The following is a 72,089-nucleotide window of genomic DNA, read 5'->3' as shown; positions in this document are numbered from 1 at the left end:
TAACGTTGTGGACGCAGGTACATGCATTCGTACGCTTTCAGCCACGTTTGACAGCGCATGCGTCGTTCCGGCTTGTGTGATGGGGCGCGGCCAATGCAACATGGTGCAATTTTGATGGCGGCAATTTTCCGCCTATAAATGCATGTGTACACTTGCGTAAGGAATGCGTTGAAACAATGTATTACAGTCTATGAGAACGCATGCGAATGCAAGCACACGCGTTCGGCTGTGTTTTCGTACGCTTGTGTTTTTCTTGAGTAAACCTGTCTAGACACTGATTATCCACCCCCCCACACAAAGATATATAAATAGAGGGTGTGTGCATTAATTGTCTATTACTCTCAAGCGACTGGAGACTGCAAGACAAGACAAGACATCTCTGAAGACACTGAATTCAAGCAAAATATGAGTATACAAGCTAATGTCTGTGTGTCTGTTTTTGTCTCTGCAGTTTGTAATCATTTCTGTCTCTTTCTTGCAGCATTCTTCACCATGGCCTCTAGTCCTGAGCACATAGGACAGGATTCTGAAGTGAGTACCTTTGCAATTGATTGGTAAGCATCACTGTACATATGTGCCAAAATCATGTTTTTTCTTTTACAGAACACTTCATCAAGTTCACAAGAGCAGGAACAGGAGCAGCAGGAGCAGAGGGGGTCACAAGTACCGTTGGCAAGATGGCGTGTAAATTTTTTTTTTCACTTTGAGTGTTAAGAGTTTTTCTGGCTTTTTTTTCTCTTTTTTTTCCATGTTTATCTTTCCAACATTAATGTTTTTATTTCATTTAAAGGTTCCACAATGGGAGGAGGACTACACCGACAATGACCTCCTGATCTCACTTGCTTAGGAGAGAGTCGCCTTGTGGGACTGCCGGGAGCGAGACCACTCAGACAACGTGGTGCTTCGGCGGCAGTCGAATGAGGCGGCTGAAGAGCTGATAGATGACTGGGACAATGCTACGCCATGAGCCAGAAAGGACTTTCATAAGAATTGCAATGTTGTCTCTAAAGTGCATTGTTTAACCCATTTTTTATCCCCCTTCACAGTGAACAAAGTCAGAACCCATTGGTGTTCAATGAAGGATTGCTTCAACAAGGACCTCAGACAGGAGAACTAGGTTCGCAGTAGTGGTGGTGCAGCAAGGATTCGTAAATATAAATACCACCAGATGCTGGCATTCCTGAGGCCTGACCTTGCTCCGAGAAAGTAAAGATTTTTGTGTTGTATTCCATTGTGTTGTGTTCAACAGGAGTTGGCGCTTGTACACTTGTTTTTTTGTGGTAGTAATGTTTTTCTTTTCACAGAACCTGGAGAAGCACCCTCGAACCTGATTCATCCTCTGGAGCGGTCCTTCAGCGAACAGCCTCGGAGCAGTCCCAGCCATCCACCAGCGATGTAAGCAAGTAGGCCTGCGTCACAGGTTGGAGAACAGGCAGCTGGTCTTTCAGGTCATCCCCTGTCCCAGGCCTCCTCCGCCTTTTTTTTTATGCTGGGTATTCCCGACAGCAGCAGAAGGCCTCGGACAGGACCCTCATGCCCGAGTTTATACACTGGAGCTCGGTTTTCCAGGATGGCATGAAAGTGATGGTAGATAGACTGGAAAGTGGTTTGAACCATATTGACACACTTTTCCAGTCTGTCCAGTCTGTCCACCAGTGCCTTGACCATCTAGAAGCCAACATCCAGAGACCGCTCATCATTTTTTTTACGGCCATAGAATGGTGCATGGCGGAAAACCTTTTGCTTGAACTTCAGCTGATTGTGATGCAGGCCTGCAAAGCTGCTTACATTCAGGCTATGCAGCAGACTCGGTTATACCCGCAGGCACATGTTAGCTTTCCAACTGTGCCACCAGTTACCCGGTTTACATCTCTACTGAGTTCTGCTGCCTACCCCTGTATGGCCACCACCATGCCCAGTCCTGCGGCACTCTACTACAGCACTACCACCATGCCAAGTGCAGTTGAGAGACACTCCACCACCACGCCAAGTCCTGCTCCTGCACGGATTCCCACTGCCACCATCACACAGAGTCCTGCTCCTGCACAGCCGTTCACCGCCACCAGCGCGCAGGTTCCTGCTCCTTCACGGCTGTCCACCAGCACGCAGATTCCGTGTCCTGCATGCTCGTCCACCGCCACCACGCCTTCTGAAACTACCACTCCCACCCTTCCAAGGAGAAGAAGACGCATCCAGCAAACACATGGGAAGCAGAAAAAAAGGAAAAGGGAACAGAGGCGGGAAAGGACAGTTGTGCTCCCTCCACCAGCCTCACCTCCTAATGTGTCTGTTATGTTCAATTTGTCACTTCCTTCTAATGTGTCTCTCCCATCCCATGTTTCCACTCCAAAAGTGTCAACCTTGATCCTTGATCTCCCAGACCCCACACATCTATTAACCCCTTCCCCTGGAACCCCTTCAGTGTCCACCCCGAGCCAATCCTCCAGTCTCCACACACCCACGGTCCGTAACATTTCCCCCTCATTTTATAAAAATTAATATTTTTTTTGTAAATAAAATTGTGTTGTTTGCCCCCTATCACTGCTTGTTCTTTGTCTCTTTCGTTGCAGGCAACATACACCATGCGGCATCAATATACAAATCGCCATATACACACACTCACACTCATAGCTCCATGAAACACAATCTTCTCTTTTTTTTCTTTATTGTGTCTGTCATGGAGCTATGACGTGGCAAAACAACAAAGAAGACTGAAAATCCCCCCCCCCCAAAAAAAAGGTAAACAACACTAAGTGTCAGGGGTCTGCAATACTCACCTGCCCAGGTGTCAGTACTATTGCACTCAGAATGCTGTGTTTTCTGCATCCTGAGTGTGGTAGTTCTGACACGCAGGCAGGTGAGTAAAGATATAAGGTGGATTTCCTCCATCATCTCTTCATTGTGCATTAATCTATTGGACTATAGATTAATGCAGACTGAAGAAATGATGGAGCTCATGAGAAGTTACCAACCATAGCACTCACAAATAGAACAGGCGAAGTGTAAAGCATGGGGACATAAAGAAAGTAAACAGGTGTTTTACTAAAATTTTTTATTTTACATAAAACATTTAAACTACATGTTAAAATTAAAAGGCCATAGCATTACATAACATTTCAACGTTTTTCTAAACCTTTGCATCTTGCCATGCCACACGTCTAATCTCAGAAAGTAGTCCACGAATATATCCCTCATTTGGGCAACTTCCCTTGTAGTCCTCAGAGGGTGATGATGGTAATCTGCCAACGGGTTACAAACAGGTTCTTCAAGTTCGAAGGATGGTCGCTCTTTAGCCATTATGTAGTTGTGGAGAACCACACACACCTTGACCACCTCAACGACTGTCTCAATTTTGAGACTAATTGCTGTCCCTAAAATCTGCCATTTTGAGACAAGAATATCAAAGGCACACTCAACAGTTCTTCGTGCCCTGGTCAGTCGGTAATTAAAAATCCTTTTTGTGTGGTTCAAGTCCCGACTGGAGTATAGCTTCAGTATGTTTCCACACATCTGAAAGGCCTCATCACTAACCACAACAAATGGCATTGGTGGGCCTCGAGTGTTGGGAAGAGGTCGTGGGAGGGGGAAATTAAAATTATTGCTATACAACCGTTTGCCCATGTCAGAGTTTTTGAAGATCTGGGAGTCATTTCCACTGTCAAAAGAACCAATGTTCACGGCAATAAATCTACAGTGTGCAGCTGCAATGGCCATCAGCACTATAGAAAAGTATTTTTTATAATTAAAGTACTCGGATCCACTTCGAGCTGGTTTTGTAATCCTAATATGTTTCCCATTCCCAGAATTTTTCTGCAGCTTCCTGCCATATATCCGTGGTGGGTAGGGGGATAAATTCTTGATGAAGAACGTTCCACAAATCCTGGCAAGTGTCTGAAACTATCCCAGAAAGGGTGGAAAGGCCAGTCCGAACTGGAAATGGAGTGATGATAGGCGCTCTCCGGTAGCAAGGAATCTGTCAGAGAAAAAAAAAATATTATGGATAATATTTACGACAGGGGTTTTGAAAAAAAAGGGAAAAAAATAAGGACATTGCAGAACAATAATAATTATGACAGGTGTTTATTTTTAAATATTACATACCTTAGTGTCACCAACAGTGCTGATGGCTCCTTCTACACGACCCAGCAAATCCCGTAAGCTCTCTTCAGACATTCTCATATAATCAAAAAATTTATTTCGGGTTTTCACAGAGCTCACTGAATAAGGAGTGGTAGGCTCCATGGCTCTCCTGGACTTCAAGAATGGGGTGTTGCAAAAAGCGCTGACGCCGTCTTCTCCATCTTTCTCTTTTCCTTTCTTGCTGACAAGCAAAGGCAAAGGCAAGAAACAATTTGATATCCAAATCAAGATTAAAATAGAAACTCTCCTTGCGAATATCCATCTTGACGCAGGATACAGGATCAAAATCTGCGGATTTCAGCTCTACAAGGGTCTATATAAAGAAAGGCTTGTGTCCCAGAAAATTTCCTGGAAAAATTTTTCCCTATGGGAAGCATGCGCATAAAAAATGCAAGCGCATGCAAAAACACATGCAAACGCGTACTAGCGCAGCATTTTTTTGATATCTTGCGTAAGATGAGGCGGCTAAAAAACGCTGCATTTTTATGCGTTTACATACGTTTATGCATGCGTTCATGGTTGCGGACGATAAGCAAATGTGAACCTAGCCTAAAACTCTTGTTTTAGTGATTGGCGGTGGTTCAGCACTTAGATCCCCACTGAGAAAATCTCTGATATCTCATATGTGGAGACAATGGTAGCCCGTTTTAGAAATATTCATTAGGTGCAACTGCAGAAATTAAGTAATAGTTTACTGCAAAATGTCTCAGTCTGGAGTTCTATTTAGTACAAAAATAATTACCAGGACAAGATACTATTGTAGCCACTTCTCAGCAGAAAGCATATCCAGGTATGTACAAGATTGTAGCCTCATTCACCCCTGGAAACTATGGTGCTATCCAGATAATTGTTTCTTTATATTTATCAAGCTAAATGAAAGAATCCATTAATAAGGCACACAAGACCACAAAAGTATCCTTTTAGACTCTAATGTGCCAGTAAACATCACTATACCATAAACCCCTTCCCAATATGTGACAAAATAGTACATCATAGGTTTGTTTCCTGTGACTGTAGCGGGCTCCGGAGAAAAGCCTGCAACTTAGCAGGAAAATGCCTGGTATCCTCAAAAGGCTACAAAAAAATGAACAAAAGTATCCTTCTAGACTTTACTTGATAAGTAAACTTCACTATACCATTAACCCCTTGCCAATATGTGACATAATAGTATATCACAGGTTTGGTCCCCGTGTCTGTATCAGGCTCACTTGCTGAGCCTGCACCGTATTAAGGAGATTATTATTATAATTTATAATAGCGTCATTTCTTCCATGGCGCTTTACATGTGAAAAGGGGTATACATAATAAAAAACAAGTACAATAATCTTTAACAATACAAGCCATGACTGGTACATGAGGAGAGAGGACTCTGACCACCTGGGCTCACAATCTACAAGAGATGGATGAGGATACAGTAGGTGAGGGTTGTGAAGCTGTTTGGTGAATCGGTGGTTACAGCTGTTTTACATAGCTAACATCTTCCTGCAACAGCAGTGAGAGCGATCTCTGATTGTTGCTGATTAAGTACTTAAACACCGCTGTCGATCTCTGACAGAGACATATGATATTATAGCCTATTCATGACAGATGCCACTGTATCTCTCACAATATCTATTTAAAATATACATGATAAGCTTACTCTGTTGTATGTGCTAAACATAAACCTACATTTTTAAATACAAGAATTCCCTAGTAGGGTATTTGAAATGAGTTATTTTAGAACACAGATAAAGTGAACATGTTATAATATTCATGCAGCCAGGTACAGTGAAAACATGCTTTGAAAAGCTTGCTGGGGGCTATGTATTTCAGCTGACATGTCTAAACAACATGACAACTTTTTCCTGCCCTGATCCCTTTGACTGACAGGTTTTTTTCTATATACAAAGATATGAAGAGATCTGTCAGTGAAATAGAGTAGGGCTGGGAGATGTCGACCAAGGACCTTCTTTGGTCTAGATAGGCTAGAACGTCCTATCTAGAAGTCCCAGGCCTTCTTTTCAGAGTAAAATAGAGTGAAACATGCATGAGTGCAGTCACGCAGTCAGACTCTGATTCATGCTTGTTGCTTATGGTTCATGAATCTAATAAAAGGTTCTGTTATAAAGATGAATTTAGCAGGCATAGCCATAGACTGTACAGAAACCATTTAGTACAACTGTTTGTTTAGATGTCTATGTGTGTATCTAATAGATACTTATATAAGGTATCTTTAGTAAGAGGATAGCATGTGTTTCATACAAGAAGAGATAAATCTCCCTAACATTCATGATTCACTATACAACTTGTAGCAAAGCCAGGTAGGCTAAGGGGTACTTCACACTAAGTGAGATTGCTAGCGAGATCGCTGATGCGTCACCGATTTTGTGGCGCAACAGCGACCTCGCTAGCGATCTCATTACGTGTGACACTTAGCTGCGACCAGGCCCCCGCTGTGATGTCGCTAATCATGCTCGAATGTCCTGGGCCAATTTTTGATCGCTGGTGTCCCGCTGGCCAGTGCGCATTGCTGTGTTTGACGCTGATGAGTGACCTTGTTAGCGACTCAGAAATCATGGACGCAGGCAGGAGTCGTCAGAATCGCTGCTGTGTGACACTAAGTGACGCACCAGTGATCCCGCTCAGATCGTTGCTTCGTCGTTGGGAAAATTTGACTGTTTGACAGCTTACTAGCGATCATTTAGCAACGCACCAGCTGGTGCGTCGCTTAGTGTAATGGTACTGTGAGAATCATGTGGGAATAGTGGATGAGGGCAGGTATATCTCGCCCAGATTCCTTTCCTATGTGGCCTAGTCTGGTCAGTATCACACCTACTTACTAATGGATAATGGGAGGTGGATATAAAAGGATGCCAGGTGGTTGTGTGAGTGTCTCAGCCTGGGAACACAGAGAGCCTGTCTGTGTGAGAGACACACATGAGTGGAAGCAGTGCCCACTGCAACTGTGGTTTGGCTGGACGGGAGAAGCCCGCCAGTTGGTAGTTAGGTTGTCCATTGTTTAGTTAGTGCCAGACAGGCAAGGATTTGTTTTATGTTTTATTTCCTTTTGCATTGCTTTCACCGTTAATAAACCTGACCCAGGGTCAGTTATACACGAATCCCAGCTCTGCGCTTGAGTTTCATGCTGAACGCACGTGACCTTTGACCCCAGCAAAGGCGATCCCAGAGTGTTTTATCACATTGTGGTGGAGAACGCGGGCATCACGTTGCAAGCATGAGCATGGAGGACGTGGTGAAAGCGCTTTTACAGTCCACCGCCGTCCAGCAAGAAGCTAATTGGGTGATGATGGCCCAGCTGAAGGAGTTGGTGGACATGACAGTTGCCGATCGTTCGCTTTTCCAGCAGGTGGCGCAGCGCTTGGCAAGTTTACCTGAGCTTAACCTGGAAGCCGAGTCGAGAGTGATTCACGTGAGTCGGTACTGGCAGAAAATGACGACCGAAGATGATGTCGAGGCATACCTGACCACGTTTGAACGGACGGCCGTGTGAGAAAAATGGCCGAAGGCACGATGGGCTGGCCTTATTGCCCCGTTTCTTTCCGGTGAGGCCCAAAAGGCTTATTATGACTTAGAGCCTGAAGCCGCGCAGGACTTTGACAAATTCAAAGCCGAGATCTTGGCCCGGCTGGGAGTGACGACCGCTGTCCGTGCACAGAGAGTGCATCAATGGACTTATCAGCCGGATAAACCACCGCGGTCCCAGATGTTCGACCTGATCCACGTGACGAAGAAGTGGCTACAACCCGAGGTGTTGACAGCGCCAGAGATAATCCAGAGAGTCATCATGGACAAGTACCTGAGAGCTCTACCGCCAGCCCTGAGGAAGTGGGTAAGCCATGGAAATCCTACGACGGTAGATCAACTGGTGGATCTGGTTGAACGTTACTTCGTGGCGGAAGGACTCTGAGACGACGCTACCCCACCTCGTTCTTCATCATCTCCACGTGGAACCGGTAAGACTGTTCCAGGGAGTAGGGGAGATGGAAAACGGGGAGTGGGGGAGGAAAACGGGACTGCCCGCACTGCGAGGCCGAGAGTAACGAACTATGGTCTAAGCAAGGGGCCCGTTAGGTTTTTCCTCTGCCAAGAGATGGGACATATTGCTGCGAACTGTCCGGTCACTACTGAACCCATGCAGTGCGACGTCACAGACTCTAAAAACCGCATGTCTATGGTTGCACGGGTGGTGAGTGTGAATGCCGGTCAAAAGGATGTGGAAAAACACTTGTGTGATTTAATTGTTGATGGCAAAAATGTGGTGGCATTGTTAGACTCGGGAAGTGTGGTGACTCTGGTGAAGGCCAGTCTGGTGTCAGCCCCGACTGGACCATCAGACAAATTTTCTGTAACGTGTGTGCATGGAGACACCTGTTCGTACCTCACCACGGTCATATGCATTACTACTTCCTATGGGTCTGTGCAACATAAAGTGGGACTCGTCCCGGCGTTATTGCATGATGTTATCCTGGGCCAGGATTTTCCCCACTTCTGGCAATTGTGGGAGAATCAGTTGATACCCCAGGGTAATAGTGTACATGATTCTTCTCCCAGGGCGCGTGTGGGTCCCAATTCCCTGGAAGAGGTCTCCCCGGAAGACTCTGGGGAAGAGTCTGCGGGAAATGACCTGCAGTTCCCGTTTTCAGTCATGGCGGGTGATACGGAGGAGACCGGGGAAAAGGAGGAGGCCGACAGCCGTCCACCTCCCCGTTTGCCGGATTTAGAAGTTCAGAAAGATGACTCCAAAGTGAGCAAATAAAGGATCCTACCCTTTCTCAGGCTAGGACAAATGTAAAAGTGATAAATGGGGTACCCGTAGAACCTGGCTCTAGGCTGGCATATCCTTACATGGTTCTGGAGAATGATTTACTCTATCAGATAGAGAAAAAGGGGGAAGATACGGTGCAACTATTAGTCGTGCCAAAACCCTACCAGCGGCAGGTGCTGGACCTGGCCCACGGACATGTGATGGGAGGTCACCTGGGAGTCCAGAAAACCACCGAAAGGATATTACACTGTTTTGTTTGGCCAGGCATGCATCATGATATTCGAGTATATTGTGAGTCTTGTCCTGACTGCCAAGCCTCTGCACCTAAGCCCCGTTTCTGTAGCCCTTTGGTACCCCTACCTATTATTGAAGTTCCGTTTGAGAGGATTGGGATGGATTTAGTTGGGCCCCTTCCACGGTCTGCACGTGGACACCAACATATCCTGGTAATCTTGGATTATGCCACTCGTTACCCGGAGGCCATCCTTTTGCGTAACACGGCCACCAAGACGATTGCCAAGGAACTGGTGCATGTGTTTAGTCGGGTCGGTATACCAAAACAGATACTCACCGACCAGGGGACCCCCTTTATGTCCAGGATAATGAAGGAGCTCTGCCGATTGTTACAAATTGAACCGTTACGCACATCCGTGTATCACCCTCAAACAGACGGGTTGGTTGAACGGTTCAATAAAACTCTGAAGCAGATGCTGAGAAAGGTGATAGACAAGGATGGGAAGAACTGGGACTATTTACTTCCGTATTTGCTTTTTGCCATCAGGGAAGTACCCCAGTCTTCCACGGGATTCTCGCCTTTCGAGTTATTGTACGCCCGACGTCCTCGCGGACTGTTAGACGTTGCAAAAGAAACCTGGGAGGGTCAGGTCACTCCATTTAAAACAGTGATAGATCACGTCACACAAATGCAGGACCGTATTGCGGCTGTTATGCCTATCGTCAAAGAACACATGATACAGGCTCAAGGAGCCCAAAAAAGAATCTATGATAGGGGCGCCAAGATCCGTACGTTTGCACCCGGAGATAGGGTGTTGATACTGGTCCCCACGGTGGACAGTAAGTTCCTGGCAAAGTGGCAGGGCCCCTTTGAGATCAAGGAAAGAGTTGGTGAAGTAAACTACAAAGTATACCAGGCAGGTAAAAGGAAACCTGAACAGATTTATCATGTAAATCTGATAAAGCCCTGGAAGGATCGGTCTGCCTTGTCAGCGGAGCTGGCCCGTCCTGTCTGCTCGCATACCGTACCGGAGGTACGGGTTGCAGAGACTCTCTCGGAGTGGCAAAAGACTGAGGTCAGGCAGTTTCTACTTCACAACCAAAAGTTTTTCTCAGAAAAACCCGGGCAGACTATGCTAATGAAACATGACATCGTAACGGAACCTGATGTCACAGTTCACGTAAAGCCCTACCGAATCCCGGAAGCGCGCCGTGAAGCCGTTTCCCGAGAAGTGAAGGCAATGTTAGAGTTAGGAGTCATTGAGGAATCGCACAGTGCGTGGTCCAGCCCGATTGTGCTAATTCCTAAACCGGACGGCACCATCCGGTTCTGCAATGACTTCAGGAAACTGAATGCGGTCTCAAAATTTGATGCCTATCCTATGCCCCGGGTCGACGAGTTAATAGATCGGTTAGGAAAAGCCCGGTATATTACGACCCTAGATCTAACAAAGGGGTATTGGCAGATCCCTCTGGCTGAGGCTGCCAGAGAAAAGACGGCATTTGCTACGCCGGAAGGTTTATTTCAGTATGTGTATATGCCGTTTGGACTGCACGGGGCACCGGCGACCTTCCAGAGACTGATGGATCGAGTCTTGAGGCCACATAGGCGGTACGCTTCGGCCTATTTGGATGACATTGTCATTTACAGCTTGGACTGGGAGACTCATCTCCAGAAAGTACAAGCTGTGATTGACGACCTGTGGGAGGCAGGTCTAACCGCGAACCCCAAGAAATGTCACATCGGGCTAGAAGAAGCCCGGTATTTGGGGTATGTAATTGGGAGGGGTGTTGTTAAACCCCAGGTTGATAAGATTCAGGCGGTTCAGGACTGGCCACAACCTGTCAACAAGAAGCAGGTGCAAGCCTTCCTGGGGATCGCCGGCTATTATCGCCGGTTCATACCCAATTTTGCAGCCATCGCTACCCCCCTGACGGATCTTACAAAAGGGAAAGACTCCGTCATGATTAAATGGAGTTTAGCGGCTGAAGAAGCCTTCCATAGCCTAAAACGGGCACTTTGCTCTCAGCCCGTACTGGTGACTCCGGACTTCCGCAGCGAGTTTGTGGTACAAACGGATGCCTCTGATACCGGTATCGGGGCCGTACTCTCACAAGTGAGGGACGGAGTGGAACACCCAGTCCTCTATCTCAGCAGGAAGCTGAATAAACACGAGCAAAGGTATGCAGTCGTAGAAAAAGAGTGCCTCGCCATTAAGTGGGCTCTAGAGGCCCTCAAATATTACCTGGTGGGCCGAAAGTTCAGGCTGATCACTGACCATGCCCCTCTCAAGTGGATGCACTTGAACAAGGAACGGAATAGCCAGGTGACCCGGTGGTTCCTTGCCCTGCAGGCCTACACTTTTACGGTGGAGCACCGCCCAGGGGTACAGATGGGGAATGCAGATGCCCTGTCCCGAGTGCACTGTTTGGCGGGTGTCATTGCTCCACCAGAGTGGTCTGAGCAGAGGGGGGGGATATGTGAGAATCATGTGGGAATAGTGGATGAGGGCAGGTATATCTCGCCCAGATTCCTTTCCTATGTGGCCTAGTCTGGTCAGTATCACACCTGCTTACTAATGGATAATGGGAGGTGGATATAAAAGGATGCAAGGTGGTTGTGTGAGTGTCTCAGCCTGGGAACACAGAGAGCCTGTCTGTGTGAGAGACACACGTGAGTGGAAGCAGTGCCCACTGCAACTGTGGTTTGGCTGGACGGGAGAAGCCCGCCAGTTGGTAGTTAGGTTGTCCATTGTTTAGTTAGTGCCGGACAGGCAAGGATTTGTTTTATGTTTTATTTCCTGTTGCATTGCTTTCACCGTTAATAAACCTGACCCAGGGTCAGTTATACACGAATCCCAGCTATGCGCCTGAGTTTCATGCTGAACGCACGTGACCTTTGACCCCAGCAAAGGCGATCCCGGAGTGTTTTATCATAGTACCCTAAGGTTAAATCCTACTTCTAAAGACTCAGATTATTTGCACTTTGATGGCTCTGCATATAATCAGGCTAGTTGTTCACAATAGTCAGTCAGCTGGGGAAGCTGACCACCTTGGATTTTTGTTGGAGCTGAAGAGAGAGACAAGCCAGGATCTCTCTCTGAGAAGAAGCTGCACAGGTCATGTGCACCAAACTGTAAGTATAACTGGTTGCGATGGACAATACCTATTTTGTTTGACCAGATTGGGGCTAGCTCAGTTGTGTATGAGTAGCCAGCATCTGTTTTATTTAGTTAGCGCTCGGAGAAAGCTAGGGGTTTATGGTTGGTACTGTGCAACCTGTGAAAGATTGTTTGGATACAAGAAACCAGTGCCAATGTGATTGCTACCTAATGCCTACCTGAGAGTGTGAATCTTTGCAAACCATACATAATGATGTCCATTTGATTGTAAAACATTAAAACATGTTCAAATTATTTTTTTCTGTAAGAAGAAAAGAACTGATTCTTAACTTAGGTTGTATAGAAAAAATGTTGACATTTCATATAAGCTTCACTATTTACAGAAGTTTCAAGATGTTAAAATTATTGCTAATTTTGTACATAGCATAACAGAATGTTAATTTTGACTATGATATATTCTCAGTTGAAAAACGTCAGATTTCCAATGTCACTATGACTCTTATCCCATAAACTATTGTTTTTCTGTAAATTATGTTCCAATGCGGAACCGTGATAAATACAATGCTTGATTTATCAAACTTAAATATCAAATTACATGCAATGTGAAGTTTTCTGTGAATTTACTCTTTTTCTTAAACCTCTGAAATATTTCCCCATTGAACAAACAATTCTCATATTGTGCAAAGTTCAAATCTTGGTTGACTAAACCTACTTGCCAAATGCTTCAATTACTTCTCTTTCTGGAATATCTTTTTCAAAGCAGTCTCATGGGAAGGAAAAAAACTTTCAAGTCCCCTGGTTAAATCTCTTGTTGAATTTTGTTCCAACATGATCAAGAACGCTGCAAAACATTTTCCTCTCGATGTATCCTCTTGAGAATGGAACATATGTTCTGTCACAGCTCTGTCATCAAGTCATCTTGACACTTTCTTGTCTGGTGACAACGTTGCTTTCTTGTTGATAACAAGATTTTACCATCTCTGTCCTGCTTAAGGAAAGTACTGCTGAAGTTTTTCATCTGTTCCATTAAATTGTACCCATACTTTCATACATAATGTCAATTGATTCAATTGTACAGCTCTAGAATTTATTTTTCTGCTCAAAGTGACAGGCTCTAGGGAATTTACCAACTTTAGACAGTTACTCTGAAAACTTTTATATGATGAACATACAATGCCCAAACTTCATAAAATATCGCTTTTTACAATTGACTTCAGAATAGAAAATGCTTTGAATGCATTGCTAAATGAGAACCTTTTCAATATGCTAATTAGATACTTAAAGGGAATCTGTCACCAGTTTTGTGACATAGCAGCTAAAAATATCGCCTTATTCAGCGTCTGCTATGCATTCCCTTGTATACTCCCGAAAACCTTTTTTTATGTCTTCCACACTGTATGGTAATCTTCTCAGTCCAGTCCGATGGGTGTGGTTTTGGGCCTCTACATCACTCCCATTGGCTGTTGCTTACCGTCCTTCTTCATGGATAACGCATCTTGCGCCATTCGACATTTTGCGCCTGCTCATAAATATTGCATTTCGCGCTTGTGCGATACACTTTGCCCAACTGCATAAAAACAGAAGTGCGCATGCGCTGGCAAACGTATTTCCGGAAAGTAGTTCCACATTCCCTTTAAAATGTTCCTTACCCCTTATGTTACACAAAAGTGAATCTTCTGTGTGTTTGCATAAGGTTATATGTAGAGATGAGAGGATTGATCCGTTGCAAATCGACCTTGAGTCGAATATCCTGAAATTGGTAGTCCCTGCAAATTTGAATAATTTGCAATTCAATTAATGAGCATCACAAAAAATATTCTTGATGCAATTTCACATGCTGCTGAAGATCATATAGCAGACTAATGATGTCAGGTGCTGCTGCACCTCCCCAGAGTGCCTTGCATCTATCATATCACATGGTATAGCGCAGCTAATCAGGGTGGATTATCACAGGGACTATAAAAGATGAGGGCAATGCAAGCATCTGCCATTTTACTTCTCATGCAGAATTCTCCGGACCTCTCATGCTGAACCAGAATTTCCAGCTTTCAAGTGGCCCAGGATGGATCTGTGCATGCACGCTGTAACGTACCTGTACCTTATAACATCATGACATCATAGTCTTCTGCATACTTGCACAGAGCCCTACAGGGTCCTCATGAAAACCAGAAGTGCCTGCAGAATATTAGAGTCCTCACAGCATAATAATGTACACTAAATTTGGGTAGAATAATTTCTCTTTGAATCGAAATTCCCAGGAAAAAAACGCCCAAACAGCCGAATTCAACTTTTTCCTGATCTGCTCATCTCTACAATATAACAAAAAATAAATATAAAATTATTTTGCATAACTGTTTTACTAGTATAATTTAACAAGCGCACTTTCAATAACATCATTGCTAGCTGTTGCAGCAACTTATTTTCCTTGTGTACCTATGTAGCACATAGTTTTTAAGGTTTGTAGAATTATTGTTAAGGGAGAAAGGATTTTAAAAAACAAATAGATTAATTTTTTGCATAATTGTTTTACTAGTGCAATTTAAAAAGCGATCATGCCACAAAAAATTCTGTATTCTGTTGCCAGAAGTTCCTTTCCATGCATATACTACCAACCAAGGTTGCATTCTTGGTTATGGAGGAAGAGGTAATAGTGTTTAATAAACAAAACAAAAACAAAACTTTAGACACATTTTACTTTTTGCATACCTGTCTTAATATTCGATTTTGCAACTGTGCACTCCACAAATATATTGCTATACAGTATAATATCTGTATACTCTTTTTTTGCTTCCTCTCCTGCCGAGGAGCTGCGGCATGATCAGACCAGGGCTGTTGTCATCACCAGGCTCACCCAGGCAAGTTCTAGGGCCCTGAGCAGGCGGGGGCCCACTCGCTGTCTGGGTCACCAGCACGCTGTGGGGGCCCGATGCCCATGAGAGCACCCACTATAAGGCCCCCCTCCTTGCTCAGGGCCCTGGTACTTGCAATACTTAACTCTCCCTGTTCTTCCACTGCAGCATCTTCCACATCTCCTGACTCTATAACGTTTCCGGTCAGAGGGCCTAATGACATGAGTAGTATGCGCCCTCTGCCTGAACAGTCAGTGCAGAGAGTCTGAAGACGGCAGAGCTGAGGAGTCTGCAGCAGAACAGCGGCTAACAAGGAGAGGTGAGTGTTTCATTTTTTTATGTTTGGAGAATTATATGGGGCCCATCATATACTGGAGCATTACATGGAGCCCAGCATATACTGGAGCATTATATGGGGCCCAGAATATACTGTATGGATTATTATATGGATCCCATTATATATGGAACAGTATATGGGTCCCATTATATAAAGCAATATATGGGGCCTATTATATATGGAACAATATTTTGAGACCCATCATATATTGAAGCATTATATGGAGCCCATCATAGAGTGTATGGAGCATTATATAGGTCCCATTATATATGGAGCAATATATGAGGCCAATTATATACTATATGGAGCATTATATGGGGCCTATTATGTATGGAGCATTATATACGTTCCATTACACATGGAGTAATATATGGAGCCCATCATATACTGTATGGAGTATTATATGGGGCCCATTATGAATAGAGCAATATATGGGGCTCCATGGAGCACTATGTGGTTCCCATAATAATGTATGGAGCAATATATGAGGCTCATTATTCTGTATGGAGCGCTATGTGGTGCCCATAATACTGTATGGCGCAATATACAGTGGGGAAAAAAGTATTTAGTCAGCCACCGATTCTCCCACTTAAAAAGATGAGAGAGGCCTGTAATTGACATCATAGGTAGACCACAACTAGGAGAGACAAAATGAGAAAACAAATCCAAAAAGTCACCTTGTCTGATTTGGCAAGATTTATTTTGCAAATTATGATGGAAAACAAGTATTTGGTCACTTTAAAACATGCAAGATTTCTGTCTCTCACAGACTTATAACTTCTTCTTTACGAGGCTCCTCTATCCTCCACTCATTACCTGTAGTAATGGCACCTGTTTGAACTTGTTATCGGTATAAATGACACCTGTCCACAACCTCAAACAGTCACACTCCAAACTCCACTATGGTGAAGACCAAAGAGCTGTAGAAGGACACCAGAAACAAATTTGCAACCCTGCACCAGGCTAGGAAGACTGAATCTGCAATAGGCAAGCAGCTTGGTGTGATGAAATCAACTGTGGGAGCAATAATAAGAAAATGGAAGACATAAAAGACCACTGATAATCTCCCTCGATCTGGGGCTCCATGCAACATCTCACCCCGTGGGGACAAAATGATCACAAGAACAGTGAGCAAAAATCCCAGAACCACAGAGGGGGGACCTAGTGAATGACCTGCATAGAACTGGGACCACCGTAACAAAGGCTACCATCAGTAACACACTATGCTGTAAGGGACTCAGATCCTGCAGTGCCAGACATGTCCCCCTGCTTAAGCCAGCACATGTCCGGTCCCGTCTGATGTTTGCTAGAGAGCATTTGGATTTTCCTGAAGAGTACTGGGAGAACGTCATGGTCTGAAACCAAAGTAGAACTGTTTGGTAAAAACAAAACTCATCGTGTTCAGAGGAGAAAGAATGCTGAGCTGCATCCAAAGAACACCATACCTACTGTGAAGCATGGGGGTGACAACATCATGTTTTGGGGCTGTTTCTATGCAAAGGGACCAAGACGACTGATCCATGTACATGAAAGATTGAATGAGGCCATGTACTGTGAGATTTTGAGTGCAAACCTCCTTCCATCAGCAAGGGCACTGAAGATGAAACATGGATGAGTCTTTCAGCATGATTATGATTCCAAGCACACCATTAGGGCAGTGAAGGATTGGCTTTGTAAGAAGCATATGAAGGTTCTGGAGTGGCCTAGCCAGTCTCCAGATCTCAACTCCATAGAAAACCTTTGGAGGGATTTGAAAGTCTGTGTTGCCCAGTGACAGGCACAAAACATCACTGATCTAGAGGAGTTCTGCATGAAGGGATGGGCCAACATACCACCAACAATGTGTGCCAACCTTGTGAAGACTTACAGAAAATTTTTGACTTCTGACGTTGCCAACAAAGAATATATAACATATATTGTTAATGACCTAATACTTATTTTCCACCATAATTTGCTAAGTAAATCTTGCCTCACCAGACAAGGTGTTTTCTGGACTTGTTTTCTCATTTTGACTCTCATAGTTTTAGTCTACCTATGATGTCAGTTACAGGCCTCGCTCATATTTTTAATTGGGAGAACTTGCACAATTGGTGGCTAAATACTTTATTCCCCACTGTATGGGGCTCATTATTTCCATTTTTCCATTAGGGTTAGGGTTGGGCTAGGGTTAGGGTTGGGGCCAGAGGCATATCTAGGGGGTCAGCTGAGGCATGTGTCCCGGGTGCAGCCGTCAGAGGGGTGCAGTTGATCCGCCTAATGTGGCAGTCCGCAATGGTTTCCCAGGTGGCTGCATTCTGCCACCTCTCGGACGGTGAGTTGGCCATTCTTTGTGTCGGCTGTCAAGCTGACAGTCGGCACAGAGAAGTTGCAGTGATCCAGCTCCCAGGGATCAATCATACTTGCTTCTGTCTGTAAGACGCGAGTACAATTGAAACTCTGCCCACCGGGTCAAAGCGACGCCAGCAGCGTGATCAGATCAGAGGACAGTGTGAATAGGGGTCCCAGAATGGAGAGGTCAGTGTGAAGAGCATGTACCATAACAAGGACAGTGTGGGGTCATATTTTGGCAGACATCATAGTGGTAGGCAATTATTTATTCACGGGCTCAGCATACTGCAGATATTTTTATTCAGGAGCATTACAATGACACTGCTATCTTTAAAGGCATCATGTGGAAATTTGCTGCAGAAGACCAGAGAAGAAGGAAGTGGATGAGAAAACTCATCGTGGGGTCTAGGCAAGATGAAGATAAGGAGAAAGACTCCAGAGATGATGTCATCTATAATGTACCTGGATGTAAAAATTATTTGTGAAACTGACTAGTTCTCATGCTTTTATTTGTTAGGAGCATTAAAGGGGTTGTCCAGGTTTGTGATGAGTCTGCAGTCATTCTATGTGACTGCAGACTGCTGAATTTTCACAGTGTTCACTGAACACTGTTAGGATTCTCTCGTGCCGGTGATTTACATACATGTCATATGTTGATTAGACATGCATTGCCTCACTGAATGAAAATGAACGGAGCGAGGCCAGGCACATCTAGTCGGAATATGGTCAGAAGTATACAAATCACATGCTTGTGCTGACATGACTGTCCACTTTTGCCACCAGCAAGGGAGAATCCTAAAAGTGTGCTGTGCATTAGTTGTGAGAATTCAGAAACCTGCAATGTCAGGATTTAGCTCTGCAGGTTCCAGTAATCGTCACATGGACACTTCACTCATATGTGACTTTCATACTTATAGTCCTGTGACACTGAGCTTCTTTTCCTACTTCTCTGTTTTTCACTTAACATTGATAGCATTAGGGAGAGCAGCTCATTGGTACGTGACTAAGTGTACAAATCACATATGTACTTGGAGGGGCGCCAAACTGAATTCTTGCCCCGAGTGCCAGAAAGCAGAGATACACCTCTGGTTGAGGCTAGGTTTAGGGTTGGGGCTAGAGCTAGGTTAGGGTTGAGAGAGGGTTAGGGTTGGGCTAGGGTTAGGGCTGGGCTAGGGTTGGGGCTTGAGTTAGTGTTAGGGTTGGGTTAGGGTTGGGTTAGGGTTAGGGGTGTGTTGGAGTTGGGGTTGTTGTTCTGCCCATTCCGTGCAGTTAGATATTTTTAAGTGCTGTTCCAGCTATCGCCAGTAGGTGTCATAAGTTGCCCTTCTCTTTTTATTCATGTGTTTGAAATCTTATGTTCCCCAAATGGTTGACTGTTCAGAACTGCCCCTTCTTTCTGCCCTGGTCAACAACATGTAACCATTTTTAAAGCCGTCTCCTGAGTGGCTCACACTTGCTGAGCTCAGCTCTCTGCAAAACCATTGCTTATAACAAGCGGATTCCGGTAAGGTTTAATGCATTTATGAATATATGCTATGCATCTCTGTTAGCTGGCCATAACGCATTCCTCATGATGTTTGCAATGCATGTTCAGCTCCACAGAACATTTGCGGATGATACCCATGGTCCGGAGGAGAGGAGACTGTCCTCCGGGCTTTGGGTACAATATCCATGTAAAAAATAGAATTAAAATAAAAAATATTGTTATTCTCACCTTACAGTGTCCCGCGCAGCTTTCCCGCCTCTCTCCACGCTCCCGGCGTCTTCTGGTCCCAGTAATCCTTTGCGAGAATGACCGCGATGACGTCGAGGTCTCACGGGAGCGTGACGTCTTGCGGTCATTCTCGCAAAGGATTACTGGAACCGGAAGATGCCAGGAGCGTGGAGAGAGGCGGGAAGGCTGCGCGGAATGCCGGAAGGTGAGAATAACAATATTTTTTATGTTTTTTATTAGTTTTTACATCCTATCTTTTACTACTGATACTGCATAGGCAGCATCAGTAGTAAAAAGTTGGTCACACTTGTCAAACACTGGGTTTGACAAGTGTGACCAACCTGTCAATCAGTTCTCCAAGTGATGCTCCAGATCGCTTGGAAAATGCCAGCATTCTGCAAGCTAATTATGCTTGCAAATCGCTAGTTTTTACAAGGGAAAATTGTGGGAATTTAAAATGCGATTTTTCCCACAGAATGGAATTCCGGAATTCTCGCTGTAACTTCCGCGAGAGTTCCGCTAAGTGTGAACGTAGCCTAAAGCTGGCAGCCATTAGTGTGCTAGTTATCTTTCTCCTTTGCTGCTGTGTATGTTGTACTGCTCAGCTTCTATATAATGCATGCTGCCGATATAACAGCATCCTGTATTAATGCTACTTTTGTGATAATACCTTGTATTGCTGTGATTACCTACTAGTACTGACATGCTGCATTATATCTGTCTCTTATAGTTTTTACCTGAATCATCCATAACTGTGTTCAACAATCTCTGATATCATCTACAACTTTGTACAACAACTCCTGATCTCATCTACTACTGTGTTCTACTATACCATCTGTTATCATCTCCCATTGTTGTCCATATCATCCCAATAAATAATAGACTTAAGCACCCATACAGTCTTGTTTCTGGGAGTGGATGAAAGGTTAAGCCGTATGCTGGAATCCACAAAGCGTCATACGTTGAAGAAGGCAGAACAGTTATGGTTAGGGTTATGGTTGGGATTAGGGTTAGGGGTGTGGAGAGATTAGGGTTGGAGTTAAAATAAGGGGGTTTACATTGTTTAGGTACATTAGTGGGTCTCCAAACGCGATATTGCGCCCACCATTGATTCCAACCAATTTTGTGTTAGTCAAATGCACCCAAACAGTGGCTTTCCCCCATATACAGGGTATCGGCGTACTGAGGAGAAATTGCACAACAAATTTTGTGGTTTATTTTCTCCTGATACCCTTGTTAAAATAAAAAAAATGGTTCCAAAGTAATTTTAAAAAAAAAAAAATTAAAATGTTCATTTTTTCCTTCCACATTGCTTTAGTTCTCGTGAAGCACCTGAAGGGTCAATAAACTTCTTTATTGTGGTTTTTCGCATCTTGAGGGGTAGAGTTTTTAGAATGGTGTTACTTTTGGGTATTTTCTGTTATATTGACCCCCAAAACGCACTTCAAATGTGAGGTGGTCTCTAAAAAATGGTTTTGCAAATTTTGTTGGAAAAATGAGAAATCGCTGGTCAACTTTTAACCCTTATAACATCCTAACAAAAAAAATATGTTTCCAAAATTGTGCTGATGTAAAGTTGACATGTGGAAATGTTATTTATTACCTATTTTGTGTGACACCATTCTCTGAGTTATGGGTAGAAGAATTAAAATTTTGAAAATTGAACAATTTTTAAATTTTTTGCCAAATTTCCATTTTTTTCATAAATGCAAGTTATATCAAAGAAATTTTTACCACTAACATGAAGTACAATATGTCACAAAATAACAGTCTCAGAATCAGTGAGATACGTTGAAGTGTTACAGAGCTATAACCTTATAAAGTGACAGTGGTCAGAATTGTAAAATTTGGCTTGATCAATAAGTACTAAATTGACTCTGTCACTAAGGGGTTAAGTCAGTTCCATAACAAAAATAAAAAAAGAAAAATACAAAAAAAAAGCTGGATCACTCCTCCCTTGATGCTTCCACCTTTACCGCCACATCAATGTTTTCCTCCACTTGGACCTACGCCTCCTTGGTATAGATTGCTAGTTTTAGTATTGTAAATTCTAGGTTTTTTTTAAATCCGCTCCATAAAACAAAACAAGACAAAAAGCACAAAAAAGACAAAAAAAACAGCGATGTTTACTCCCCTCTTGAATCTTTATTCATTTTACTCATTTATATAGCATCATTAATTCCATAGTGTTTTGCAGACATTATTGCCACTGTCCCCATTGGGGCTCACAAGCTAATTTCCCTATCAGTCTTTAGAGTGTGGTAGGAAACCCATGCAAACATGACAAGATATAAACTCCTTGCAGATGTTGTCCTTTGTTGGATTTGAACCCAGGATCCTGGCGCTGCAAAGTGCCAGTGCTAACCACTGAGCCATTGTGCTGCCCTATCTCGCCTACCTATATTGCCATGTCTTCCTTTTCCACTTTGACCTGTTCATTCTGGTTCAAAATACTTATTTTTCATTTCTGCTCTACTTAACTTAGAGACATGATGCAGCTGTAGTGAGGGACAGTATTAAGTTTTGCATGTGTGCAGTTTTCCGAAATCATTCTCTATTTGTACTCTGCATCCCTGTCTGTGATAGTACCGTGCGTAACAAAAAGTTTTTAGAATTTTCAACTGTGTCAATGGGAATGATGTGCATGTAAATGTATTTTTCTACCTTTATTCAACTAGGTCTGTGATAGTACTGTGCCAAAAGCCGCTTTGGGCACGCTTTAACCCATATCTGTAGGAGTACTGTGCCTTTAATCTGTTGTGTGTACTCTGCAACCCTGCTTGTGGGGGGGTAATGTGCCCCATTGTCTGGGTTTGAAAGTTTTAATCAGGGAAATGTGAAAATGTGCTCTGTGGGTGAAATTTGTTATCAGCTTCTGTGGGATAAATGTGAAAACATGTTCTGTGGGTGAAATTTGAAAGCTGCTATTGTAGGGGTACTCTACCTCATGATCTTGGTGAAATTTGTACCTGCTTCTTTGGGGGTACTCTGCCCCATACTCTGTGGGTGAAATTTGTAAGCTGCTTCTATGGGGGTACTCTGCCCCATGTTCGGTGGGTTAAAGGTTTAACTGGACTGTCAGTAGCAAGACCCAGTCGCTGTGAAGGCATTGGTAAAATGTTTGATGCTATTAATTTTCTTCCTCTTTTACCATGATTGCTATGGTGAAAGAACCCCTTTAAATAATTTTCCTATCCATACTTGTTTACAGGGCAATTGTCCTTCTCTTACCCCCCATTTAACTTCCTTTCATTGACCCCTAGCCCTTACAGACATTTTACAGCACTGAAGTTCGGGTCCCCATTGACTTTAATGATGTTCGGAGTGTGGGGACATGTTTGGGTCAAGTTCGAGTCCCGAACCGGACTTCTTAAAAAGTTTGCCGAACCTGGTGAACCCGAACATCCACGAATTCGCTCATCACTAACTGCCTTCCTTCAGAAGAAAGTTGGAACTAATCAGACACCTCCCCAATGGAATTTCAGGAAGGATAAGCATCTGTCTGTATTTCTCAGCATTTAATAATAATGTAAGAACTCTTTTATATTGTTATATGACTACTCAGTTGCTAATATTTTACTAAATAAGACTACCATCAAGTAATTAGAGGACTTTCCTGAGCAAATGCAGTTTCTTAGCACACATATCTTGATTTCTCTATAATTATTTCTATATACTGTATGTGTTAAAATCTAAGTCAACAAATAATTCTGCATCACAATTATTACCAGACTATTTTGTTTGCAAATCTCTCGGAGTACATTATGTTTCCAAAGCCTCTTAAGAAAATCACAGCAGCCACCAAGCGCCGGCTGTCAATTATGTTTTTCTTTTTAATGTACGTAGTGGCTCAGATGTTTTGCTTAACAAGCAGTTAGGTTTATGTTTGTTTTCATTGCTACTCTAGTGTGTGCCTTTGTTTTGAAATGCAGATTTTCCTAACATCTGTTTGAATTGCTATTGCAACCCCATCAATTATATATGCCTCCAATGCTACAAATAGATTTATTGTTGACCTTTGAAAGGGAATCGAATCTTTTTGTTGTTAGCAAGATTTCTAAAATTGGCCTCATTTATTGCTGCACATCCCTTGCGTGAGTGAAACATCTCACTTTTCGACAGGCTGATTTACTATTTATTGGGTTAAGCTAACTTAATGAAATCAATGCCTTTTCCTAACGTCATGTAGATGAAAAACTGTATATTTATATTGTTGCAACAATGTGAATAAGATTACAAAACCATAATTCTTTGCATCTTTGAACATACATAACTTTAGAGTAAATTAGTACAGAACCGTTGAATTAAAGGGAATCTGTCACCTATTTTTTTGCCCTATGAGATGCAGCCACCGCCATCAGGGGCTTATCTACAGCATTATGTTATGCTGTAGATAAGCTCCAGATGTTACCTGAAAGATAAGAAAAATGAGTTATGTTATACTCTCCGGGGGGCGGTCCGGTGCGGTCCGGGTCCGATGGGTGTCGCGGTCCAGCGCTCTTATCTTCTAACGATGACGTCCTCCTCCTTGCTTCATGCCGTGCTCCTGCGCAGGCGTACTGATCTGCCCTGTTAAGGGCAGACCAGAGTATTGCAGTGTGCAGGCGCTGGACTTTTCTGACCTCTCCCGGCGCCTGCGCACTGCAGTACTCTGGTCTGCCCTCAACAGGGCAGAGGCATGAAGCAAGGAGGAGGATGTCATCACTAGAAGATAGGAGGCGCCAGACCCGGACCGCGATACCCATCGGACCCGGACTGACTGCACCGGACCATGCCCCCCGGTGAGTATAATCTAAATCGTTTTTTTATCTTTCAGTTTACATCTGGGGCTTATCTACAGCATTACAGAATACTGTAGATAAGCCCCTGATGGCAGTGGCTGCATCTCATAGGGCAAAAAATAGGTGACAGATTCCCTTTAAAGTTGTACGGTGTAATGTGCTCAATTGGTCATAATGCCTTGCGAATACAAGAGAAATATACCACAAAATAATATTAATGGAGAGATGTTCTATTGTTGTTACAGTGTTACAGAAATTAAAGGCGTATTGCCATCTTCAGGAAGGATCCTATCCCAATATGTACTAAGTGTAATAATAATATTAGCAAATACCTCCAATTAGAAATGTATAGTTTTTCTGAATTGCTATTTCACTTACCCCAAGTGTAGGGTATTGCAGTAGCTTATGTATCCATAGTTAGGATGACTCATATAGTGACAGTTAGTTGTTAGTGGTCATAACCATGGATATATAGGCTACTGCAGTACCCTGCACATGTGGGAAGCAGCATAGCAAATCAGAAGAACTATACTACATTTCTAATTGGAGGTATTTGCTAATATTACTATTACACTTACTACATGTTGGGATAGGATTTTGGAAATGGGAATACCCCGTTATGATACTTGTTTAAACAGGTTTAAATGCTTAGTATGAAACAAAACTATTCTACTTTGTAAAAATATTTTAAGTCCCATCTATTTTCCTAGGGTTGAGCAAGGAGTAATTAATAATATTTATTAAATATTAATTTTACAAAATAAATACCTTTTTTTCCTATTGGGGCCTGTTTAAGGGCAGCTTAGTATGAGTACATACTATTGGGCTACTGCATTAGTAGCCCAAATGGCACAAAAGAATGTTATACTGTTACTGTGTCTTACAGAAGCAGTACTCCCTTATGTGAGAGAAACATCACTTTTTCGCAGGCTGATTTACTATTTGTTGGGTTAAGCTAAATTAAGGAAATCAATGTCATTTCCTAACAACATGTAGATGAAAAAACTATATGTTTTCTATTATTTATTTATAATTTATTTATTTTACTCATTTACATAGTGCTATTAATTCCACAGCGCTTTACAGACATTATTTTCTATTGTCACAACATTGTGAATAAGCTTATAAAACAACAATTCTTTGGATTTTTAATAGTACACCATTTTAGAGTAGAAGAGAGCAGTACTGTTTAATTAAAATTGTATGGTGTAATGTGCCCAATTGGTCATAATGCAAAATAATTACAGTATTTTTCGAACTATAAGACGCAACCCAAATTTTCAGAAGAAAAATAGGGAAAAAAATTAATGTGCCAAATGAGGGTCCGTCTTACAGTCCGTATTATTCAGCTTACTGGGGGGGTAGAATGAATTGGCAGCACAGGTGGAGCGGGGTCACAGGAGGTGTTCGGTGGTCTGGTGATGACTCTTCCCAGGCTAGTGCGGCAGGTTCAGTGGTGCGGAGATTCCTCCATTTTGTGACAGCCCCCACACATCCATCCCAGGCTGATGCACGGCAATTTCACAGACGCTCGGTGGTGTGGGGGCTCCGCGAACATTTTGTGAAATCCCAGAGCCCCCCCACACATCAATCCCAGGCTGGTGCGCTGCAGTTTTGGAGATGCTCGGTGATGCAGGGGCTCCACTGACATTTTGTAAAAGCCTGGAGCCCTTGCACTTCCATTTCTGTAATGCTGTGGTCTCCAGGAAAATGGCTGCCAAAGGCGGCGCATTCGCAGAATGAGATCTCGAGAGACAAGATCTCGGTGCCGAGATCTCATTTCCTGAGATTTCAATCTATACATGAGCTGCCTCTGGTGGCTATTTTCCTGGAGACATGGAGACAAACGCATTACAGCAATGGAAGTGTGGGACTCCGGGCTTTGACAAAATGTCGACAGTGCCCCCGCATCACCGAGCATCTCCAAAACTGCTGTGCACCAGCCTGGGATAGATTTGTGGGGGCTCCAGGATTTCACAAAATGTCAGCAGAGCCATCGCACCACCGAGCATCTACGAAACTGCTGCACATCAGCCAGGGATGAGACTCCTGGTAAGTACATCCGGACTATAAGACGCACCACCATTTTCCTCCAAAATTTTTGGGAAAACAGTGCGTCTTATAGTACGAAAAATACAGTATATAAAGATCATACAATGTGATTTTCTGGAGTTTTTTTTTAAAAAAGATTCAGTCTTTCACAGTTGAAGTGTACCTTCGATAAAAATTACAAGTCTCTCCATTCATTGTAGGTGGGAAAACTTGCAAAATCGGCAGTGTATCAAATACTTATTTTTCCCACTGTATATGTCCAATGAAATATAACAATGTTAGAAAATATACACAGATATATGTAATCAAATAGAAGAAATGGATTTTCTATATACTATCATCATTGTGTACAAATAAAGATATTATAACAACAAAGAAGTTGGAAAATGATGTTTCACCATCTCAGATTTCTTTATTTTTATGCTAACTTTAATTGTATACAGTGATGATTGTTTTACGATTCCTCCTCTCAGTGTGATGAGTTGTAAGGGGAGGTCAGGATTGTAGTCGTGACCAGAGACACTAAAGCATCTGTGACCCGAACTTCCCTCACAGAAAACTGTATTTTTCTCTTCAGCATACCTGCATCTCTAAATCCAGACTTCCCTGGGTACTTCCCAGGCGACGACGGTCCCTCTTCCAATGACCCCCAGCAATGGAGACACAGTCCAAGATAACTTTAACATTCTCTTTACTGAATACTTCACACATTACATCCACAGTTGGCACATCATGATCTTCACTTGGTTCCTCATCTTTCCCTGCTTGGCTGTCACTTCTGTGCAATACACACCCGGACCAGACCATCCTAGACTGCTCCCCCGTTCCTTCCTGACCTGAACTCGCCGTGATGACAATTTCTTCTGTCTGTTTTGCCCCAGGCTCGAAATCATCAATCACCAGGTTTGGTTGCCTCTGGTAAAGCATCTGGCCCGTCTAGACCGATATCGTCGAAGCCCCAACTTCCTTCATCTCCTCTGTCCAACTGACTCCTGGCCTAAAAGCATCTGCCCAGGTGATAAGTCGCCACATCTCTCCTTTCCTGCACTGGCACACTGCTATGTCACCCAGTGGCCTTGGGTAACGTGGGCTGTAGCACTTTAACATTACGTGTCTGCCGAGCTGTCTGGGCCTATAGCCCATGTGGACACTTGGGCACCCTGGCCCGTCTGACCTAACTTCCTAGAAACTTCTCTCTTACTACCTGGCAGCCCCTCCTACACTTAATGTTTATAGCAAAATTGGTACAGATAAAAATAAAACTTAACTTTTATTCAGATGTTAAAAGCTGTAAAGTGCAAAATAGTGCCACAAAAGTGCCTGTGCAATTGTGCAAATAAAGACAGCAACCTGTGCTATAGCGCCTTATATTGTCTTATTGAAGGACCAAAATCTCATGTCTTATTTCAAGCTGGGTACTAGTGTATCCTGGTATACAGTTCCAGGTATATTATATAAACACTATCTCAGCCTATTATAATGACATGTTAATACAACATCATCTGTGGGAATCGGGATGAAAAAATCAGCTTCCACTATAGATACTTAGTTACAGCAATATATATGCCCTTCAAAATAAGGCGGACCAAATATAGTCCTAATACTCAGTATAGGAATACTCAAATAAGCCACTCATCCTCACAGGTCAATGAAACATATACCACACCTATGGAGCACAGTAAATTGGGATATAAAACATTCCACATTAATACTGCATAATTAGTGCTCTCATGGTGGACAAAAAATATGTCATTGTACTCATCTCAGGTGTAGTAGTCCTGTACACTGTTGCCTGTGTGTGCGCTCCTATAAGGGGGCCCCCAGCCTCAGCGTATTTTCCTGCTTATTTTCATCTGGATGGCCTTTATCCCGAACCGTATCTCCCAACGCGTTTCATCTTATCAGGACTCATCAGGGGAGTTGTAGAGTTCATTTATGAGACATAGCTTACGGATGACAAATGGAGCACTGTTTAGGGGTAATTCATCCGTATTACGCATGTAAAATACTGACCGTATTTTGCGTCAGTTAGTGTGACCCCGGCCAAATACTCAGACTTGCTGTACTCGTTACGAGTAGCTCCTAATACTCGGGTACTCGTAACGAGTAGCGAGTCCAATGTAAGTCTAAGGGAAATGCGAGTAATGGGCAGAGAATGTGTGTGGGCGGAGACTATGTGTGCGTGGAGAATGTGTGCGGGAGTCTGTGGGGCTGTGTGTGTGTGCAGGGCTGTGCGGGGCCTGTGCGGGCATCGTCCGATGGGACTACTTGTCCATCCGGCTATGCCCACTACAGTGACAGCATTAGCGGATGATGGGAAAGTAGTATTCCCATCATCCGGCTAATGTGGTGAATGTAAAAAAAAAAAAGACATACAGAACATACAACATATAACATACAGTGCAAACAAGGAGAAATAAGGAGTAATGGATTCAAAAGTAAATATAAAAATACAAAATTTATTAATTAGCACATGCACAGACAAATAATAAATCAACAGCAGAATTGCCAAAATAAAAAAATAAAAAAATATGAGACGCAGACAGGACTGACCAGGAGGGGAAAAGACAAACTGCGCACCAAAAACACAAAGGCACACAAAGAGCAATGAGTATGGAAAATGTAATGCAGGATATATCCAAAAACAGTAAATATTAAGGCCAAAAAATGCACATAGTCAATGAAGGGGAAAGATCCTGCCTCAGTGCAATAAGGTGCTAACGGTGATGACGGTAAGCAGCGCGCACTACAGTGATCCCTAGATCCATAATGGACACATATAGGGTAAGGGTGGGTGGCTTACCAGAGGTGCGCAGGTGAACAGGTCCGGACGGCGACCCCCGACGCGCATTTCGCGCTCACACAGGGCGCCTTCTCAAGGGGTCAGTCCTGTCTTCATCTCATATTTTTTTTTGGCAATTCTGCTGTTGATTTATTATTTGTCTGTGCATGTGCTAATTAATAAATTTTGTATTTTTATATTTACTTTTGAATCCATTTCTCCTTATTTCTCCTTGTTTGCATTATGTATGGTGTGGAATCTCTTATGTGATGGCGGTTTATTCCTCATGGTTACCGCCTTTATGCTCATGTAGAGTATTGGGCGCCTCTTTTTGTCTCATATAACATACAGTACATACACAACATACAACACATAACATAGAGTAGGTAGGTACTCACCGCACACACCTAATTCCCCAAAGCCATCAATCACCTGTAATAAACTTAAAATGATAAAGCAACCTATACTCACCTTTCCACCGTAATCTCATTAATAACGAGGGTCCCACGTCGATCTCCCATGGAGAGCAGCTGCATCAGCTGATGCGACCGCTCTCCAGGGGCTCCAGTGATACAGTGATGCTGTGCGGCCAGCCAATCACAGAAATGCCACAACAAAGAAGGCTGTGGTTTTACTGTGATTGGCTAACCATGCCGGCGGGAGATCCGAATATTGCGAGTAGTGAAATTTACTCGCTAGGATTCGAGTACCGCGAGTACCTCATTACTTGCTGAGTACCGAATCCTAACGAGTATACTCGCTCATCCCTTGTCACACTCTGACAACATTGGTCACAGCAGTGACCTAGGAGTCAGAAATGCTCCAGGGGCCTTCAAAATGATGTTCCCATATCGTTTGTGCACTGTTCCCATACATTTCCGATGTTTTGATACCCTAAAAATGACTCTGGGGGTGGGTGTCGCTGCAAAAAAGCTCGGATTTCCCATAGACTAACATTGGGGTCGTTGCTTGGATCGAGTACCCGAGTATTCCAATTTGCTCCACCTGAGCAACAATCACCCGAGCATTTTACTGCTCGCTCATCACTAAATTTCATCTCTGGAAGCAGAATAGCAAGAATCTCCTGATTGTTCTCTAAATTACTATATGACAAAAGGAGAAAGGGTGTTTGAGGTTTCCCCAGATCCATTGCTAGGATATTTCCCTTACAGGGGTTATCAAGGACTATTCAATTTTGTTTACATCAGGTCTTAGAGCCATCCTGCAGGTATTTGCTTATATCTGCGTGTTGTCCCCAGGGCTTATCAGCTTTTTTTCTGATCAGCTTTGTTGAAGGAGCGTGACTGAAAATGTCCTGCTGATATAGGGAACCAGCTGTCAATCACCATGATGCCAGCAGTCTCGCCCATCCACAAAGCAGTTTGATAAAAGAAGAGCTGCCCTGTTGTTGTAGAGCAGCTAAATCATCAGCGTCAGATAGTACAGGCAGGTAGCTGCCTCTGTTAGCAACTACCTGCCAGTTAGCTTTTAAGTCAATAGTAAAAAAACTAAAACTTTTCCTGAATAGCCCCTTTAAAGAAGCCCTCTCATTGTTTCTTTTTTATTCTGTGAATAGGTGTATGTAATGTAGAGGTGTGTTAATATACTTACCTACCGATTCCTTTTCTGGTGTCCCGAGCCGTTCTGCTTCTCCTCTGAGTGATGTCACCAATCTTCAGACTCTCCTGATCATTCTATGCTCTATGCATGAGCCGAAAATCTTCTTTACAATGTAAGTCTATGGAGCCTCATTCTGTGGCTCCACAGGTTAAGTTTGTAAAAGTCACTTCTGGGTCTGCAGGGCGCAGTTACGACCCAGAGTGTCTGAAGATGTGACATCACTGAGAAAAGGAGAAGAGGGGAGCTGGATACTGGAGAAGACAGAAACAGGTGAGTATATTAACACAAATATACAACATTACAAACACATATAAAGTGGGGTTCAAATATGTTTGCCCCCTTACTGATTTCCTATTCTTTTGCATATTTATCAAACTTAAATGTTTCAGATCACCAAACAAACATTAGACAAAGATAACACAATTAAACACAAAATGCAGTTTTTAAATGAAGGTCTTTATTATTAAGGGAAAAAGAAATCCAAACCTACAGGGCACTGTGTGAAAAACTGATTTCCCCTAAACCTAATAACTGGTTGCGCCACTCTTAGCAGCAACAACTGCAATCAAGCGTTTGCGATAACTGGCAATGAGTCTTTTACAGCACTCTGGAGCAATTTTGGCCCACTCATCTTTGCAGAATTGTTGTAATTCGGCCACATTGGAGGGCTCCGAGGATGAACCGCCTTTTTAAGGTCATGCCACATAATCTTAGAATCATACAATGTTAGAGTTAGAAGGGACCTCAAGGGTCACTGTGTCCAACCCTTTGCTCAATGCAGCTCAGGATTAACTAAATCATGCGAGACAGATGTCTGTCAAGCCTATGTTTGAAAAATTCCATTGAAGGAGCACTCACCACCTCTCGTTGCAGCCTGTTCCACTTATTGATCACCCTCACTGTCAAAAAGTTTTTTCTAGTATCTAATCTGTATCTTCCCCCTTTCAGTTTAATTCCATTTCTTTTCATGCTTCAGAGTGCAGAAGAGAATAAGGATGATCCCTCTACAGTGTTACAGCCCTTCTGATATTTGTAGACAGCTATTAAGTCTCCTCTTAGCCTTTAATTTGCAAGCTAAGCATTTCCAGTTCCTTTAATCGTTTCTTGTTGTACATACTTTGCAGTTAACTCACCATCCTGACAGCTCTTCTCTGAGCTTGCTAGAGTTTTTCAATGTCTTTTTTAAAATGTGGTGCCCATAACTCGACACAGTATTCTAGATGAGGCCTGACCAAGGAGAAGTAGAGGGGGATAGTTACTTCATGTGATGTAGACTATGCTTCTCTTAATACATCCTAGAACTGTGTTTACCTTTTTGTTGCTGCATCACACTGTTGACGTATGTGCAATCTGTAATTTGTTAGTATACCCAAGTCTTTTTCACATGTGCTGTTGCTTAGTTTTATTCCTCCCATTCTGTTGATGAAATTTTTTTTGCCCAGATGTAAAATCTCACATTTATCCCTGTTAAATATCATTCTATTAGTTGCTGCCCATTGTTCAAGCTTATCTAGATCCTTCTGAATTCTGTCTCTGTCTTCTCTAGTGTTAAGGGCCTGTCACACTAAGCGATATTGCTAGCAATATCGCTATTACGTCACTGGTTTTTGTGATGTTATAGCGATATTGCTAGCGATATCGCTATGTCTGATACTTACCTCCGAACGCTCCGCCACTGGTTATCGCTGATCACGCGAGAACGTCCTGGACTGTTTCTTGTCGTCCGCTTCCTGTGGCGCTGACGAGCGACGTGTGGACGCGGGCGGGAGGATGTCAGGATCGCCTCGTCTGACAGGTAAATAGCAACCCCCGACAGCTGCTATGTCGCTGGTGAGATCTGCCTGTGTGGCAGCTCACTAGCGACCACTTAGCGATGCACCAGCGATCCTGACCGCGTCATATCGCTGGTCGGGATTGCTGGTGCATCGCTAAGTGTGACAGTACCTTTAGCTATCCCTCCTAGCTTTGCATTGTCTGCAATTTGATTAGTTCACCTTCAGTTCCCTTATCTAGTTTATTTATAAAAATATTGAATAACATTGGGGCCAAGAAAGAGCCTTTTGGGTCGTGGCTGGGTATTTCAGCAAGACAATGACCCAAAACATACAGACAAGGCAACAAAGGAGTGGCTCAAAAGACGCACATTAAGGTCATGGCCTAGCCAGTCTCCAGACCTTAAACCCATAGAAAACTTATGGAGGGATTTGAAGGTCCAAGTTGCCAGGCGACAGACAGCCTCAAATCTTATTAATATATAGAGATAATCTGCAAAGAGGGGCGGACCAAAATTCCTCCTGACATGTGCGCAAACCTCATCATCAACTTCAAAAAACGTCTGACTTCTGTGCTTGCCAACAAGTGTTTTACCACCAGGTATTAAGTCTTGTTTGCCAGAGGGATCAAATACTTATTTCTCTTTTCAAAATGCAAATAAATTTATATAATTTATACAATGTGGTTTTCTGGATTTTATTTTTGATAGTCTATCTCTCAAATTAACCTACCCTTAAGGGCCTGTCACACTAATAAGCGATATCGCTATCAATATCGCTATGACGTCACTGGTTTTTGTGACATTATAGCGATATTGCTAGCTCCCCCGCTGGTTATCGCTGATCGCGCAAGAACGGCCTGGACCATTTCTCGTTGTCCGCTTCCTGCTGGGCTTCCTGTGGCGCCGACGAGCGACACGTGGACGCGGGCGGGAGGATGTCAGGATCGCCTCGTCTGACAGGTAAGTAGCGACCCCCGACCCCTGCTATGTCGCTGGTGAGACCTGCCTGTGTGGCAGCTCACTAGCGACCACTTAGCGATGCACCAGCAATCCTGACCGCATCATATCGCTGGTCGGGATCAATGGTGCATCGCTAAGTGTGACAGTACCTTTAAAATTATAGACTGTTCATGTCTTTGTCAGTTGGCAAACTTAGATTTAAATTGATTAGCTAAGCTTTCCCTCTTTGTCTCTCTGTTTATAGATAGTGTGGATTCTTTTATTCCTTCAATACCACAGTGAAGATCAGTTGATGTTACAATTGTTTTCTCAGGGAACACAAATACAAAATAGGAATTTAAAAATTAGGCCTTCTTAACATCATTTTTGACCCCTTTACCCCTTTTATCTTGTAAAAATCCTATAGCATCTTTGACTTTTCTTTTGACAAACCCCCAAAACCACCCACTGCTTTTACTGTTCCTTGCAAGCTTAACTTCATTACTGGCTTTAGCTCTTGTGATGCTTGCCCTGCATTCACGTAAAAAAACATCATTATATTCTTCTTTAGTTATGTCCCTGTCTTTCCATTTAATATACTTTTTTTTTTCCTTTTTAGCAAGTGATTATGTTTTGTGTTAATTCATTCTGGTCTCTTTAAATACTTAAATTCTTCCTTCTTTTCTGGATTGTTACCGATTGTGCAATGAGAATTACATTTCATCTCAATCAGATTAAGGTCAGGACTATGACAAGGCCACTCCAAAGCCTTAATTTTGTTTTTCTTAAGCCATTCAGAGATGGATTTGCTGGTGTGTTTTGGATCATTGTCCTGCTGCATAACCCAAGTGCGCTACAGCTTGAGATCAAGAACAGATGACCAGACATTCTCTTTCAGTATTTTTTGGTAGACAGCAGAATTCATGGTTCCATTTACCACAGCAAGTCTTCCAGATCCTGAAGCAGCAAAACAGCCCCAGACCATCATATTACCACCACCATATTTTACTGTTGATATGATGTTAAATTCTGAAATGCTGTGTTACTTCTAGGACAGTTGTAATGGGACATACACCTTCCAAGTAGTTCAACTCTTTTTTCGCTAGCCCACAGAGTATTCTCCCCAAAAGTCTTGGGGATCATCAAGATGTATTCTGGAAAAAACAGAAACTATCCTTTATGTTTCTGTTGCTCAGCAATGGTTTTCGCCTTAGAATGGCTATGCAGGTCATTTTTGCCCAGTTTCTTTTCTATGGTGGAGTCATGAACACTGACCTTAACTGAGACAAGTGAGGCCTGCAGTTCTTTGGATGTTGTTGTGGGGTCTTTTGTGAACTCTTGGATAAGTTGTCGCTATGCTCTTGGGGTAATTTTGTTCAGTCAGCCACTCTTTGGAAGGTTCACCACTGTTCCATGTTTTTTCCATTTATGGATAATGGCTCTCACTGTGCTTCATTGGAGTCCCAAAGCTTTCAAAATGGTTTTATAACCTTTCCCAGACTCAATTTTTTGTTTATTTGTTCCAGAATTTGTTCTACTTCACCTTGTCAGGCAGGTCCTATTTCAGTGATTTCTTGATTGAGAAAAGGTGTGGCAGTAATTAGGCATGGGTGTGGCTAGGGAATTTGAACTCCGCTTCTTAAAGATATGATAAACCACAGTTAATTTACGTTTCAAGGGGTGAGGAGTCAATCACTTTTTCACACAGGGCCCTAAAGGTTTGGACTTCTTTTTCGCTTAATAATAAAGACCTTAATTTAAAAACTGCATTTTGTGTTTAGCTGTATTATCTTTGTCTAATATTTAAATTTGCTCGGTGATCTGAAACGTTTAAGTGTAGCAAACATTTAAAAGAATAGGAAATTAGGAAAGGGGCAAACACTTTTTCATATCACTGTATGCAAATTTATTTTAAGTGCAATGTGGGCGAAACCAGTAATTCCATTGTATCGCTAACAGTAGTTTCACACATCATTTTTTCCCCCTCTTTTTTTCTGAGTGTGCTGTACCCATTTTTTGTTCATGTCTCAATGTTTAAAATCCTTGTTGTATCCGTTGTTATCTTATGAAGAAAAAAATGTCTTAGATTCTCCTTCTCATTAAATGGTAAATACAGACAGTACATGGATAATATCAATATTCTATCCATTTTTTTCTAACTTGGTATCAGATTGGATAATTCTCAATTGCACACAATTGCTCTGCAAGAAAAGCACACGATGAAAAGGCACATTCACAGTAATGTGTCCATGATCTCTGTGCAAAAAAAAAAAATGTATAGCACACATACCAAAAAATTGCAGATTTACAAAGCCAAAGTTATTTAAATAGTTTGCTGCAATTTCATAGAACCATAGAATGTTAAAGTTGGAAGGGACGTGCAGGGTCATCAGTCTCCGCAAGGAGAATCGATACTTCTTGGATATTGGTAAGATGCCTCTCACACAGCCAAACCAGGTCTCACACTTTGCACTGACGAGGGGCAATACCACAAACACAGTGTCTGCAAATTGAGATTCTGGTTTGGCTTTTATCCTAAGTCATTTGACAAGGCTCGTTAAGGCTACTTTCACACATCAGGTTTTCGGCGTCAGGCGCGATCCGGTGTCGTGCCGGAATGCCGGATCCGGCAAATGTTTTGTAAAACCTGATGTGCCGGATCCGGTTTTCTGCCGGATCCATCTTGTTCTTGACAGACAAAACCGGATCCGTCTCATCCGGTTCATCCGTTTTTCTATCCGTTTTTCGATGGATTACGCCGGATCTGGTTTTTAAAATTGACCCTTGTGGCCTTCCGAACGGGATTGGCTACTGGAAAACTATATATAGCATGTTCCTACAGCCCTTCTTTGACAGGTTGTAGAGGAGAAAGTGCAGGTTGGAGAGAAGAGCAAGTTACTGGCGAAGATGGATGTTGTCATTGGAAATATTACCACTAGAAGTTCTGTGATGGTTTCAGTAATGAGGGACAATTTTGCACTATACTTTATGTCACCTCAAGGCAGAGTACACTGGCAGGATGAAAGAGTGTGAAAGATTTGTGCCCTAACCAAACTTGTGTACCTTCTGGACCAACAGTATATACCTTTGCCAACCAAAGTTGGCTATCTTGTCATGGTCTTACTATTTTTAGCTTTAGGCCACAGGTGTGTACCTGGTTGTGTTTTATGCAAAGTATTTCACCTTTTAACAAAAGTTGTGTACATTGTTAGGAAATCACCAACAATAAACACAACTTTTCAGGTGAAATACTTTGCTCCAAACACAACCAGGAACACAACTGTGGCAAAAAGCTAAAATTTACCCACAGTTATATACCTGGTTTTGAATACCTTTTTACCTTTTAAATACCCTGTATTTAACCTTTTTTTTAAACATATTTCGCCGCAGAAAGAAATGACAGACAACCAGTGTAAACAATAATTTAACTTTTATTTAAAATATTTTTTTTTGTGTAAACTGTTTTTAAAGTTAAAAAAACTTTTTTAATAAAGGTTTGAAACCAACCAAATGGGCATTTTTATTACAAAAAAAACATTATAACTCGGTGTAGTGTGGGGTGGAAATACTGCTGGAGGGGCTGCGGGACACTTCGACAATGGGAGTGTGGAGAGAGGACTGGGATCGTGGTGAGGAAGGAACAGTTAGAGGTGATGGTGTGGAAAAAGCTACAGAATGGGTGGACATGTGGGAGGCAGAAGAGGTGGTGGGCGGTGGAGTGGAGGGTTGGGCAGGGACTGTAGGAGCAGATGATGTTGATGGAAAGTTGTATGGGGAAGGAGTTTGGTACGGGGAAGGAGTTTGGTACGGGGAAGGAGTTTGGTACGGGGCAGGTTGCTGGAAGTGGGGAGATGTCTGGTACTGGGGAGGTTGCTGGTACTGGGAAGGTTGCTGGTACTGGTGAGGTTGCTGGTATGTAATAGGAGGGGGAGGATGGAAAGTGGCTGGAGGGGGTGCAGATGTAATAGGAGGGGGAGGACGGAAAGTGGCTGGAGGGGGTGCAGATGTAATAGGAGGGGGAGGATGGAAAGTGGCTGGAGGGGGTGCAGATGTAATAGGAGGGGGAGGATGGAAAGTGGCTGGAGGGGGTGCAGGTGGAGGAACTACAGTGGTGGGAGGTGGAGGTTGGGAGGTAACCTGCTGTAGAGCACCGTGGCACGAATGCATTACATGCATCTGCTGGGTAGGAGATAGTGTTGCCATGCGCTCCACAACAGACCTGAAAAAGGTGTGGTTTGGCGAAGATCTTGCTTCTGAATGCATGGTTTGCAGAAGTGTCTTCACCTCCAGAATGCTTGAGTTGATCTGCTGAAAGCCTGCAGAGATTTGCTCTGACAAGACTTTTAGACAGTTCTGGAAAGATGCATTCAGATGCAAGAACTCTGGCGCATAACTCTTTTCCTGACCCCTCTGCCGCTGCCGCCCAGTACCCGCAGGTGTACTAGAGGTGGCAGGGGCAGAAGGGTGGGGTAAAGGGAAAGCGATCTCCTCACCAGCAGCTTCATGTAATGTAGGCGGCCACGATGCTCCTGTGCTGGAGGATGGGACAGATGGGTCGAATGTGTGGGAAGGCTGGGAAGGTGCAGATGTACCGGGGCGGTCGAAGTGTCCCTCGGTGCCGGTCTCCTCAGGGATCGCCTCAGAAGGGTCCAATCGTGCAGGCTCCCGAGTGCTGCTCACCGTGCTGTGGAATAAAGAGAAAAAAAAACAATTAAAATACTGACATGGTATGGCCCTGGCTGAAAAAAAAAAGTTACATCTAACATTTTTTTTCACATGTGGTGTGTAATATTTACCTTCTAGTGACCATTGTTTCCCGGAGGAACGACAGGGCTTGTGCATACTTGTACTTGCTCCTGCGTCCTCCAGATCCACTCGGGGCCCGCATCTCTTTATTGAACTCCTTCTTGAAACGATCCCTCACAGACCGCCACCGATTCACAATTCTGTTCCCTGAAACGAGAAAGGAGTGGTTAGTATACAACATCAGTGTTTCACAAACTCCAGTCCTCATGGTCCCCAGGGGTCATGTTTTCAGGATTTCCATAGTAAATAGAAATCCTGAACACATGATCCGTGGGGACCACGAGGACTGGAGTTCGGGAAACACTGGTTTACATCAAGCAACCGGTACTGTATATACTTACGCTCTTTAATCTGGGCCCGAACATCGAGGTCCTCCCAGCGGCCCACAAGGAGCGAACAGATTTCCTCCCAGAGTCGTCGGGTAACGATAAGGTCAGCGTGGCGGCGGTCAGCCATATTCCAGAGCGGCTCCCTTTCTCTGACGAGATCGATGAGGTGGTCCACATCGAGTCCTCCATCCTCACCGTCAGAGTCGGGAGCACGCTGTGAAGGCTGTTAAAGAAAAAGACAAAAATAACATAACTAGCCTCCACAAAAGAAATGAAATAAAAAGTGCAAAAAAACAAAGCAAAAATATTTATACTTACACGCTGGTGACCGCCGCGTTGCTGTCGCCGACGACCCTGGGAGGCACTGCGAGGACCTCTTGGCCGAGCACCAGATTGGGAAGACTAGAGAAGAAAACAAAAAATGTTATGTCTTTGGATGTAGGCATTTGTTTGCTGTGTGTGGTCTGCAGAACATTGTTTTCTATGTGTTGTGTGTAGTGTGATGTTGTGTTTCTGCGTTTGATGCAAAAAACTTACCAATTGTGAGCCCACTCCAAGTGTCTGTCCACCCCTTCCTTCTTCTTCTGGGAGCTCCTCTTCATCTTGTGAATCCTGTTTTGAAATAAAAGGCAATGAATAGACATATATTACAGAGATGATGGATTTTGGAAATAAAAACTTACCATCAAACGCTGATGATGCGAGGGAGGGCTCCTAGAAGATGATGTGCTGTCTTCCTGGTGGCCACACTCCATGCCTGTGGGTGGTGTTCCAGCTGCTGCCATTGCTGCTGCTGCTGCTGCATCTATTGGGCGGCTGTTGAATAAAGAGAAACAAAGGGCCAATGAATATCTTGATATTCAATAGCCCTAGTTTGGAGGAATGGGGGATTTGATAATTACCGTCTCTCATCTGCTGCTGGCCTCCCCTCCTCAGCATGTTCCATTTGCTGCTCCATTTGGGGTGGTGGTGGTGCTGATGGTGCTGCAGTGGTCTCCTGCCTTCTCCTGCTGCGCTTGGTTGCTTTCTTGGGTGGCATGTTGGGTGTGGCTGTGGGTCCCACTGTCTTGCTTTTATATATGTCTTGTGGGCAGAGCTACTGAGCATGCTCAGACCAAAAAAAATGGATCCGGCCACCGGATCCGGCTTTCGCCGGATCAGGCGCATTGCGGCGCTCATAGGCTTTCATTGTGTGAAAAAGCCGGATGCGCCGGATCCGGCGTGTCCGGCTTTTTCGCCGGAGACAAAAAACGTTACAGTAGCCGTTTTTTCCAGACGCCGGATCGCGACACATTGCCGGATCCGGCGAAAACCGGATGAAACGCATGGCCATCCGGCGCGATCCGGCGCAAATGCAAGTCAATGGGGGGAAACCGGATCCGGCATTGCATTTCGCCGGATCCGGTTTCTGTCAAAAGCGCCGGATCGCGCCTGACGGCGAAAACCTGATGTGTGAAAGAGGCCTAAAGGGTCGACTTTGACTTTTAGGAATGCTCCTTCCAATAGGAGGCACTAGAGTTCTAGTCCTCTTCCTCTCTGAAGAGACAATTTGCATAGCTTGTAGACACAAATATCATCAGTGTTTTTGATTAAATTTTCATCGGTTTGATCAGTGTGTCAGTTTTTACCATCAGTGTTTCATCAGTGATTTTCCTAGATTTGTATGGGTGCTTTTGATTTATGAATTTGATCAAAAATAAAAATATATCTGTAAATCTTTGGAGGACATGCAGTCTGCATTAAAACAGTTCTGTAAACAGCACATGGATGTGCATGAATAAGTACATTAAAAATGGATTTTGTATTTAGAATCAGGACTAAATCTTTAAGGAATTTCCTTGGACTTTTAAATTGATTTACTAGGTGAAGCCATCAGTATGTGATCATTGTGGATCCTGCAGAATTTAACCCCTTTCTGCCATGAGACGTACTATCCCGTCCATGTGCCCTGGGACTTAATTCCCAGGGACGGGATAGTACGTCATAGCGATCAGCGGCGCCCACGAGGTGAGCGCCGCTGATCGCGGCCGGGTGTCAGCTGATTATCACAGCTGACACCAGGCACAATGTGTCGGGCGGTCACGGACCGCCCCCGACACGTTAACCCCTTGTACACCACGATCAAACACGATCGCGGTGTACCGGGGGTTAAAGGGAAGCATCGGCAGGGAGGGGGCTCCCTCCGTGCTTCCCTGAGTCCCCCCACGGCAGCGCAATGTGCAGCGCTGCTGCGGGGGGCTCTTTCCCTACAGGCCCCCGGATCCAAGATGGCGACGGGACCTTCGGGGGCCTGTAGGGAGCTGACTTCCTCAGTGCCTGCAAAGCGCAGGCATGAGGAAGTCTGCAGCAGTGCCTGTGACAGATCGCTGATCTGTCACAGTGATCTGTGATGCGACAGATTAGCGATCTGTCACAGGACAGTGATGTTCCACCTGGGACTATGTAATAAAGTTAAAAAAAAAAAAAGTGTAAAAATAATTTTAAAAAAATCGCTAAATAAATTAGTAAAAAAAAAAATATTCCCCAATAAATTCATTTTTTGAAAATAAAAAAAACAAAAACAATAAAAGTACACATATTTGGTATCGCTGCGTCCGTAACGACCCGCCCTATAAAACTGTCCCATTAGTTAACCCCTTTAGCAAACCCCTTAAAAAATAAAAATAAAAAACGAAGCAAAAAATAATGATTTATTATCATACCACCGAACAAAAAGTGCAATAACGCGTGATCAAAAAGACGCATATAAATATCCATGGTACCGATGAAAACATCAGCTTGTCCCGCAAAAAACGAGCTGCCATACAGCATCATTTGCAAAAAAATAAATAAGTTATAGCTCACAGAATAAAGCGATGCAAAAATAATTATTTTTTATATAAAATAGTTTTCATTGCATAAAACCGACAAAACATAAAACAACGACCTAAATGAGGTATCGCTGTAACCGTACTGACCCGAAGAATAAAACCGCTTTATCAATTTTACTGCACGCGGAACGGTGTAAACGCACCCCCCCAAAAGAAATTTATGAAACGCTGGTTTTTGTTAATTCTGCGTCCCAAAAATCGGAATAAAAAGCGATCAAAAAATGTCATGTGCCCGAAAATGATACCAATAAAAACGTCAACTTGTCTTGCAAAGAATAAGAACTCACATGACTCGGTGGGTCAAAATACGGAAAAATTATAGCTCTCAATATGTGGTGATGCAAAAACTATTTTAACAATAGAAAGCGTCTTTTAGCATGTGACAGCTGCCAAACATAGAAACCCGCTATAAATAGTAAATCAAACCCCCCGTTATCTCCCCCTCAGTTAAGGAAAAATAATAAAATTAAAAATGTATTTATTTCCATTTTCCCATTAGGGTTAGGGTTAGGGCTAGGGTTAGGGCTAGGGTTAGGGTTAGGGCTAGGGTTAGGGCTAGGGTTAGGGCTAGTTCTAAGGTTAGGGCTGAGATTAGGGTTAGGGGAGTGTTGGGGTTAGGGTTGGAGTTAGAATTCTGGGTTTCCACTGTTTGGGCACATCAGGGGCTCTCCAAATGCAACATGGCGTCTGATGTCAATTCCAGCCAATTTTGCGTTGAAAAAGTCAAATGGTGCTCCTTCCCTTCCAAGCTCTGCCATGCGCCCAAACAGTGTTTTACCCCCACATATAGGGTATCAGCATACTCAGGTCAAATTGCAAAACAACTTTTGGGGTCCAATTTCTCCTGTTACCCTTAGGAAAATAAAAAATTGGGGGCAAAAATATCATTTTGGTGGAAAAAAATGATTTTTTTATTTTCACGCCCAGGCGTTATAAACTTCTGTGAAGCACTTGGGGGTTCAAAGTGCTCACCACACATCTAGATAAGTTCCGTGGGGGGTCTAGTTTCCAAAATGGGGTCACTTGTGGGGAGTTTCAATCGTTTAGGTATATCAGGGGCTCTCCAAACGCACATGACACCCGCAGACCAATCCATCAAAGTCTGCATTCCAAAACGTCACTACTTCCCTTCTGAGCCTTTACGTGTGCCCATACAGTGGTTTTCTCCCACATATGAGGTGTCAGCGTGCTCAGGAAAAATTGGACAACAACTTTTGGGGTCCAATTTCTCCTGTTACCCTTGGAAAATAAAAAAATTGGAGACTAATTGATCATGCAAACACTTTTTCATATCACTGTACGCCAATTTATTTTAAAAAAATCTTCATCAAAAGTCTTTTTTAATAATCAATTTTAGACAAAGTGCAATGTGGGCAAAACCAGTAATTCCATTGTATCACTAACAGTAGTTTCACACATCATTTTTTCCCCCTCTTTTTTCCTGAGTGTGCTGTACCCATTTTTTGTTCATGTCTCAATGTTTAAAATCCTTGTTGTATCCGTTGTTCTCTTATGAAGAAAAAAATGTCTTAGATTCTCCTACTCATTAAATGGTAAATACAGACAGTACATGGATAATATCAATATTCTATCCATTTTTTTCTAACTTGGTATCAGATTGGATAAGTCTCAATTGCACACAATTGCTCTGCAAGAAAAGCACACGATGAAAAGGCACATTCACAGTAATGTGTCCATGATCTCTGTGCAAAAAAAAAAAAAATGTATAGCACACATACCAAAAAATTGCAGATTTACAAAGCCAAAGTTTGTGGAAAAAATACGATTTTTTTATTTACATGCCTGGGCATTATAAACTTCTGTGAAGCCCTCGGGGGTTCAAAGTACTCACCACACATCTAAATAAGTTCCTTAGGGGGTCTAGTTTCCAAAATGGGGTCATTTGTGGGGGGTTTCCACTGTTTATGTACATTAGGGGCTCTCCAAAGGCAACATGACACCTGCAGACCATTCCATCAAAGTCTGCATTCCAAAACATCACTACTTCCCTTCCGAGCCCCGACGTGTGCCTATACAGTAGTTTTCTCCCACATATGGGGTGTCAGCATACTCAGGACAAATTGGACAACAACTTTTGGGGTCCAATTTCTCCTGTTACCCTTGGGAAAATAAAAAAAATGGGGACTAAAAGATGATGTTTGTTGAAAAAATACGATATTTTTATTTTCACGCCCGGTCGTTATAAACTTCTGTGAAGCACTGGGGGGATCAGAGTGCGCACCGCACATCTAGTTAAGTTCCTTAGGGGGTCTAGTTTCCAAAATGGGGTCACTTGTGGGGGGTTTCCACTGTTTAGGTACATCAGGGGCTCTCCAAACGCGACATGGTGTCCGATCTGAATTCCAGCCAATTTTGCATTGAAAAAGTCAAACAGCGCTCCTTCCCTTCTGAGGTCTGCCATGCGCCGAAACAGTGGTTCCCCCCCACATATCAGGTATCAGTGTACTCAGGATAAATTGCAAAATAACTTTTGCAGTCCAATTTCTCCTGTTACCCTTGGTAAAATAAAAAAAAATTGAACCTGAAGTATTTTTTTTGTGAAAAAAAGTTAAATGTTCATTTTTTTTAAATATTCAAAAAATTCCTGTGATGTACCAAAAGGGTTAATTAACTTCTTGAATATGGTTTTGAGCACCTTAAGGGGTGCAGTTTTTAGAATGGTGTCACTTTTGGGTATTTTCTATCATATAGACCCCTCAAAGTGGCTTCAAATGTGATGTGGTCCGTAAAAATAAAATGGTGTTGCAAAAATGAGAAATCGCTGGTCAATTTTTAACCCTTATAACTTCCTAACAAAAAAAAATTTTGGTCCCAAAATTGTGCTGATGTAAAGTAAACATGTGGGAAATGTTATTTATTAAGTTTTTTTGTGTGCCGTCTCTCTGTGATTTAAGGGCATAAAAATTCAAATTTGGAAAATTGCGAAATTTTCAAAATTTTCGCCAAATTTCCATTTTTTTCACAAATAAACGCAAGTTATATGAATGAAATTTTACCACTAACATGAAGTACAATATGTCACGAGAAAACAGTTTCAGAATCACCGGGATCCATGGAAGCGTTTCAGAGTTATAACCTCATAAAGGGACAGTGGTCAGAATTGTAAAAATTGGCCCGGTCATGAACGTGCAAACCACCCTTGGGGCTTAAGGGGTTAAGGTTCTCCCCTAAGGACAATCCATTTGCTTTTTTACCTGCACAGGCTGATGAGCATCTCTACCATATGTGGAACAGCAATGAGGATGACATGTTGCTCCACTACATGCCCATATAGACAAACACAACTTTAATAAATGCACATCGACAGCTTTGCTACATGCTCATAGTCATATATGGCTCTGCTTTATGCCCACTGACATACACAGCTCTTTTACATGCACATAGACATACACGACTCTGCTACATGCAAACTGCATGCACATATTCACACACAGCTCTGCTACAAGTACATTTACTTACACACATACATTACCGCATCTTGTAGTTCCTGATCAGGACCTGTATGGAGGCTGCAGGAGTTAAACTTTTGAAGGGCCTGCCACTTGACTAACTCAAGTACTCTCAGGTCATGTGATCACTCATAATACCTGGAAGGCCCTGGAAGTAGTAGTGCAGAAGGTCCTGCAGCTGCTTGGCTTCTGCATCCTCCTTTCCAGCCGGTAGCTTTTTCTCCTGCTCTGTACTGATCACATAGATCAGTGTCAGACAGACAGGGTAGGTTTTAGACAAAGTGGGACCCTGGTCAAAAATTTAAAGTGGGGCCTCAAATGCTAACATATTGCACCATCACACAAAAACATTTCTGTTGTATTTACCTGCACTAAGTTCAAGCCGCTAAACGAGCATGATCGACAATATTAAAGTCGTTCAACGCTTGTTTCTCGGCCTCCTTAGGGTATATGCACACGTGCTGTAATTGGCAGTCCTTTGGACGCAGCACATGTCTGTTATGTCCAATTCGCTGCCCGCTATTGAATGCAGGAGAATCTGCATGTGTTCATTGAACCGTGGGGATTCACTGCATCCAATACATTGTATGGGTGAAATTTATCTTGCGGAGACAAATAAAGATAAAATGACATGCTGAGGTCTGGAAAGATGCGCTGCATGACCGTCTCTGAGGGTGAGCTGCGGGCATCTGTGCACACATAGTGGACATGGGATTTCTTTAAATCCCGTTCACTATGCTGTAACATCTGGACACTGCACAAGTACGCAACGTCCAACCTGCATCGTTTACTGACAGTGTGAACCTAGCCTTACTTTGGCTCAGGAGGCATGATTGGTACAGATAGTCCTTGATACAGTATAATGCAGGTCCCATATAGTACATATGGTAAAATGTACTCCCCATGGTCCTTCGTAGAGTATAATGCAGCCCCTCTCAGAGTACAATGCAGCCCCCAAACACAGTATATTGCAGACCCCTCAGAGTATAATGTAGCCCCCTCAGAGTAATATGAATCATCACACACAGTATAATGCAGGCCCCACTGCCGCACAGTATAATTTTGCCCCCCACAAAACACATGCAGTCTAAAGCAGCCCCCCAAGCACACAGTATAATGCAGCCCCCCACACAGTATAATGCAGCCCCCAGAGTATAAATCAACTCCCTCAGAGTATAATGCAGCCCTCTCAAAGTAAAAAGCAGCCCTACACACATATGCAGCCCCCCAACACACACAGTATAGTGTAGACCCCCCACACAGTATAGTGCAGTTCCACACACACAGTATAGTGCATTCCCCCACACACAGCATAATGCAGCTCCCATAGAGTATAAAGCACCCCTCAGAGTATAATGCAGCCCCTCAAAGCATAAAGCAGACCTCTCACAGAGTACAATACAGCCCCCACAAACACACACAGTATAGTGCAGCCCCCACACATAGTATAATGTAGCCCCCCACACATACAGTATAGTGCAGTTAACCCCACACACAAAGTATAGTGCAGCCCCTCACACAGTGCAGCCCCCACAGTACAATGCAGGTCCCACATACACAGTATAGTGCAGCCCCCACACACAGTATAGTGCAGTCCCCCCACACACTAAGGTAAAGCAGATGCACACACACTATAATGCAGCCCCACACACAGAGTAAAGCACCCCCCCAGAGTATAAAGCACCCCCTCAGAATATAATGCAGCCCCCTACAAGCACACAGTATAGTGCTGCCCCCACACACAATACAATGCAGCCCCCTACATACACTGTATAGTGCAGCCTCCCCACACACAGTGTAGTGCAGTCCCCACACACTATCATGCAGCAGACACACACACATACATTATAATGCAGAAACACATACAAACATACACACAGTATAATGCAAACACACACACGCATACACACTCAATACTTACCTCTCCTCCTCATTCCCCTGCTCCTCTGACTTGAACTTCTGCAGAAACACGCTGAGTCACAAGCAGAGAGGGAGTGATGAGAGAGGGAGTGTCATATGACTCTCTCCTCCATCATTGCTTTTAACTTTATCGGCATCTACTGTATGATGCCGATAAGTTGAATGCGCAATAAGGGGAGGGGGCAGCGCTGGGCCCCTTTTACTCAGGAGCCCCATAGCGGCCACTGGCTGGGGGCACCTGGAGTAGAGGGGGCCCTAGGTGGCTGTCTGGTTTGCCTGCCCCGAACGCCGGCCCTGCAGACAGAAGGAGAGGGAGCTCTCTCTGTGATCGGGGAGGACATGGTGTCAGCTTTCTCCTCCATCACAGGATGCTGCCTTCAGACTATAACACTTTTTAAAAAGAGTTTTTCTTGTAAAAAATGCATCTTATAGTCTGAAAAATATGGTAATTTTTATGTTTGTTCTTGACAAATTATCCCAAAATTATGTGCAGCTGTGATTTTTGCAGACACATTGGAAAAACATAATAATTCATTAAGTGAAATATGCCTACAGTCTATAATTCTGTTATAAAAACATTGGCAGCATTTATTGTGAGTTCACAGTTCACTAAGTGTCGCCTGCTTTATTGCAAGACAAGTGAATGGGGTCGCATTGCTACCAAGAGGGTATTACGACTGCGAAAAGCACGTCAGCAAAGTCTGCCATGGCTGGACTTCTTGCGACTTGCTTTTCATGGTCACATTACCCTTTGGGTTGTAAAGCAATATAGCAGCGACACCTAGCAAACTTTGGTCATGTGGCAGATGTTGCCATCTAGCCCCTGCCTAAATTGTAAAATAATGATAATAACAATCTGTACAAGGTCATTTTGCTTCAAAAATGGGCACATTAACATTTTTTTACAGACAGGGAAAAAGTCCCCTATTTTTATGTACTATCTAGGAATTTTTGGAAGGTTGACAACCTTGGTCCAAGTGAGCACCTATAAATATGCCAAATGTCCCTGATGGAAACACCCCTTTAGGTCTCTATACTTTGAAAGTATTGCACTGTATGCTCCACAATACACTGCGTGCAGAATTATTAGGCAATTGAGTATTTTGATCACATCATCCTTTTTATACATGTTGTCCTACTCCAAGCTGTATAGGCTTGAAAGCCAACTGCCAATTATGTAAATCAGGTGATTTGTATCTCTGTAATGAGGAGGGGTGTGGTGTAATGACATCAACACTCTACACTCCCTGACAGAAGTTATGTCGCTTATCCATGTTATGCAAATAAAAGCTTATAACCTGACGTTAAATTCATCCATTGGTTATATAAATTATTCTTTTGAAAGCTGAAACCCTCCGAAATGTGGTTTATGTTCAGAAAATAAATTGGCATCAATGCAGAAATATTGATCATTTAATGGACACAGAATGGTCAGATTTTGACAAGACAAAAGTTTTGTCGGCCATAGAAAGTAATGTGATATTCAAACAAATAATTAACTTAAAATACAAATATATGCTGCATAACATTGGTGAATGAAGTTGTGGTGCTATTAGAGTCATATTTAATATTTTGTGTGACTTCCATGAGCTTGAAGGACTGCATCCATGCGGTTCAACAATGATTCATACAATTTATTAATGAAGTCATCAGGAATAGCAAAGAATGCAGTCTTACATGCCTCCCAGAGTTCATCTAGATTCTTTGGTTTTGTCTTCCAAGCTTCCTCTTTCATCCTACCCCAAACATGCTCAATGATGTTCATGTCTGGTGACTGGGCTGGCCAGTCCTTGAGCTCCTTGATCTTTTGTGCCTGGAGGAACTTTGATGTAGAGATGGATGTATGAGATGGAGCACCATCCTGCTGCAGAATTTGACTCCTTTTATGATTTTGAATATAAGAGGCAGCTAATACTTCTTGATATTTTAGGCTATTGATATTGCCTTTGCCCTTGCAAATGTTTCGAACACCCTCATACTGAATGTAACCCCAGACCATGATCTTTCTGCCACCAAATTTAACTGTTTTCTGGGTGTATTTTGGATCCATATGGGCTCCAGTAGGTCTCCTGCAGTATTTGCGGTGGCTATGGTGTAATTCTACTGAAGATTCATTAGAGAAATCCACCTTCTACCACTTTTCCAGCATCCATCTGTTTAGCAGGCAGTGGGACTTTGCAAATGCCACACTTTTTTTTATTTGCCTTTTGTTTAGTGCTGGCTTCTGGGCACTGATTCGACCATGGAGGCCATTTTGAGACAGAATCCTACAAACTGTTCTAGTTGACACAGGGACTTGAGGTGACCAGGCCTCATGGAGCTCTGCTGCAGTGGAAGAAGGGCTTGCTTTGGATTTTTTAACCAACAAACATTCCTCCTGAGCAGTTGTCTTGCGGGGTCTGCTGGACCTGGGCTTGTCAAACACATCTCCAGTCTCTTCAAATCTTTTTTTAATTCTTTGTGCTTGACGCTGAGACACATTAAAGGAGCCAGCCACCTCTGCAGTGGATCTGGTCTTCAGCCTCTTGATAATCCAGGCTTTGGTCGTAGGGTGGATTTTTTGCATGTTGTCAGAGCTCAAGTTGCAGCTCAAGTGAATGTCTGGGGTGCTGGGTTTCTTATTATACACACCCACTAATTAACCGATCATTTACTGAGCACAGGTGAGGATGTAAACTAGGATTGGGTGCATTATATGACCAGGCGACAAAACTTTTGTCTTGCCAAAATCTGACTATTCTGTGTCCATTAAATGATCAATATTTCTATATTGATGCCAAATTATTTTCTTAACCTAAACCACATTTCGGAGGGTTTCAGCTTTCAAAAGAATAATTTATACAACCAATGGATGAATTTAATGTCAGGTAATAAGCTTTTATTTACATAACATGGATTAGAGACATAACTTCTGTCAGGGAGTGTATATAAAGTTTGCTTAATTATTAGGCAATGTCCTTTCCTTTGGCAAAATGGGTAAGGCCTGTTTCACACATCCGTTTGTCACCATCAGTCAAAATCTGCCGTTTTGAAAAAAAAACGGATCCGCCATTTTCTTTGCGGATCCGTTTTTTTGCCCATTGACTTGCATTATCGGCAGATTGTGACTGATGGTGATCCATTGCATCCGCATGTAAGCGGATCCGCCAAGATTTTGGCATCTGCTGACATGTCCGGACGGACCCTGCAACGTTTTTTCGCTGTCCGGATCCGCCATTCAGTGTTTGTAAACATATTTAACCCCCAACTCTGTCTGGCTGCTGGTCTCTCTCTCTCTCGGACTCCCAACATTTCTCCCATCGCGCGATCTCTTATCGCGGGACTCACGGACATGGCCGATTATCGCGCGACGATTTCTCCCATCGTGCGATCTCTTATCGCGGGACTCCCGAACATAGCCGATTATCGCGCGGCGATTTCTCCCATCGCGGGACTCCCGGACATTACAACATGGAGAAGCACTCCCGCGACATCGCCCTCTCACACTATGCCTTAAGATCGCGACGATGGACCCCTGCTCAATCATGCAGGTACTCTGCTATATCTCGGTGCGGGTTCCTTTAAATTTAAACCATCGGCGGATCCGTACATCCGCCGATCTGGTGACACCCGTTCCTGTCAGTCCGCCTGCGGATCCATTTTCCGCTATTTTGGTGGATTTAGACTGAACAGGAAAACTGATGTGTGAAACAGGCCTAAGAAGAGAGATTTGACGGACTCTGAAAAGTAAAAAATTGTGAGATGTTTAATGTTTAATTGTTTAATGGCAAATATCCAACAGGGTCGCAAGAAGCGTGTTGATAAAAAAAGGCGCAAAATAACTGCCCATGAATTGAGGAAAATCAAGCGTGAAGCTGCCAAGATGCCATTTGCCACCAGTTTTGCCATATTTCAGAGCTGCAATGTTACTGGAGTATCAAAAAGCACAAGGTGTGCCATACTCAGGGACATGGCCAAGGTAAAGAAGGCTGAAAAACGACCACCTTTGAACAAGAAACATAAGATAAAACGTCAAGACTGGGCCAAGAAATATCTTAAGACTGATTTTTCTAAGGTTTTATGGACTGAAGAAATGAGAGTGACTTTTGATGGGCCAGGTGGATGGGCCCGAGGCTGGATCAGTAAAGGGCAGAGAGCTCCTCTCTGACTCAGACGCCAGCAAGGTGGAGGTGGGGTACTAGTATGGGCTGGTATCATCAAAGATGAACTTGTGGGATCTTTTCGGGTTGAGGATGGAGTGAAGCTCAACTCCCAGACCTATTGCCAGTCTCTGAAGACACCTTCTTCAAGCAGTGGTACAGGAAGAAGTCGGTATTGTTCAAGAAAAACATGATTTTCATGCAGGACAATGCTCCATCACATGCATCCAAATACTCCACAGCGTGGCTGGCCAGTAAAGGTCTAAAAGAAGAAAAAATAATGACATGGCTCCTTTGTTCACCTGATCTGAACCCCATAGAGAACATGTTTGTCCCTCATAAAATGTGAGATCTACAGGGAGGGAAAACAGTACACCTCTCGGAACATTGTCTGGGAGGCTGTGGTGGCTGCTGCATGCAATGTTGATCGTGAACAGATCAAGCAGCTAACAGAATCTACGGATGGAAGGCTTTTGGGTGTCGTCATAAAGAAAGGTGGCTATATTGGTCACTGATTTTTTTCTTTGTTTTTGAATGTTAGAAATGTTTATTTCTAAATTTTGTGTTGTTATATTGGTTTACCTGGTGAAAATAAACGAGTGAGATGGATATATATTTGTTTTTTATTACGTTGCCTAATAAATCTGCACAGTAATAGTTACCTGCACAAACAGATATCCTCCTAAGATAGCCAAATCTAAAAAAAACTCCACTCCAACTTCCAAAAATATTAAGCTTTGATATTTATGAGTCTTTTGGGTTGATTGAGAACATAGTTGTTCAATAATAAAAAGAATCCTCTCAAATACAAGTTGCCTAATAATTCTGCACACAGTGTATTATGTAGCACTGTAAAATATATTGACATTTCATGAAAATATGGTTTTATGCTTACTATTAGCTAATACATACACAAGCAATGTATTTTTTGACAGTGCTATATATTTTGCATTTATTAACTTTTTTCTGCTGTTTATGTAGTTGAAATATTTAGATGAACCCCAATTCTTGCAAAATATTGCTAAGTAACAATTATGTTGAGATGGTATGCATTATATACTATATATACAGAAATTAAAGACTAGCACGTTTCCTTATCTGTTCCATAAGAACATTTGTGTGGTCTATTTGCCGATGTAAGCCATTTTTTATTACCAGGATAAGGAATGTCAGTTTATACAAATCTGTATTTCTGAGATTGCAACCTAGGGATTTGTTATTGGAATGTGGAAATAATATCAGAGACCTCTCTAATACTCAAGATTATTCATTTTTAGAATATAAATAAACACTTGTAAAGTGCTATGCTCTATATCACTATGGCTCTAATACCTGTAAATTTCACAAGCTGCAAATAAATGGAAAGAAATCCACTAATTGCCAGTGATTAAATAGTTTTGCAATAAATATTATTTTTGCTAAAATGAAACAAGATCAATAACATCCAATATTCAAAAGCTATAATGTATGTACATCTGCTGTGCCTTAGTAAATGGGGTCCTTGCTGTCACCGCACATACCGTATATACTTGAGTATAAGTCGACCCGAGTATAAGCCGACCCCCCTAATTTTTCCACAAAAAAACTGGGAAAACTTATCGACTCGAGTATAAACCTAGGGTGGAAAATGCAGCAGCTACTGGTAAATTTCAAACATAAAAATAGATACCAATAAAAGTAAAATTAATTGAGACATCAGTAGGATAAATGTTTTTGAATAGCCATATTGAATCAGGAGCCCCATATAATGCTCCATACAGTTCATGATGGGCCCCATAAGATGCTCCATACAAAATACACCCCATATAATGCTGCACAAAGGTTAATAATGGCCCCATAAGATGCTCCATAGAATAATATGCCCCATATGCTGCTCCATAAAGGTTATGGCCACATAAGATGCTCCATAAAGGTTATGGCCACATAAGATGCTCCATAGATTATGCCTCCATAAGATGCTCCATAGATTATGCCCCCATATGCTGCCCCCATAAGATGATCCATAGATTATGCCCCCATATGCTGCTCCCATATGATGCTCCATGGATTATGCCCCCATATGCTGCTCGCATATGCTGCTCCATGGATTATGCCCCCATATGCTGCTCCATATATTATGCCCCCATATGCTGCTCCCATATGCTGTTCCATGGATTATGCCCCCATAAGATGATCCATAGATTATGCCCCATATGCTGCCCCCATAAGATGATCCATAGATTATGCCCCCATGTGCTGCTCCATATATTATGCCCCCATATGCTGCTCCATAGATTATGCCCCCATATGCTGCTCTATATATTATGCCCCCATATGCTGCCCCCATAAGATGCTCCATATATCATTCCCCCATATGCTGCCCCCATATATTATGCCCCCATAAGATGCTCCACATATCATGCCCCGCATATGCTTCTCCATATATCATGCCCCCATATGCTGCCCCATAAGATGCATCATGCATTATGTCCCCATATGCTGCCGCTGCTGCTGCACATAAAAATAAAAAATGACATACACACCTCTCCGTTGCTGAGGGCCAGGTGCCGATGTCGCTGCTGGCTCAGGACCCGGCACCTGAGACATTCACCTATCCTGCATCCATCGCTGCTGCTCACCGCTATCTGCCACATCATCTGTCAGTTACGTTCAGGCAGAGGGCACGGCGCACACTAAACACGTCACCGCGCCCTCTGCTGTCTGAATGTCACTGACAGAGGACACATGAGACAGCAGCAAGCAGTGATGGTGCGGGGACAGGTGAATATAGCCTATACTTTACCCGTCCTGGCACCGTCTCTGCTGCTCCGTTCTCCCACTGTCTCCCTTCTTGACTTCAGCAGTCAAGTGGTACCGCTCATTAAACTCATGAATATGCGCATATTCATGAGTTTAATGAGCGGTACCATGTGACCGCTGAAGGAAGGAAGGGAGACCATGGGACAAGCAGGGGGGCTGCAGAAACCACATATATGGCTCGAATATAAGCCGAGAGGGGGACTTTCAGCCCAAAAAAATGGGCTGAAAATCTCAGCTTATATTCGAGTATATGCAACATTTATGGTGCAACGTGATTAAATACTTAATTGTCCACAGTCCGGTCAATCGATATTGGTATAACTTTCAGTGGTACAGTCACTTGAGAGGTGTACCAGCCGACAGCATGCACTCAAAGGAGAATACTTCCGGAGGGTCAGTCTATCTTCTTTAGTAAGAAATTGTAGTGTGACATCACAAAGCTGGTGCTGGTATGGCTCATGGAGTGGACCAATGTTCTTTCCAACACTTTCATGAAACGGCGATTTCTTTCCTCAAGGACAGTCCTGAGCTGAAATTTAACCCCTTTATAACCCAGTCTAATAAAAATTTGCGAACATATTCAACATGTATTTAAAACCAACCTATATTCACTGAAATCCGAATTGCTTGAACTCGCTGTTCAAAACTTTTGGTTTTAGAGAGTCCAATTCAAAGATTCACTGGGTTTCTATACGGGACATCTGTCTGATATAATACCCGCCCCTATTCTTTTGGTCATGGAGCATTAATTTCGACCAATATATTTACAGGCACATTCAATGCAATAAATGACATCCTTTGTAGATCATGTGATACAATCTCAAATGGTAAATTAGATTCTTGTTTGTAAAACTCTATTTGCTTTTTTATGTGTAACTTGTCCAGGCTGGTTGTGCTCAGTGCTGCTGAAATGTTTGTGAAGGGTAAGCAGTGCTGCTTCAGATGCAGAGCAGGATCACTGGGCTGCGGTATATAAAGGTAATGTAAGGATCCCCAAGGGTGAACCCACTGGACAACGGCAACGAACCTCCCCCGGGCGAGCGGGCCAGGTGGACCACCCCTATACAGGGAGCGTTAGGGACAGGCCCAGGGGAAACTATTTCCGTGGCAGCTGGTACCCGGGGCAGGCGGGGGAAACGTAGCAGGTGGTAGGCAAGGCAGCCGGGTAGAGAGGTGAGATGAGAATCAGGGAATGCGGAGAGAGCAGAGATACAGGCAGGCACGGCTGTAACACAGGAACTCGGGCAGGACAGGAACAGCGGATGGCACGGCTGGAACACAGGAGCACAGGCAAGACAGAGACACTGGATGGTACGGCAGGAACACAGGCAGGATGGAGACACAGAATGGCACGGCTGGAACACAGGAGCACAGGCAGGACAGAGACACTAGATGGCATGGCAGGAACACAGGCAGGATGGAGACAAGGATGACATTGCTGGAACACAGAAACACAGGCAGGATGGTGAAGGTAACATGGATAGGAGGTACTACGGAGCTGAAGGAAGCGGAGGAAGGAGAGGCAGACGCAGGTCAGTGTGGGGCCAGAATCACTAGGAATGCAAGTGATGATCAGGCAGTGTCAATAGGAAGAGGCGGCCGGATAAGGGAAGGTTAGGAGCTTCCGGGTCAGGGTCCTCCAGATCATAGAGAGGACCAGGAGGAGCGGCCGGGCTTACAAGGAGGGAAGTGCACGTGCACGGCGAGGCCCTCAATGTGCACGCGCCTGGGAGGAAGCTGACACCGCTGTCAGGGTAGGAGAAAGGACGGGGACGTGCCGGGAAGCCTCGGCCTGGTAAGTATGACGTGGCACGGGAAGCAGCGGCGTGACAGTACCCCCCTCTTTACGTGCTCCCCTCCCAAGGCTGGAAAGAAATCTTGCCAGAATCTGGGGAGCTTGAATGTTCTCCCGATGCTCCAAAGATCTCTCATCTGGGCCAAAACCCTTCCAATCTACTAGAAAAAAGGTCTTTCCCCTTAGGGTGTTTGCACACGCTGCAGATTCTGCTGCGGTTTCTGCAGCGTATTTGGCCGCTGTGGATCCGCAGCAGTTTTTGCTGCGTTGTACAGTACCATAATATCCTGTGGATATTAAAAACCGCAGTGCAGACGGTGCGGATTTTTCTGCGCGGTTTTCCTGTGGTTTCTAAACCGCAGAAAGAATTGACATGTCCATTGTGGAGATGAAAAACCGCAGGGCAAAACCGCAGGCTAATCTGCAGTTAAAACCGCAAGTCTTTTGACCTGCAGATTTACCTGCGGATTTTACAAAATCCGCCCTGCCAAATCCGCACCCCAATCCACAGCGTGTGCACATACCCTTAGCCTTTTCATGGTGAGAATGTCTTTAACCTCAAAGACATCATCGGCGGAAACAGGCTGTGGAGTGCGGGTAGTAGAGGCATGGAATTGGTTGAGAACCACTGGTTTCAGAAAAGAAACATGGAACGAATTGGGGATGTGAAGCGAGGCGGGGAGGTTCATCTTGTAGGAGACGTCGCTGATGCGAGCCAAGACCTCGAAGGGTTCAATATACCGGGGGCCCAATTTGTGCAAAGGGATCTTAAGGCGGATGAACTTGGAGGATAATCAGACCCTGTCGCCAGGATGGTAGAGAGATGGGCCCAAGCACCTCTTGTCCGCGTGTCATTTCATCTTAACACGCGCTTGTTCGAGAGCGGTCTTGGTCTCCTGCCAGATCCTGTAGAACTCCTCAGACAGAAGATCGGCGGCCGGCACACCCAAGACAGGGGGAACCGGTAGAGGCACGCCTGGATGTAGCCCGTAGACGATAAAGAAGGGAGACTTGGCAGAAGATTCGCTGGCGTGATTGTTATACGCAAATTCGGCCCATGGGAGTAAGTCTGACCAGTCATTCTTGTGAGCGTTGGAGAAGTGTCGGAGGTAATTAACCAAAATTTAGTTAGTACGCTCTGCTTGACCGTTGGTCTGAGGGTGATAAGCGGAGGAAAAATCCAGCGTGATGTTCATAAACTTATAGAACGCTCTCCCAAATCGGGAGGTGAACTGGACTCCCCTATCTGAGACAATATGTTGAGGGAGTCCAAGGCACAAAAAATATGATAAATAAAAACCTTCGCCAATTCAAGAGCCGAGGGTAAATCAGGCAGAGGGATGAAATGAGCCATCTTGGAGAATCTATTCACAACGATGAAGATGACGGTGCATCCAGAAGAGCGAGGCAGGTCAATGATAAAGTCCATAGCAATGTGCTTCCAGGGAGCCGAAGGAACAGGAAGCGGTTGCAAGAGACCGGAAGGTAATTGCGTGGGGACTTTGTTTTTGGTACAGGATGGACACGAGGCTAAAAAACTTCGAACATCTTGAGGAAGAGTAGGCCACCAATAGTAGCGGGACATGTGAAGAAGGGTCTTTTTGAACCCAACATGACCTGCAATTTTGGAGGCATGTCCCCAGCGCAAGACTCGCCTCCTGTTGGTCTCTGGGACGAAGGTCTTACCCGGTGGTAGAGTAGACAAACTGAGAGGTGCCGCCATGATGATCTTGGAGGGGTCCAAGATGTGCGTAGGATCTTCCTCCATATTGACAGCAAGAAAGGATCTTGAGGTTCTTACTACCCGGACGAAAGTGTAATTCAAAATCGAAACGGGGGAAAAATAAGGACCATCTCACTTGTCGTGGATTAATCCTCTGTGCCGATCGAATGTATGCCAAATTCTTATGATCCGTGTAGATCTTAAAAGGATGCACAGCTCCCTCCAACAGGTACCGCCATTCCTCCAATGCCATTTTGATGGCCAAGAGCTCCCTGTCACCAATGGAGTAATTCCGTTCCGGGGTGGAGAATGTCTTTGAGAAGAAGCCGCAGATGACCAGCCATCCGGAAGGAGATCTCTGAGAGAGTACGGCTCCGGCACCGATGGCAGAGGCATCCACCTCCAAAATAAAAGGTTTGTTAGTCTCCGGGCGATGAAGGACGGGAGCAGAAGCAAAGGCTTGTTTCAGGGCAAGGAAGGATCTTTCGGCCTCTGAGGACCAGACTTGAGGGTTGGCCCCCTTACGAATCAGAGAAGAGATTGGAGCGGTCAAGGAAGAAAAATGAAGGATGAACTGCCGATAATAATTTGCGAAACCCAGGAATCGTTGAATTGTCTTGTCCCCACGAGGTTGTGGCCAGTTGAGCACAGCAGACACTTTCTCTGGATCCATGCATAAACCAGAATCAGAAACGTTGTAGCCCAGGAACGGAAGAGAGGTTTGTTCAAAGGAGCATTTCTCCAGTTTAGCATACAGGCGATTTTCCCTCAGGTGCGACATGACTAGACGAACGCTCTTTCGAAGTGCAGACAAAACCGGGGAAAAGACAAGAATATAGTCCAGATACACTACCACACAAGAGTACAGGAGGTCTCGGAAAATGTCATTCACGAATTCCTGGAATTTTGCGGGGGCATTGCACAAGCCGAAGGGCATGACCAAATATTGATAATGGCCATCCCTGGTGCTGAAAGCGGTCTTCCATTCATCACCGGGGCGAATACGAATGAGATTGTAGGCCCCATGAAGATCCAGGTTGGTGAAAATTCGTGCCCCCCCCGCAGCCGATCGAACAGCTCCAGAATGAGAGGGAGCGGGTACTTGTTCTTGATAGTGATATTATTGAGGCCCCGGTAGTCAATGCAAGGATGAAGAGCCCCATCCTTCTTCTTGACAAAAAAGCAGCCTGCGCCTGAGGGTGAGGAAGACTTCCAAGTAAAACCTCTAGCCAAATTTTCCTGGACGTACTCGGACATGGCTCGGGATTCGAGAGGATACAGAGTATAAATTCGGCCCCGGCGTGGAGTAGAGCCTGGAATGAGATCGATAGGGCAGTCATATGGACGATGCGGGGGCAGACTCTCTGCCTCTTTCTTGTTTGAAAATGTCCTCGAAGGACCAATAGGCCGATGGCAAGTCTGCGGTCACCGCAGGAGTCCTAGGAGACTTGATGGGCTAAACGGGAAGTAGACGCGTAGACTGGCAAGATTGGCCCCATCGAAGAATGTCCCCAGATCGCCAATCGAGGACGAGTTCATGAGTCCTTAACCATGGAAGACCTAAGAGGATCGTGTGGGATAGCGAGGGCAGTACAAAGAAGGCTATCTTCTCCTGATGCAGAACTCTGACTTGTAACTCCACCTCTTTGGTGACCAAGGCAACGACCTCTCGCATGGGAGCGACGTCGACCGAAGCTAACTGCTGAGGATACTCCAAGGATCTGACAGGTATCCGCAACTTTTTGACCGCCTCGAGCTGGATGAAGTTCCCGGCGGCCCCCGAATCAATATAGGCCAGCTCGGAAACGTGGGTGGAACCAAGATTCAACAGGACAGAGAGGGTCAAGGGTAGAGAGGTATCACTAGCACCTAGGGAGGCCTCTCTTACCTGTCCTAGGCGGAGGCGTTTCCTGGCCTCACTGGAAATGAGCGCAGAAGATGGGAGGAACTGCTGCAGTGGAGACAGAGACCATGGGCGAGCCTCTCTTGGCGGCGCTGCTCTGCCGGTTTGAGGCGATCAACCTGCATAGGTTCAGATGGCGGGGCCACAGAGGTAGAGTCAAATCGAGGGCCGGAGGGACTGTGTGTTGCTAGAGAAAGGCAGGGGAGTCTCCTCTCCCTGGTGGACTCGCGGGAGGGCTCCAGGAAGCGCAAATAAATGTGAGTTGCCAGGGAAATGAGATCCTCCGGGGACGTTGGTGTATCACGACCCGCCAGTTCGTCCTTGATACGAGCAGACAAACCCCGCCAAAATGCTCCCACCAGCGCCTCATTGTTCCACCCGAGCTCAGAGGACAGGGTGCGAAACTGAATGGCATATTGGCTCACTGAGAGAGTACCCTGGCGGAGATTAAAAAGGAACTTAGTGGTAGAGGCCAGACGTCCCGGTTCGTCAAAAACCTTGCGAAAGATCTCTAGGAACGTGGAGAGCTGGAAGACCAACGGATCATCTCGCTTCCAAAGGGAGTTTACCCAGGCCAACTCTTCGCCCTCCAAGTGGGATACCACAAAGGCCACCTTGCCACGGTCAGTGGGGTATTGCTGGGGCAGCAATTCAAAGAACAAATGGCACTGATTTAGGAAGCCCCGGCACAATCTGGGGTCTCCGCCATACCGTGGAGGCTTAGCTAAACGGAGCGGTGGATGTGGAACAGGAGCCTGAACAGGGGCAGCGGCGGCGGACTGGAGAGAGAGGAGTCGGTTATCCACCGAGGCCATATAATTTAAAATATAGGCCTGAGTATCGTGCTGCTGGGCGAGCTCCTGCTGGAGACTGGTCAGCTGGGATGCATTTCCGGGGTCAGAGGACTGTAGTGCAGATAGCTGGGACTCCATGGTCTTTAGGAAGGCCATGATCCAGGCCTGATTTTCCCGTGGGAACGCTAGTTCCTTTTGGGCTGTTGCTGAGGTACCAGCAGGGTCCATGGCCTGATCGTACTGTAAGGATCCCCAAGGGTGAACCCACTGGACCACGGCAGCGAACCTCCCCCGGCGAGCGGGCCAGGTGGACCACCCCCTATACAGGGAGCGTTAGGGACAGGCCCAGGGGAAATTATTACCGTGGCAGCTGGTACCCGGGGCAGACGGGGGAAACGTAACAGGTGGTAGGCAAGGAAGCCGGGTAGAGGGGCGTGATGAGAATCAGGGAATGCGGGAGAGCAGAGATACAGGCAGGCATGGCTGGAACAAAGGAACTTGGGCAGGACAAGAACAGCGGATGGCACGGCTGGAACACAGGAGCACTGGCAGGACAGAGACACTGGATGGCACGGCTGGAACACAGGAGCACAGGCAGGACAGAGACACTGGATGGCACGGCAGGAACACAGGCAGGATGGAGACACAGGATGGCACGGCTGGAACACAGAAACACAGGCAGGATGGTGAAGGTAACATGGATAGGAGGTACTACGGAGCTGATGGGAGCAGAGGAAGGAGAGGAGGACGCAACTCAGTGTGGGGCCAGAATCACTAGGAATGCAACTGACGATCAGGCAGCGTCAATAGGAAGAGGCGGCCTGATAAGGGAAGGTGAGGAGGAGCTTCCTGGTCAGGGTCCTCCAGATCATAGAGAGGACCGGGAGGAGCGGCCGGGCTTACAAGGAGGGAAGTGCGCGTGCACGGCGAGGCCCGCAGTGTGTGCGCGCCCGGGAGGAAGCAGACGCTGCTGTCAGGGCAGGAGAAAGGACGGGGACACACCCGGAAGCCGCGGCCTGGTAAGTATGACAGGGCACGGGGAGCGGCGGCGTGACAGGTAACCATTGAGCTGGTGAGTCAGCAGTAACTCAGCTATCCTGCTCTTTATCTGGTTGGTGGATCACTTAGGGTGCAGCTCTGCACTGAAGCTGTAATGTTCTGAAGACTCCAGTTTGCCAGATTACTCATTTTGCCCCTCTCCCACTGTGTCACTGCAAACGGGAGAGAGGAGAGGTGCTGACAACAGAAACTGCCTACTCAAACAAGAGGTATGCTGGACAAGATAGGCTTTATTTATTTCCAATAACTGTATATGGGCAGTGTATAAACATTTGTGTGTGCTTATACCTCTGTGAAATGTTTGCAGATGTGTAATGTTCTTGCATGAGGGTAAAGTGAATTTAAGAGCTGTATGTAAACATGTGCAGCATGTGTGTATGTACACTGTCTGTGCGCAGCCTATGTGTATTGTAATGTCCCACACTATCTCTGGACAGGGATTCCTGTCCGTTACCTGTTGATATCGGCCACACAGGTTCCTGGATGCCTCTTATCCTCAGAGGTATCCAATAAACACAGTCTCTCAGTGAACCCGGTCAGCATAACACAGATTCCTGTCCGTTACCTGTTGGTGTCGGCCACACAGGTTCCCGGATGCCTCTTCTCCTCAGAGGTATCCAATAAACACTCCTCGCTGACCCCGGATAGTATCACTCATGGTTGTCAGACCATTCACTCCGTAGTGTCCAGCCTGGAAACATGGAAATCTGTCCACACTGACAGATTCCCAAACACTCACTGCCATGTGCCAAGCACACCTCCATTGCATAGCTGTAACCACACCCAGGTACCTATCACATGGATAGTCACATGATTGTGACATCACTGCAGGTTCTTAAACACACACCCAAACAGGCTTTTGAAGGGAAAAAGGGGTACAGTGAGCACCCTCACCTCGGGGTGAGGCATATGGCTAGCATCGCTCAGAACTACCCATAACCCAGACACAAGTGTGAACAACAACCACTTAGTGCTTTTGTTCACTAAAGAAACAATACTCTGGGTTATATCACAGGTATAAGCCATCCATGTGACACATACCTCCTGTTAATTATGCTGCCATTAGTAACAATACAGTATGTATACTGGCTGTGCGCAGCCTTCTGCACGCAGCCTGCCTGTGTATATACATTGTCTGTGCACATCCTGTGTATACACTGTCAGTGCATACACCATTTGCACAGTTTTATAAAAATCAGCTTCTCTACATGTCTGACAGCCATTCCATTCCCGTGTCAGTTGAATTCCAACTAGAGTACACCTCATTCTACTTACTGTGCTTCTGATTAGGTGATCATCTGAACCAAATCTTATTTAACGAAGGAAAGTATAAAAAACTCTGCTGTGGTGTTCACAATCCTCTTGCAATAGGACAAGCTGGATGGCAAAACAAGTGCTAGCAATATCCCAAAAGTAATAGGAATGAAAAAATACCTTTTAATCATGCCAAAGGAGTTGAAAAGAAAAGCCTTGAGTGAGGAAAAGAAGGGTTCAATTCTAGCTTTTCTAGCAGAGGGATACAGTGACTGTCATGTAGCCTCCATCCTCAAAATTTCTAAGACAGCAGTCCATTACAACAAGGTCAAGCAGCAGACATTGGGGACAACAAAGCTGCAGACCGGCAGAGGGCGAAAACAACTCTCCACTGACCGGGATGACCGTCATCTTATTCGAATGTCACTCAGCAACCGCAGGATGACCTCAAGTGGCCTACAAAAGAAATGACAAATGGCAGCTAGGGTGAAGTGCACAGCAAGATCAGTTCGTAACAGGCTTCTAGAGGCAGGGCTCAAATAATTTAAAGCTAGAAAAAAGCCTTTCATCAATGAGAAGCTAAGGAGAGCCAGGCTGAAGTTTGCCAAAGACTATAAGGATTGGACAATAGAGGACTGGAGTAAGGTAATCTTCTCTGATGAGTCTAATTTTCAGCTTTGCCCAACACCTGGTCATCTAATGGTTAGATGGAGACCTGGAGAGGCGTACAAGCCACATTGTCTTGCACTCACTGTGAAATTTGGTGTAGGATCAGTGATGATCTGGGGATGCTTCAGCAAGGCTGGAATTGGGCAGGTTATTCTTTGTGAAGGACATATGAATCAAGCCGCATACAAGGTTATCCTGAAAAAACAGTTGATTCCTTCTGCTCAGGCAATGTTTGCCAATTCTCAGGACTGTTTTTTCCAGCAGGACAATGCGCTATGCCACACAGCTAGGTCAATCAATGTGTGGATGAAGTACTACCACAAATCCATATCATGGCCAGCCCAATCTCCAGACCTGAACCCCATTGAAAACCCCTGGAATGTAATCAAGAGTAAGATGGATAGTCACAAGCCATCATGCAAAGAAGAACTTAAATTTTTGTACCAGGAGTGGCATAAGGTCATCCAAAAGCAGCGTGAAAGACTGGTGGTAAGCATGCCAAGACGCATGAAAGCTGGGAGTAAAAATCACGCTAATTCCACAAAATATTCATTTCTGAACTCTTCCTGAGTTAAAACATTAGTATTGTTGTTTCTAAGTGATTATAAACTTGTTTTCTTAGCATTATTTGAGATCTGCAAGCACTGGATTTTTTTGTTCTTTTGACCATTTCTCATTTTCTGAAAATAAATACAAAATTTAGTGCTTGGAAATTTGAAGACATGTTGTCAGTAGTTTATAGAATAAAAGAGCAATTTACATTTTACTCAAAAATACCTATAGAGAGAAAAATCGGACAAACTGAAAATTTTGCAGTGGTCTCTTAATTTTTGCCAGGAGGAGGCAAGAGTGGAGCGTTGCTGCAGCAGAAAGGCTGGGATGAGGGCATGTTCCAATGTGCGCAGCTGCTGGTGTTTGGTGGTGACAGAGCTCTGTCGACATTTTGTGGAAGCCCAGAGCACCCGCAGTTGCATGGTTTACTGTGCGGTGGAATCCTGGAAAATGGCTTCCGAGGCATACGCAGATGGAGATCTTGGTGCCAAGATCTCGTGTGATGAGATAATAAGACGCACCCCCATTTTACCCAAAAAGGTTGGGAGAAAGTTTTTCTTATAATCCGAAAAATATGGTAGAATAGGTAAAAAAAATGAAAAATATGTATATAATGCTTTCAAATATTGCTTTTTTTAAAAAAAACATTATTTGTTGTGCCACATACACTTCTTAAATCGTACTGCTAAAACAGTTATGCAAAACAAACACCTATTTTCTATTTTTTACAGATATTCTTTTTTTAACAAAAATTCCATGATCCTAAAAAACTATGTCACTACCCAGGTACACTCACAGAAAGTAAGTTGTAATAACTGCTAGCATTATTGTTGTGGCACATACTCCGGTTAAATTGGACTAGTAAAATAATAATTCAAAAACAAAACCTTTTTTGGTATTTTTTATATATATTTTTGTTTTAATTCTCCTCGTAACAAGAATTTTGTGATCTTAAAAAGCTATGTTGCTAGGTAGGCACATGAACCAAAAATAAGTTACGGCAACAGCAAGCAATATTCTTGTGGCTCGTATGGTTGTTGACTAGGACTGGTAGAGCAGTAACACAACCTTAACTTTTTTTACAATTTATTTAATTTATTTTTTTAATTTTTAATTACTGTATATCCTCCTGGGCTAAAAATGCAAAGTAACCCTAAAATGATACATTGCTAAGTAGCTACATGTAGGTTCATTCCGAGAAATGAATGATTGCCAATAATATGCAGTTTGTTCTTGAAGTGTCCAATTGCTAAATTGTGTGAAAGGAGTTGTGGACAAGTGAACAGATTTATAGGCTATAAAACAAATGGAATTTTTATGCAAAAAACTGACATTACAACGTAAGAACTGAGCCTAATGAAGAGTTGGTATTCACTAGTGATTTTTTTCTTTTACTAAGGCCCCATCCATACATTTTTTCACATACCAGAAAAATAGACCAGTTGTTATCAATGATTTTCATCAAACTTTTATCCAAGCTTTATCAGAGTTTGGTCCGAGTTTCATCTGTTTTTCTCATTCGATAAACTTCTTTAAAAAAGTTTATCCACCTTTTCCTGTCTATAATTACATGAAAATTGCACCCACACTTGAATTATATATGAATGCTGTCTGATTTTTTTTTCACTTGTAATTTTGATGTGATGTTTTAATTAGTGTCGAGTAGTGTTGAGCATTCCGATACCGCAAGTATCGGGTATCGGCCGATATTAGCGGTATCGGAATTCCGATACTGACTTCCGATACTTTTGTCATATCGGATTCCGGAATCGGAATCGGAAGTTCCCATCATGCTATGAGCCTGCTTGCTTTGATTAAGCCAATGGGAATCCTCCGAAGTGTGGGCACATCCTGTTAGGCATGTAGGCATGTTAACTATTGGCATGGCTGTGATTGGCTGCCGAAATGATGTCATGATGCACTATAAAAGCCACCGCAGCCGCCATTTCTGGTTCACTCTGCTGTGAATTCAGTTAGGGACAGGCTGCTGTAGAAGACTGTGAGGGACAGTTAGAAATAGCGATTCCACCAAACTTCTAGTGCTTTACCCAGGCTACATAAACCACCACTGTAGCCTTCTTTGCCCTAGCAGCAGTGTTCACAGCTGTCTGCAAGGGCTGTGTGAGTGCAGCTCACGCTGTGGAGTGGGTCCTGCAGCCACGTCAGGCTGTAGGCCACCCAGTGTGATCACTGCTGCCTCATACATCTTTTAATTTTTGAGCTGCATTTTTTACATAATTTCAATCTAGTGTGCTTCCATCCGTATCCATATACGTTGGTTGCAAACACTAGTAGTAGACAGCGGAGCCTTTCTGCAGCCTTTCAGTGCTAGTGTCCACTTTGCTGCACTGTTCACGGCTGTCTGAGAGGTCTCTGACTGTGTGTGAGTGCAGCTCACGCTGAGTAGTGTGTCCTGCAGCTACGTCTGGTTGTAGGACGCTCAGTGTGTCACTGCCTCACACATTTTTCTTTTATTGCAGCTCATTTTTTCTTCTATTAGTGTGCATCCATCCGTCTCCATCTACGGTGGTTGCAAACACTATATAGGAGTACACAGCGGAGCCTTTCTGCAGCCTGTCAGTGCCAGTGCCCACTTAGCTGCACTGTTCACGGCTGTCTGAGAGGTCTCTGATTGTGTGTGAGTGCAGCTCACGCAGAGTAGAGTGTCCTGCAGCTACGTCTGGTTGTAGGACGCTCAACGTGCGTCACTGCCTCACACATATTTGTCTTTGAGTGCAGCTCATTTTTTCTTCTCCTATTAGTGTGCATCCATCCGTATCCATCAACATTGGTTGGTTGCAAACACTATATAGGAGTAGATAGAGGAGCCTTTTTTTCTGGCTTGTTCCCTGCCGGCGCAGCCAGATTAGTATTACCCAATTTTTTTGGAGCCTCATCTTTTGCATTGTAGGTTACCTGCCTGCATTGTAATAGCTCCAAAAAGTTGGTGATACTATCAGTTTCAATTCTTTGTTCACATACTTTGAGTTTGTTTCCAACAAAGAAACCACAAAAAAAGTTCACCAAACACTACATTTGGAACTTGTGTAGGCCACATCAGCTCCTATTAAAGTGTAGTCCACACACACACACACTTCATAAAATTAGTGTTTCTTGTACCTGTAACCAGCTGTTCAGGAATAAGCACACTAAGGCCCCCTTTGTACTTTTCTGCCTATCTTAAGCAGTCTGGCAAGATGAAGAAGGCAGGGAGTAAGGCGCGTGGGCGTGGGCGTGGAGTTTCAGCAGGGAGAGGACGTGGGGATTCTGCAGGGAGAGGACGTGGGGATTCTGCAGGTAGAGGACGTGGGGATTCTGGGCCTGCTGCGGGCACCAGTGGATCAGCATCCCCAGTTTTAGCAGGCAACAGTCCTTTATGTGCAGCTTTGTAGGACCTCAACGTACCCCACTGCTGCGGGAGGAACAAATTGAAGCCGTTGTCGGATGGATGGCAGCTAACGCATCGACTTCAATTACTTCCACAGCCTCTCAGGACCAGAGCACCGAAGAGCAACCATCTGTCTCTTCACCACCTGCCAAAGTGCCCAGGCCGTCAGAGAGACATGGACAGGAGCCATCACAGTCTCTACTTCTGTTCTCGGAATCTGTTGGCTTGGAAAGAGGGGGCCAGCCAAGCAGCATTCCTGAATGTGAAGAAGAGGGAGTATGCAGTGATGCGCAACTTCTTTGTCCCTCTGAATCTGAAGAGGCGAGTGGGCCAGTGCCTATGGTCAGCACACCTCAGTACGCATCAGATGATGACGAGACTCAGTTGCCACTTTCTGGTGCGTACGGTGCTGGCGAGACAACCCCGGAGAAGCAGCTGTTTGAAGAGGGGAGGGAAGATGATGAGGTCCTTGACCCATCATGGCGTGAGGAACAGGAAGGTGGTGGGAGCAGCTCGGAGGAAGAGATTCCCCTACTGGCCAAAACAGGAGGCAGAGGGAGGGGGAAGACTTGGTTGCCTGTACCCTCCACTTCAGCACCCGTTAGGAGCATTCCTCATTCCAAAGGCAAAACGGGCGCTCCCAAGAGTTGCAGTGCGTGGTCCTTTTTTGACACAGTTGCAGATGACATTTGCTTTGTCAAATGCAAGCTGTGTCATCAGATAGTCAAAAGAGGGAGAAATGTCAGCAACCTCAATACCACAAATATGTGGAAACATGTGCGCACCAAGCACGAGTTGGAGTTGCAGAGACACCCTGAAGACGTAGGCCAACGTACAGCACCACCTACCACCTCTTCAGTTCGTGTTGGGGCCTCTTCCTCCAGCTCACACACTGCTGGTTCGGCTTCCTCACAGGATCGCCAAGGAAGAACCTCTGCCACTGTTGTCCGGAGACCCTGTCAGATTCCACCCACAGCAGCACGTTTCCATCCATCACAGCCATCGTTAGCACAGGCATGGGATAAAAGGCGCCCTTACTCGGCAAACCATCCCCGAGCACAGTCTCTGAATGCTGGCATTGCCAAACTTCTGGCAGTTGAAATGCTGTCATTCAGGCTGGTGGACACTGACACCTTCCGGGACTTAATGGCATTGGCAGTCCCCCAATACAACGTGCCCAGCCGCTTTTATTTCAGCAGGCGAGCCATCCCTGCCCTGCAGAAACATGTTGAGGGCAAAATAAAACATGCGCTACTAAACGCCGTTAGTAGCAAGGTCCACCTGACCACCGATGCGTGGACCAGTAACCATGGACAGGGACGATACCTTTCCCTCACTGCCCACTGGGTCAATGTTGTGGAGCCGGGTACAGATCTGGAGAGTGGCGCTGTATGTGTTCTTCCAACGCCACGGATTGCAGGACTCCAGTCTGTACACATAGACTCCTCCTCCTACTCAAGTTCCTCAGAAACAGCAGAGCAGGAGCCTGTTACGACCGATATGAGCACAGCCGTGGCCAAACGTCAACAGGCTGTACTCAAATTAATTTCTTTGGGGAATCGAAGCTAGACAGCGCAGGAGCTCTGGAATGCTATCAAGCTGTAGAGCGACGTGTGGTTTGGGCCAGCGAATCTCCAGCCGGGCTTGGTAGTGTGTGACAATGGCCGAAATCTGGTGGCAGCTCTTGGCCTAGGCAACCTCACACACATCCCATGTCTGGCACATGTGCTTAACTTGGTCGTGCAGAGCTTTCTGAGGGACTATCCGGATCTTGATGCACTATTGCACAAGGTCCGTATAGAGTGCGCTCACTTGCGGCGTTCCAGCACGGCAAGATCGCGCCTCGCTGCTCTGCAGCGACGATTTGGCCTTCCGGAACATCGCATCATATGTGACCTACCCACCCGGTGGAATTCAACGTTACATATGTTGGAGCGGTTGTGTGAGCAGCAGGCAGCAGTCATGGAGTACCAGCTGCATCAGGCGCAAACAAGTCGCACTGTGCGCCGTTCACACTTCAGCACCATTGAGTGGGCCTCTATGAAGGACATCTGCCTAGTTTTGCGTGCCTTCGATGAATCCACGCGGATGGCGAGTGCAGATGATGCACTAGTCAGCATGACTGTCCCCCTTATCTGCCTGCTTCAACAAACACTGCAAGCACTAAGGGATGAGGTTTCGGAAGAGGTGGAGGATGAGGAGTCCCAAATGCCATCTGCTTCTGGACAGTCTGCGCTACGTGTTTCCTCACAAAGGCCTAGGCAGGGGACACTTTGTGAGGAGGATGAGGAGGAGTCGATGGAGGAGGAAGACATCTCTCCAGAGGAGGGAGGTACACAAACCTCTACTCAGTATGTACAGCGAGGGTGGGGTGATGCAGAGCAGGCCGAGGTCACGCCTCAAACAGGGGACAGCGGTTCTTTGGCAGTTGGGAGTCTGCAGCACATGGTTGATATCATGCTGCAGTGCCTGAGAAACGACCGCCGCATCGCCCACATTCTCGTCTCGGCTGATTATTGGGTGTACACCCTCCTAGATCCTCGCTACCGGGACAGCGTACAAAGGCTCATACCAACGTTGAACCAGGAGCGTAAACTGCGGGAGTACGAAGAGTCACTGGTGCAGTCCATAATGTTTTCCATTCCACCCGACAGCATTGTTGCTAGTGCTTTACAAAGCAGCTCTGTGCGTCGAGGCAGTGGAGGAAACTCTGCACAAAGAGGGAGCAGAGGCAGCGCCGCAGCACAAGGCAAGACCACTATGGCCCAAATGTGGCAAAGTTTTGTGTGTCCACCACAATTGTCTACACCATCAGCGACGCCTCGAGTCAGCAGGAGGCAACGCTTCCGTCAGATGGTGTCAGACTACATGTCTTGCCCTGTCACTGTACTCCCAGATGGCTCTTCCCCCTTCAAGTTTTGGGTCTCTAAGCTGGATACATGGCCAGAGCTTAGCCAGTATGCATTGGAGGTGCTGGCTTGCCCTGCTGCCAGTGTATTATCGGAACGTGTCTTTAGTGCCGCAGGTGGTGTACTAACAGACCGTCGCACGTGACTATCTTCCGATAATGTTGACCGGCTGACTTTTCTGAAAATGAACAAGGCCTGGATCTCCAAAGACTTTGCCATTCCTCTTACACACTAAATTAGTGGTTGGCAACTGTATCCAGGTCTGCTGGTGTGTTCATTTTTCTACCACCTGAACTATAATCCCTGTGCTTCAACACAGCCAGTTGTCGCTCAGATGTGTCGTCTGCACAGAGAAACACACTAGCTCCTGTGTTAGTGGGGTTCAGTAACGCCAGCTGATCCCCTGCTGTGTGGACGGCAAAGTCACCAGCTCCATCAACATTCAAACCACTACTGATTTTTAACCGTGCCCAACTTAGGTCTCTGGCTCCACTGTCTCTACTATTTCCCCTGACCTCCAACCCCGCCATCTACATCTCTGAAGTGGCGTCAGCACAATCTACACTTGTTCCTGTGTTCCTGTGGCTCAGTCCCATCAGTTTATCCCCTGATGTGTGTCCGGCAAGGTCTCCTGCTCTGTCCACATTCCCATAACCAGTAGTGGGAATGAGGACAGAGCTGGCGAACTTGCCGGACAAACATCAGGGGATCAACTGACGGGACTGAGCACCAGTAACACAGGAACAAGTGTAGATTGTGCTGACGCCACTTCAGAGATGTAGCTGGCGGGGTTGGAGGCCAGGGTAAATAGTAGAGACAGTGGAGCCAGAGGCCTAAGTGGAGCATGGTTAGAATCAGTAGTAGTCAACAACCTCCATAAAAACCGCTGCCCATTGGCCTCTGCATGCAGCATGCGTAATCCTGGGCTCCAACAGTGTCAGTTGGTGTTCAGAAGTGTCGTCTCCACAGAGCCAAACACATTCGTTCAAGTGTTAGTGGGGTTCAGCACTGCCAGCTGTTCCCCTGCTGTGGAGATGGCAAGTCTCCTGCTGCCTTCACCTGCCAAAATCCAGTAGGCCCCAGCCTGCTCCACGCCTAATCCTGGGCTCCAACAGTGTCAGTTGGTGTTCAGAAGTGTCGTCTCCACAGAGCCAAACACATTTGTTCGAGTGTTAGTGGGGTTCAGCACTGCCAGCTGTTCCCCTGCTGTGGAGATGGCAGTCTCTCCTGCTGTCTCCGCATTCCAAAGACAGTAGGCCTCTGCCTACACCCTCCTATTTCCTGGGCTTCAACACAGCCAGTTGTAGCTCGGAGGTGCCGTCCACACGGAAAGAGATACTTGCTCCCGTGTCTCAGTGGGGTTCAGTAATGTCAGCTGATCCCCTGCTGTGTGGATGGCAGTCTCTCCTGCTGTCTCCACATTCCAAATACAGTAGGCCTCTGCCTACACCCTCCTATTTCCTAGGCTTCAACACAGCCAGTTGTAGCTCGGAAGTGCCGTCCACACGGAAAGAGACACTTGCTCCCGTGTCTCAGTGGGGTTCAGTAACGTCAGCTGATCCCCTGCTGTGTGGATGGCAGTCTCTCCTGCTGTCACCACATTCCAAATACAGTAGGCCTCTGCCTACACCCTCCTATTTCCTGGGCTTCAACACAGCCAGTTGTAGCTCGGAAGTGCCGTCCACACGGAAAGAGATACTTGCTCCCGTGTCTCAGTGGGGTTCAGTAACGTCAGCTGATCCCCTGCTGTGTGGATGGCAGTCTCTCCTGCTGTCTCCACATTCCAAAGACAGTAGGCCTCTGCATACACCCTCCTATTTCCTGGGCTTCAACACAGCCAGTTGTAGCTCGGAAGTGCCGTCTTCACAGAGTAAAACACTAGCTCCTGTGTTTGTGGGGTTCAGTAACGTCAGCTGTTCCCCTGCTGTTTTGATGGCAATCTGTCCTGCTGCCTCCCAATTGACAGCACATCAGGCCTCAGCCTGCTAAGTGCTTGTCCCTGGGCTCCAACATCGCCAGTTGCTGCTCATAACTGACTTTGGCACGGGTACTCCCTCCTGCCCAGCTTGGTTCCAGCCCTGCCTGCTGTTTCCGGGAAGTGTCAATGTCAGTTTGCCACCCCAAGTTGCCATGTCGTGTTGCGGTTGGGTTAGCCGAGGCTAGGGTGCCAGCAGTTTAGGTGCTTCCTATGTGGACTGCGGGTTCTGGTAAGAAAGGCTTGTTCCGTAGTGCCAGTAGGACAAGCACCCCCTGTAGGACTGTGTGATTCGGTA

The sequence above is a fragment of the Dendrobates tinctorius genome, unplaced genomic scaffold (genome assembly GCF_039654945.1).
Source record: "Dendrobates tinctorius isolate UK_male_01 unplaced genomic scaffold, ASM3965494v1 ptg000134l, whole genome shotgun sequence".
NCBI classification, from domain to species: domain Eukaryota; kingdom Metazoa; phylum Chordata; class Amphibia; order Anura; family Dendrobatidae; genus Dendrobates; species Dendrobates tinctorius.
Note: the sequence above shows the minus strand (reverse complement) of the source record.